The sequence below is a fragment of the Pyxicephalus adspersus genome, chromosome 1 (assembly GCF_032062135.1).
Source record: "Pyxicephalus adspersus chromosome 1, UCB_Pads_2.0, whole genome shotgun sequence".
Lineage (NCBI taxonomy): Eukaryota > Metazoa > Chordata > Amphibia > Anura > Pyxicephalidae > Pyxicephalus > Pyxicephalus adspersus.
Window position 1 is genome coordinate 38,872,998 of NC_092858.1, and position 60,702 is coordinate 38,933,699.

The 60,702-nt window shown below is 38.7% G+C and overlaps 2 protein-coding genes across 2 annotated transcripts; one reads left to right on the forward strand and one right to left on the reverse strand.

Annotated features, from left to right (window-relative positions):
* Nucleotides 1-11,875: 11,875 nt before the first annotated feature.
* CDK4 (cyclin dependent kinase 4) lies at nt 11,876-45,655 on the forward strand. The gene is made up of 8 exons (XM_072407168.1): nt 11,876-12,033; nt 17,706-17,956; nt 29,742-29,877; nt 33,244-33,411; nt 39,513-39,622; nt 41,241-41,291; nt 42,546-42,681; nt 44,411-45,655. The coding sequence occupies exons 2-8, from the start codon at nt 17,739-17,741 to the stop codon at nt 44,543-44,545; spliced, it is 954 nt and encodes a 317-aa protein (XP_072263269.1). The 5' UTR covers nt 11,876-12,033; nt 17,706-17,738; the 3' UTR covers nt 44,546-45,655.
* A 1,517-nt stretch (nt 45,656-47,172) lies between these two features.
* Nucleotides 47,173-54,646, reverse strand: TSPAN31 (tetraspanin 31; the record flags this gene model as incomplete). Its single annotated transcript, XM_072407170.1, is given in 5 exon segments — nt 47,173-48,375; nt 49,737-49,847; nt 50,996-51,136; nt 53,126-53,206; nt 54,479-54,646. Coding segments are annotated over 5 exon segments (576 nt in total), but the record flags the coding sequence as incomplete, so codon positions are not given.
* Between the last annotated feature and the right edge of the window lie 6,056 nt (nt 54,647-60,702).

Here is a 60,702-nt window from a genome sequence, read left to right on the forward strand (position 1 = left end):
TTTGAAAGCCTTGACTTACTAGACAAAGCTTCAGTCCAAGGACAGTATGATGAAAAATTCAAAGCTTTTTTATTTTCTAATGTACATTGTGTACCAATAAAACAGTGACAGTACAAATATAACAACTGTGCAGCAGCGGCTCCCTCTTGTGGCTGTCTGTGCATATAGACACTAAGGGGTTCTGTATTAAAAGTTGATTGGTATGTGTATAATATCAGTCCATATCACTTTTTATGCAAATAGGAGAGTAAGAGACTTTTGTATCCAAAGCCTGTTTAAATTCCAGAATCATAAACTCAATAAAGACAAGCGTGGAAAACCCAAAAGTAAACTTGGGATACATTAATGTAAAGTTAATATTAATCTTGGTCAAAGATGATATATAATACTTGGAAGGGGGGGGGGTTCTATTAAAATCAAATTATTATTACTTAATAAGTATTATTATTATTATCATTAATATTAATAATAATAATAATAATAATAATTAATATTAGTAGTAGTAGTAGTAGTAGTAATAATAATGTGCTCTAATGATAGGTAAAGCCCCAATGTTATTGGTGTTGCTAGTCTGAAAATGAAAATCTTATTCCTATATGTTTGCCAAATGATATAACATTTGTGGAGACTGTGTGAACCCTAGGGGTCCAGATTGTGCTAAATGAGGATCAAATGGGTGATGGGACCCCTCCTATTGTCACATTTACTTAGACACTACTTCTATATGTAGCTGTCAATTGATAAACAGTAAAGAAGTCTTTTCATATGGCCAGTAGTTGAAGGAGGAAATCTGGGAGCAGTATTTAGGAAGGATACCATTGAACAGCCATGTTCTTTACCTTGCTGATCTTCCTTCTATGGATTGGCTCCTTGCTTTCTGGTTGTATAGATATGCTTGTCCTGACGATCATAGACAGGAAAGAATTACCTAAGTTTTCCTATCCCTGTAGGCCACCTATAGTCCCTAGGGCACATGTACAAGACTGATAGAGGTGTTGCGGAGCCCAGTGTTGTTTTTAGTATATTTTCTAAATAAATTGTTTCAAGGCGTACTTTACAATTAAGTGTGGGTCCCACTCTTATTGTCTTCACAGTGAAGAGTAGCAAATAATTACCTGTGTAGCACCACGTTATTATGGCAAACCAACACCTAAAAGCCAGAAGAAGGTGGGGGTGCAGATGAAGCAGGTCCTTAAGTCTGCTGGTTGTATGGACTTGACAGACAATAAACATGGTATGCAAAGATGTGGTCAATATATAGTTTTTCTAGTATGACACAGTGAAAATTATCAGTACAAAGGTCACATACTAGAAACGGGGCAGCATGGTGGCTCTAAGGTTAGCACTCTGACCTTTGCAGCGCTGGGTCCCAGGTTCAAATCGTAGCCAGGACACTATCTGCATGTAGTTTGAGGTTCTTCCTGTGTTTGCGTGGGTTTCCTCTGGGTACTCCGGTTTACTCCCACATTCCAGAAGATTTGCTGCCTGCTTTATACAATTGTTTTTCTTTTTTTGGGGGAGAGAAATTTGCCAGCTTGTCTTGTGATATATATACTTGACATTTAGCGTGTATAATCAAAGTAGGTTTATGCAGATGAAGGCAGCAAAATACTTCAAACATTTTGCTGCAGCAAATTAGAGATTTGCCCTTACTCATTTGGGATAAACTAACAGATGCACTGACGTACCCGTGTCAGTACTTGTCAATGCATCTACATTTTACGCACATTAAGACACATGCTATGTGAATTAGCTCCTAGGGAAACCCCAGCTCTTTTTTATAGTCTGGAGGGAAAAAAACAACATTAAATACAAATGTATCCCTGTATTTTTGGTAAATACTGACATTGTATCCCACAGTTATAGTATTTAGCACAGGCACACTGAGGGTGCAGTGACATCTGCAGAAACAAAGTGTATATTTTGTTAAAGGGCTTCCAGTGATCACTTAATCAAGAACCACTCAATACATGGAAAAAAAATGGAACAGTTTTCATGAATTCCTATATGTACAATAATACTAACAACAGGGGTCTGGTCACAGAAAACCTTTTTTATAAAAATAATGAAAACATTTGAAATTGACTTTTCACCTGTAGGAAAGAGCTGTTTTACAGAGAAAATACAGACAGATGGGTGAAACATGTAAACATACATGCGGCTAACCTGGTGTCCTAGCACTTCAAGGCAGGTGTGCTAATCACTAATAACCACATTCTATAAATAAGCCTTTGGAAATATTATTGATAATTTGATCAAACTCAATTTGTAAGTAATGTAGAGGTACTATGATTTGAGAATTACTCTAAAATAACCATATTCACTGACTTCAAGCTATGAATTTTACTGATACATTTAGATAATGCGTTGGTCTCCTTATGTACAAAGACTGTAAGCTTTTATTTATCAGCTATTGTTTGAGCTTTCCTTCCTTTGTGGAACACCCAGAGGAAAGTAAATGTAACTTGATTGTTTCGGGTTAGTTGGTCAATGATATTGCTATTATAGTGTGACCAAAGTATTGTCAGTATATTCCACTATATATCAGATTACAGAACTGAACTTACAACTTGGCCAAGATCAAAATCAGCTGGACATTTTTTGCACAATATTTAAGGCTGTTCCTCAAACAACCCGTTCTTTCTTTTTAAACATTCTTTGTTTATGAATTGGGGAAAAGGGTACGGGGTAGGGTGGTACAGGCAAACAAGTAAGCAAGCAAAAATAAAATACATAGCATGATTTACAGTTAATTGCATAGATAGGGGAGAGGGAAAGTCAGCAGGGTAGAACCAATCAGGTGTACAGATCACAATAGTCCATGTTTAATGATTGCAAGGTATTATGTAAAGTAACAAGCAGAACAATTAGGGTGTGTGACGGCAGTATGCATATTATCTGACAATGGTAGAGATACGATTGCAAGGCATTTTTTGTCTGGCAGTTATGGTAAACTGTGGGCATGGTGTGGCTTGCATGTCATCTATCAGAATATCGGCATTGGCTCCACAGGCATTTTCTGGATCTGCACAGATGACTCGAATACCACCATCAGGGAGAATATAGGACCGAATAACTAGTGTTAGATGGGATTGGCCACTTCCTTTAGGTCACATAAACAACTCCTATTTTTATACACACTGAAATAATAATGCTGCTTACATTCCCCTCTTGACATGTACTATATGGATGAATATCAAACAAAAAACTTTAAAAAGTCAGTCCACTCACTAAAGATAACACAGCAATACAGGTCATCAAAATACATTTCCAGACTCCTAGCTAAAGTTTCTGTTATGACAGCCTCTTATTGTCTCTTACACAGGTCTGGTCACACTCTCCAAATGTGTTTTAGTGAAATATTTAGTTACAGATCCCCATTTTATTATAGCACTATGGCTGTACCATTTGTTCTTTATCTAATTGGACACCGCCAATAATAATACGTCAATAGATATGTATTGGCAATATGCTCTAAACAAGAAGAGTTGTGCCAGCCCGTGATGTAATAATAAAACGTGGTAGGTGTGTGTCATTACTACCAGTGCTTAGTGATAATGACAATTTCATTTCATGAAAATAGAATATATTTGCAGTTTATACTGATTCTGATGGGGCTGAATTATAAATGTAATTGCAAAGTATTGTTAGAGGAGTTGATTTCAATGCTTAAAAGCATAAAAAAGGTATAGGGAACTTTACTATGGTCGGTATTTGCAGAGAAGTACATTGAATAGCGAGGTACTTGTCATTGTCATTTAAATTTTAAATAAAATGTAACTAGCAAAACTTGTGACTAATGTTTGAAATTGTTTAAAGCACAAGAATGAAGAATCTCAGGTCCATGGCGACTGAGACTGTAGTGTATGTCAGTATATATTTTTCACTGTAACCTCTGAAAAACACAGAACCATATCAGGACAACTGCAGATGTGTATACCTCTACATAGTGTTGTCATTGCAAACTATGGAAAATACAGAACAATCTCAGGATCATGATGGCTAAATTTGTGTTGTATACTTGTATTAAAGAATTACTGTAAAGTGTGAAAATACAGAACAATATAAGGGTTAATAGTGTGGACGTGATGTGTGTGACTATCTAGTGTTCTCATTGTAAATTGAGGTAAATATACAGAAATTCCAGAGAACTATGTAAAAAAATAATAACAATGAAAAGTCTGTGCTGTACAATGATGGTGGTTTCTGCCTCACTGTGCCATGACATGGAGGAAGCAACACTGAGAACATTCTAACAGGGATGACAAAACCAGAGTTTGCTCTCAGCTTAAAAGCAATCTCAAGTCTGCCCCTCAATGCAAAACCAACCCTGCCTTAAAGAGACCTGAACTGTGCTGTAAATTATCTTCTACTATATGTAAAAGTTCTTGCATAGAACCCTTGCTATCCTCATCAAGAGCAAGAACCAGAAACTCTTGGTCTGTGATATATATGTAGGGTACATGTTTTGGCTGCTGGGGATGGCTGCACATGCTAATAATGCTTTGCAAAATGGAGTCTCCAGATGCATTTTCACTGCATGCTGAAAGTAAGTGCCATTTTCCTTGGACTTTCACTAAAATTCAATATTCTAGGCAAAATCATTTTTGCAAAAAAACATTGAAATTTGCCTGCTTTCCTATTTATTACATCATAAGCATGCACAGCTACTGCACTACTAATGATGCCTGGTAGAGGAGACAGTCTTACCTGCCACCACAAGTTATTTAAAGTACATTGTTGGATAAGACCAGTGACCACACATTTTATATTTGTGTCTTCACATCCATTGAGTGGTTTCAAAGCTGACAAAACCAGTTAGCTACAAAAAGAGGAAATATACTTTGCAATGCTATGATTGTGACACATGTGAAGATACATTTTGCCTGCGGCTCCATACTGTAGCCACATTGATAACTGAGCCTGTTGACAGCTGTGGATGGGGATTGTCTGCTATACTGTATAGGTTATCTGTACTGCAAGCACATCAGCATTATCCAGATTATCAGGTACATGGAAATGTGTTGAACATACAGCATACTCTGGATAACAAAGACAATTTGGTCTTTTTGAGGAACAAAACAGACATTGCAGTTGCTGTTACCAACCAAAGAAATAAATGCTTGGATATCATTTCAAATTGTTACAATTGTGCTAATGTCTATCAACATATGAAAAGAAAAGTCCTCCCTGTACTAATCTTAGGTCCATGGATATAAAGCTGGGTGCACAGCAATGGAAGTACAACAGATCCAAAGTGAAGGGTACAAAAAACCAGCACTCCAGGTAGAAATAAAGTGAAATCTTAAGTTTTCATTTTTTATTTCTGTGAACATGGCACAGGAAGATATCTAGGTATATATAGGCCTTTCACTAAGATGCAGAGGTAATATTTACTCGTGTAACACATTGCTCATCCTGTTTATGTGATAATAATAATAATACACCAGTGACTGCCGTTATTAAAGTATTATGTATGTGGTTACAATTGCTACTATTACCCTACAGTGTGGAGGCACATGGTGCTGTTAGGAGTAAAAAAATGCATTTAATAATGGAAAGATTTAATTCAGGATTTGCTCTTTCCTTATATACCAGTCCACCCCACAGACTAGGAAATTACATATATTATAGTTACACAAGGTGTTATGTTTTTTTCTCCTTCAAACATTACTGTACTAGATTCTCAGTAACCATAGTACTTATGCATATATCTTGGTCCTTGAGTCATAGTTTGGTTTCTGTTTTTAATACTCCTTCCTGGAGACTCTGACCTCAGAAACCTCAAAAAACAAAGCTCAAGTCAGACCAAGGCATGATAAATCACCAATACAAAAAGGTAAGCTATAGAATGAACACTGGCAATCCCTTCTTACATATTGTACTTATACTGTGCTAAACAATGCAATGTTTTTTTTTATGCATATGCAGTATGCTGTAATATTAAAGTACTTCTGCACTTCTAGTTTACTTGTAGTCCCTGTACAAAGTCCCATAGATACTTGTTAATCCTGACAGTGAAATTCACCTAATGTGGCTCCTTGTTATGGGTGGTAATGATACTGCACTGCTCCTGAATTCAGAGCAGTGTTGCCACTCACATGTAGGCTGTGCCTACTTTCTCTACTGAGGGATAAAAAACAAATGTTGCAGGGGGATTGGCTATCAGCATTGTCACTGCTGAATCACAAGCCTGTAGCTTGCAAATTATCATCTGGCCACACCTAACCTTGATCACTGCTTTTAGGTTTGGCATCACTGCCTCTGTGGATGAATCCTTTCCACTATGGGCTCCAATGTCTGGGAGGGAAAGTATGTAAACCACAAATGAAGAAGAGGAAAGAAATGAGAGGAAATAAGTGTTTCTGTTTACTTAATAAGGCTTGTGCATCACATAGTAATTGTATTTGGTACCTGTTTAGATTGTCATCTAGGTGCCTTTAGTTGTAATTTATTATATTGTGTATATATCTAGTATTTATTTAAAGCAGCTTACAATTCCATTGTGTATAGTTTTCTTTTTACATTGTTGCTGCTGTTTCAGAAGCTGAAGTTAAACATTGAATTTTATCATAGTAGAAGCATAGCATGTTCAGTCTGCTTTGTTTCATCTATCAGTTCCTTGCATTCCACATTGTTATAACGTCTTTTATTTACAGATACCACCAAACACACCACCTCTATTTACAGTATGGAAAGTCACAGCTTCTGAAGATTTTGCTTTGCTTATAAAAGTACAAATAATTGAAATCAATAGGCCTGGTACTGTGCCCAGTTCAAAAGTCTACAGCACAGGCCGAAAAGTGTGATAAAGCTGGATATTTTGCTTTGCTGTAGAATGGCAGCAAACGTAAGTGCCAGGTCCCCAGCATAAAATCTGAAGTTCCTACTAATGCCTTACACTCCTGGTTCCATTTATCCCTGTGTCAGTTACAGTTTATTATCTGGAATGTCAGCTACTCAGTATAGAATGAATATAAAACACATTTACATATACAAATATTCCTGTTTCTGTACAGCATCGAGACCACTAAAGGAAATAACTGGGAGCAGCAGATGTGTTGTGTCCCCATAATCTGAAGAGTTTTTACAATCTTTTTACCTTCTGCAGTTACACTCAATCCAAGGATTTGTTTAGAGATCTTGCTGGCCTGAAGAAAAATATTTGTATGTGAGTGTGCATTTTCACTCAAGCATCAATTAACATTCATCCTTTTAACATTGGTTTATAAAATCATAACCACCTTTTCCCTATATAGGACGTTTTTCTGAACACAATAATACTTTATCTGGTTTTAAGCAGTTTCAATTGCTGTAAATCCCTCACGTACACCACCAACTAGTGGCATAATCTCAAAGCACAATGTAGGTGTTTGTTTACAGTAATGAGATACATCAAAAACTTGTGAATTTTACCATTTTCTTAAATATGCATGCCATTTGTATACTTTTCTCTTTATACACATGTATAATTCTCTTTATACACCTATGAATGTTTTTAGCAGCATATTTTGGGGTTTGTTTAACTGATATACTTACATATACGTTCTGTATATATCTTTACAGTGGTTTAAAATTATTTTCCATATCCCATGAGGAAGCCTATAGGGGCAAAACACGTCGGGACAGGAGATATTGCACTATATTGGACAATTGTCTGTTTGCATTCAAGGTGTATTTGTGTGTGTATATATATTTATACATGCTTAGTCTTGACTGAATATTTTACTTTATATTGTTTACTTTAGTTGGTTTTAGAAAACAATAATAAAGTCTGTATTTTATTAAGCATATCTCTTTAGTGCCATCTCAAAAGCCATCTATTCTTTCCCTTCCTCTTCCCTTGCTTCGTCTTCCCCTTTAATTTGAGAATATTTCATTTAGGCTGGCACGCATTACATTTTTTGAGTCACTGAGCCTGATTTATTAAAGCTCTCCAAGACTGGAGAGAATATACTTTCATGAGTGAAGCTGAGTGATCCAGCAAACCTGGAATGGATTACTTCGAAGTCATTTGGTAGCAAATGTTTTGAATCCTGGACCAGATCAATTCCAGGTTTGCTGGATCACCCTGCTTCACTGATGAAAGTGTTTTCTCCCCAGTATTGGAGAGCTTTAATAAATCAGGCCCTATATCAGAGCTCCCTTTTACTGTTCCCCGTTTTCCCTTCAACTTTAGTAAAGGCTTTGAATGATAACCAAGCATTCATTTCAACCTCTGACATTGTCCTAATGAAATATTCATCTTTGATGAGCTGCCAAATCTGTTGACCATCAAACACACTGGCCTTTATTTTTTCAAATGACAGGCTAGGAAATGCTAAAATAAGGTACTTGAAACTGTCTCCTTTAGTTGGCAAAGCTTCAACGAACTGCTTCATCAGACCCAGGTGGGAATATAATATTCTTTCTATCAAAAAGTGGCTCATGTAGAATGTTTGGATCACCTGGTTTTGGGGCAGATCTTGAGGGCCAATTCCTTTCAACCCAATGCCTTTTACGAGCTCTGCTGTCCCACATGCACAGAAACAGGAATACTTGGTGTATCCGTTTTGCTGATCAAGAAGGAAGCATACCATTTTAAGGTCAACACAGATGATATTGCAAAAACTCAATGACTCTCTTTATGTCTGCATATTCTTCACAAAGAGAAAATGAATGGCGAATTAGGACTGACCGAAATATATTGCCATTGTGAAGGCGGACACACTTTAAGCTCCGCTTTGAGCTATCGATGAATAGTCGCCATTCAGTTGAGTTATAGATTGGAATTCCCGATTCCTCCATTAAACCAGGTATGTTATGGCAATCCAAAAAGCCACTGTCAGTTCTAAAGTACTGCAGAAATGCAATTTCTCGGGTTTGAAAGTACGATACCTTCATTCCTTTTTCAAGTAAATTTTTTTTCACGCAGTCTTGATGCTAGGAGTTCTGAAGCCTTCTTCGATCCAAATCACGTGCCAAATCACTCAACTCATGCTGATCTAATCCCTTACGAACAGAGTCCTCTTCAATTTCAAACTCTTCATCATTGTTGTCACCTAGTTCATCACCATTATCATGTTCTTTAAGAGAGGATACAGATACAGGACACATGTCAGAGCTGTGACATGTGTTCTGTATCTGTAATACATGTCACAGCTCCTCTAGGGCTGTGGGAGTAATCAGGGGAGCAGAGCTGTCAGCATAGTAAAGCTCCGCTGACTGCTCTGCTCCCTGATTGGCTGAGGAAAGGGAAATCCTGATGATGCTTGAGCTGTCATCAGGGTTTCCTATTTCTCAGCCAATCACAGAGCAGTAGAGGTGATGAATGGAGATACGTATCTCCATTCAACCTCGATTGCCCTGGTATTGCCTGCGGTTACAGCTAATTGAAGGCACGTGCTTCCGATTAGCTGTAACCGCAAAGTTCCCACGGGAATCCCACAATGACATTATGATTCATAATGTCATTGTCGGATAACCTGTAAAAAATAAAAAAAAAATAAGTTAAAATAAAAACACACACAAATAAATTAATTTAAGATAAATTTTTATTTTTTTTAAACTTTTTTTCCCCGAATTTTCGCAGTCAAATCCTGTGTTTTTCAGGTCGGGTCTATGCGAATTCGAACAACCATATTCGGGTCGAAAATAAGGACAACCCGAATTCGAACACCGACACTACTAGCAACTACTGGAGAAACCCTGGTTGAGAAACACTGATCTAGAGTTTGTACATAGAAAGTAAACTGGCTCTGGCCACTTTAAAATACAATTTTTCTCCTCATCCACTAAACAAACAATAGCAAAGATAAAAACTAAAAACTCTAGTTACAGCTCAATGAAGACATAGATAAACTAGAAACAAGAAAGTGGCAACATGTAGCTGCTGGCCACCTTGTGTCAGAGTGATCACACAGTTCTGCATACATTAGGAAACAGCTGAGAACTACTAAGAGACATCCATACAGACACATGAAACTGATCTGATTATCACTTGCAGCCTTTGCTACAACACAGATTCCCTTTTTTATTTTATGTTGTGTATTCATTTTTTTTGTGTTGTGCATTTTGTTAGATAAACTACCAGGCAGATATGCATAGAATCAAATATTGTTAGAATTACATGATTTGCCACAGATTGGACAGCTCTGCAAACATAAATTCTGGTAAAATAATTTTTTGTAATTTTCTAATTGCCTGATATGAAAATTTAAAATGTTTGTATTGGCAAACATTTTTGAGCAAAGTATAGAAAGGTTAGACCAGTGTTTGCCCACTAGGGTTCCTCCAGAGGTATCTAGGGGTTCCTTGAACAATTACCAATTTGTGACTCTAAGGTCAGTTATCACTGACACCAATGATCTTTTTGACTTTCTGTAAGGGTGAAAATGTTTCTTTTCCTTCCTGTGTTGATATGGATGAAGTACTTTGATGGAATATGGGTAGAATATACTATCAGTTTCATTCTAGTGCAGTGTTTCTCAGGCTTAACATGACGATCCCTTGAGATAACTTTCAGGTCTTCAGGGAACCCCGGCTATACTTACTTTATCCACATCTCACAGTATATTGGTGTTGTGGTCAGTGGGAAAAACGTCACTCTTACAGATAGCCAAAAAGATCATTGGTGTCAGATGAGTGACCTGAAAGGAACCTCTGGAGGAACCCTGGTTGATAAACTTTGATCTAGTGTGTTGGCGGCCCATTCAAATAAATAGGTGGCCCTTAATGCGGGCAGATTTTTTATTTTATATAAAAGGGTAGATAAAATATTTGTGTTTTCTCTAAATACTTTATTTTTAAGAAAAGAAGGGAATCCCCTTTGGTGGTAAAGATTGGATGTGAGTGCAGAACCTCCTTGGATACATACGGCACGGGTTGAAACCCACACAAACACAGGGAGAACCTGCAAACTCAATGCAGATGGTGTCCTGGCTGAGATTTGAACCTGGGACCTAGCGCTGCAGAGTGCTAACCACTGAGCTGCCATGCTGCATGCCCAATGCTACATGACAAAAAAAGTGAAATTTTCTTCGTTTGACCTGCAAGTTTCATAAACTTTTCCCCAAGCACAAAGTCCAACCTAACTCTGCCAAGTTAGGCTTTTACTGCTATCTTACTGTTACAACATTTTAGAGAGTTTTCTCCTCACTTCCTGTTTTGGTGACAACCTTTTATGTGACAGGAAATGGGATAAAATCTGCAAATAGAAAATACTGCTGGAGGTTTTACCATGCCTCTATTTATTCTATGTAAGCCTGTTTTCTCCCCTTCCTATAGTGGGACCACAATCTAATAAATGTACAGATAGTGAGGTTATAACCAGGCGTGTAGTGGGCTGGGCAGGCCGTGCCCTCACTTTTCGGTAATGAGGCATTTACGTAACAATTATGCGCATGCATAGTCGCCGTGGATAGTACCCTGCCCCCTTTTCTTTACGTACAACTACACCCCCGGTCATACCCCATCCCTGCCTTATACAAAATAAAAAAGTTTTGCCTACAGATACACATCCACCTCAGCTTTGTGTCACGTGACAAGTTTAAACCTAGGAGGGGCGTATGTAAATGTAGCCCCGCCCCCGAGACATCACACAGCTGGAAGTGTATTGATGTGCCTATAATACTGGGCATTGTGAATAATACTGTGTGTTGGTGGAAGTATACGAGTAATATACTAGTCATTCCTCATCCTATAAAACAGCTTCATGTGAGCCTTATGACACGTCCGGTCCAATCAGAGCTCAGTGAGGAGCTTGCGTAAACATAGCCGTTGTTAAGGGAAAAGCCATAAAGTTGTTTGAGGGACCAGGCCACGTGGTTAGTAGGCGGGGCAATGATGACTAAACCCCGCCCAGTTGAGCTCGCAACTCCCCGCCCGTCAGGGGGAGCGAGCCCCAGCCCAGCAGGGGGAGTGAGTCATGGCAGGAAGTGATTGTCCTATGTGTCTGGATGTGTTGAATAGTGAGCATGTGAGCTGTGCACAGATAAAGGACCGCTCGCCTGGGCTCCGCACCGACATGACTGTGTGCTGCTAACCACCACATAGGTAAGCCATTATATCAATAGCAGCGGATACACCGTGTCATGGACACGTGTGACGCAACGGCTCGGGCTTTCTATAATTAAATGATGTGTATGACTGAGAGGGGGGTCATGTGCCCCCCCCCCGCCCCGTGTACCTTATATGAAGAGATCAGGTGGGCGAGCACGTGACGCAGCCAGGTTGCCAAGGGTTACTAGTTTGTCTGTGCAGAGTACCAGATGGGAAGTTGTGTGAGCTGCCAGTCCTGGAAATCTCACCATGCCAGGGAGGATTTCCTGGAAATTGCAAACTTTCACCTCATGAGAAAGAAAACTTGTCAGGAAGAGGAGTGAGCTGTGGGGGATCCCATGAAAATTAATGGTGGCTGGTGTGGCCATTCATGATAAGGGCCCTTGTGCTGTGCACAAAAGAAACTTTCCCCAGGCAGCCACGTGTGGGAAATTGTGTGTTCATTAGGGGACCCTTCACAATAGTGTGACCTGCAATGGGGGTTTAAAGACAGCTGACAGAAGGCACAAAACATTGCACACTTTGTTATTGCTGGCTCTCCTCAACCTTTACTATACTGCAGGGGTCTTATCAATACAAACAAGTGTGTCACACCGGATTTATACTGCTGCACGAGTTGTAAATGTGGCTGCTGGTTGTTCAAATCTTGTTGCAGGTGCAGGGTTCGTGTGTCCTCTCCCCAGAGATCACCCCTCTAATAAAAGCTGCAAACTTTTCTTTACTTTTAAACAAACTTTATTGGGCTGTTGGTGGACACAGAGCTCACCACCAGATGCAGACCAATCTTTCTGACACATTTCACCCCATCTTGGGCTTAGTCATAGAGGCTTCAATACCTTTGCCCCCAATGGGGTGAAATGCATTAGCAAGAGTAGCATAAGACTGGTATGGGGAATGCTAAAGGAATGATTAAATGTGTCAAAAAATTCTTCCATCGGGTCCTGCGTTGTCCCGTTACCTGACTTTGGACCGTAGATCGCGGGTGCGAGATTGGGTGACGTAGTTTGGGGAAAAAACTTGATCTCACTGCGCATGCGTGAGATTGGTAGTTTTTTTTTCCACTTTTGACGAAAGGGCTCCTTATGCCTGAGCTGAAAGAGCATCCAAGAGCCTCCCGGGATGGGTGACGTAGGTATCCAGGGAGACTCTGCGCTACCATTCATTCTCAATCGCCTAGCCAATCAAGAATTAATTTATTTTTTAAAGGGTGTTGCAGTAAAAAAAAATAATAATTTTTACCCTACATAAAAGGATTGTCTATCCTAAATGAAAATTCTAAGTTTAAGTACACTTTAAGTAGTACATGTGCCTTTTTTTGGTGTACTGGTGTGTTTGGAAGCCCATTCAGATAAAGATGTAAATGGGGCACCTGCAATGGGCACTGATAGGGCTTGTATAGACAAGCAGGCTGCACTTTAGTTTAATGCTGACTTTAGCAGGGCAAGCACAGCCTTTTGTTGTGTGCTGCATGAGACACAATGGTGTCCTCAACATGAATCCTTGCAATGGTTTTTTTTCTTTTGTTGGGATGGAATTTGTTTCTTCTTTGAAGTACCTGTTCCATAGTACATTGGCAGCACTGAAAATGAGGCATAGACAGCAAACCATTGCACGTGTGTGAGATTCATACAGGAGGGAAGACTGGAACCCAGCAGGCTATAAGTCCCAGCATGGTGTACATGGAATAGGCCAGGAATGGTGTTCAGGAATACATATAGAAACTGCACAAGAGTGGGCCGTATGGTGATATAAAAATATTCTGAAACAGGATGTGATAAGTACTGTGTAAAAGTTAAGGCGGGTGTGAAAAAATGCTGTAAATTAAGAATGATTTCACACATACAAGTGTTATTAGTTTCTTTTTTATCAATTACCAATGCAAAGTGAATGAACAAATCAATATTTGGTGTCAGTTCCCTTTGCTTTCAAAACGTCATCAATTCTTCTAGGTACACTTGCACACAGTTTTTAAAGGAACTCAGCGGGTAGGTTGTTCCAAATATCTTGACTAACCAACCACAGACCTGGTGTTGATGGCTGCCCGATGCCTCAACACCTTCTGTCTTTTCATGTAATCCTAGACACTCCGTGATAATGAGATCAGTGCTCTCATCACTTCTAGAACTCCTTGTTGGTATTATTATTTTTACACCATATATATATATATATATATATATATATATATATATATATAGTGCCAATGTATTACGCAACGCTGTACAAAGCCCATAGTCACGTCATTAGGTGTCCCTCAAAGGGGCTTACATTTTAATGTCCCTACCATAGTCATATGTCTGTAATGCAGTCTAAGGTCAATTTATGGGGGAAGCTATTTAACCACATGGCTCAATCGAAATGTGAATGAAGATTCATTCTTCCCATCACATACGCATGGGAGATCATCTGTGTGATCTGAGGATCAGAATGAAGGCATCTATCTGGTCATTCTTCTATCTAGGACCTCTGATAGCAGCTGGATCAATTCTTTGAACAGAGTTAAGGACAGATTCACCAAGTAGTTACATTTTAGTAGCAATGTCTTAGCCTGGGGTCAGATCTGTTAAAATCCATTTAATGATCATTTGTTGGCAGCACCTGTTGAGAGCCTGTGTTAACTCGCTCTAAAAAAATAATTATAGGTTACTGAAGTATACTTTTTGTTTTTTAATAAGGTCTATCATGCTAATTAGGCTAGGTACCTAAAAGGAAACCTTGAAGGCCTTTTTTTCTATTTCAAATTCAAAACCAGTTCAAGAATATTGTAGATTTCAAGAAGCTATAGCAAAGTTTTGTTATCTTAGATGGTGTAAAGCTGATGAATGGATGGACGTTTAAGGCTATGTACACACATCAGATTATTCATTGCTGATAGGGTCGCAGGGCTCATCTTGGACAAGAATCTGAAGTGTACAGAGGCTGTCTGACGACGTTCATGGATCCGTCCTGGAGGATCCATGAATGACGGAAGATGAATGACCTCAATACAAGTGAAGTGAGGAGAACGCAGTGGAATGCTCATCACTCGTTCTCTCCCCTCCCCTCTCCATTGAGCAGAACAGCGCTGTATGTACAGTGCTTGTTCATTCATCTTTTTCAGTCTTTTGTCATTGGAAATGATCTTAAAAGATAATTTCCAACGACAAAAATCTAGAGTGTGTACGTAGCCTTAATCTAGATCAGCGATCTCCAACCTTTCGGTCCTCATGGACCTCTAAATCCATAATTTTAATCCCGCAGACCATTAACCCCCCTAGCGGTAATCCCGAATCACACTCTGGGTCGCTTAAAACATTAAAAGAAAACCCACTTACCTTATACCGCTGTCTTCCTCCGGACAAGTCTTTTCCCTCTGATCTTCAGCCGGCGACTGCAGAGACGATCTCCGAGGTTTCCCGGTGACTTTGGTGCGGTGGGAAATTCAAAATATTTTGTATTGGAAATAATACAAAATAGCTGTATTGAGTCTAATACAAAGAAATATTTATATAATATGTATATAAATATATTATACAAGCTACTGTACAGTTATATTACATGTTTAACTATTTTTTTTTAACAATTTTTTTTTTTTGTTCTTAAATTTATCAAATATTAGACATATTTTAGTGAGTTATACCTAAGAATTATAGGCCTACAATGTAAAATAAATTTCCATTCAAAAAAAATGTAACGCTTTTTGCATGGAAATACAGACAGAATTAGAACGCTAGGGGGGTTAATATGAACATTTTTTTTATAAAGATAAATACATTTGTAAAATAATGATCTTCCTAATGGTGCTTGACAAGGACTGTGGAAGCTCTGATTCATTGATCAGTTCATGGATAAGTATTACTATTGGTACTATTATCATTAGTTGCTTTATCTTTGGTATTACTAAAGAAATGCAAAATATTTGTTTGCTTTTTCTCACTCATTATGGGTTTCATTCGAATCTAGGACCAAACAAGAAATGATAGTTATCAAAGTCAAACTATTTGATGCCATTAAATATAATAGGGAAAGAAAATACACAGGTAATGTCATACTTACCTAAAAGAGCATCTGATAAATAAACAAATAAAATAAAAAAATCAGATGAGAATCGGTATTCACGGAGCGGGGTGACTGTTGTATCGGTGGAAACAATACTGAAGCGTACAGCTCGGCGTTGCCTCATACAACTTAATACTACACTGACGTCACGCTGCGCCTCCCTTGTATTTTTGTCTCTGCAGCTGGTCAATTTAGTGCAATATAAAGGCAACAATTGTCATTCAGAATTTATTAGAATATTATTTGTTTTATTATTAATAAAACATAAAAACTGCATATGATGTCCAAATTATTTTGTGGACTGCCAAAATTTTCTCGTGGTCCACGGACCACTGGTTGTTGACCGCTGATCCAGATGAAACAAAATGTATTTTGTTGATAGTGTTTGAAAGTTCTATCACTTTGTTACTCATAAGATTTGGCTGAACTGTGTGCAAATATATTTTAGCCTTTACTGATCTGTGCCCCCAAGCCCCAAAGTTCTACTCCCTACCTTTCACCTGGGACCTAAGTTGCCTAGATAGTTTTGTCATATATGTAAACCTACTGTATTTAATGAACACTTTACATGTTGCTAGAAGCTAGCACAGCTTAAATTACATAAGTTTATTTTATTGGTGAAGTTTGGTATGTCAAAATATAACCAATTTCTTGCTTAGTAGTCGATATTTCTTGAACTTGTGCAATGGGAGTAGGATGGTTGCCTGGGTAGGATTCAGAGCAGCTGCCTTAGTATTAGATCAGTAGAGATGCTAAAGCAGGATTCCTAACAACACTGAATATAATATTTTAAAACTGGAGATATGACATATCAAGGTGTTGATACAGGAGCCAGCAAAGATCAAGTTAATTCTGCAAAGACTGAACTGGGTATCTGGTTGCAAAGCACATCCACTTCATTTTTCTTTGTTGCTTTCTTTACGAATCAGTAAAGTAAATTTTCTATCTGTGAGAACTTAAAGCGTACCTAAACTCAAAATTGTCACTTTACATAAAAGAGTAGACAACCCTGGAATGTAAAGTAAAAATTCTTACTAAATTAAAAAAAATAAATTGTGCTCCCGGGAGGCTCTTGGGTGCTTTTCGGATCCTTTTCGTGAAAAGGGGAAAAAAATTGCAGATCTCACGCATTCGCAGTAAGATCGGCAAGTTTTTTGTCAACCTACATCACCCGAACTCGGGCCTGTGTCGGTTGACGTAGGAAGAAGAACCCGGAAGAAGAGGCAAAGATGGCGCTGCCCAGAGCGCCGGCCCAAAGATGGATGCCGAGGCGCCGCAGGACCCGGATGGATCAGGATTTGAAGGTAAGTGTATATTTTGTGTTTTGGGGGATTTTGAGTTTAGTTTCTTTTTAACAGTAAAAGTAAAGGGGAATGAGGGTGATTTGAAATAATGTGTGGTAGAACTCATATTCACCTGTCTCGGGTGAGTACTGTAGACTTGCTGCAGCCAATATTTCATGCACCGCTCCTCAGTGTCCCATAGTGGTCCAGAAAGCAGAACTGCATTTTTGACAGTACACTGCATATTATAATATATTAAAGATATAATTCTAATATGAAGATGCTTTGGCATAGTGATGTTTTTTAGTCTTATTTTAGTGATAACTGCAATTTTTCTTTTATTCACAGGGAGAAAAACGAAGTCGGTCGGTGGCCAAGAATATGGCTAAGGAGATACGTGGACAGTATGAACCTGTAGCTGAAATTGGTGTTGGCGCTTATGGCACGGTGTACAAGGCAAGAGATTTACAGAGTGGAAAGTTTGTGGCCCTTAAAAATGTGCGAGTGCAAACTAATGAGAATGGACTTCCCCTCTCTACTGTCAGAGAGGTAGCATTGCTAAAACGCCTTGAGCACTTTGACCATCCAAACATTGTAAAGTAAGTAAATGCAGTGAATTCTTTCCTATGGAGGGTAGCTTGGTTCTCTGCATCCTCTAGTGAGTAACACTGTTTGCATAAGGGTGTGCGCATCTAGTGGCATTCCATGTGAGCTGTAATGATTAATCTTCCTTAGTTTTATGTTAGGTAAAAACGGCATAAAATCTAAACCCTATTTAAAGATCAGCTTTTAACAAGACTGATGGCATGCTAGCATGTTTAATTGGAATCTTATCTTCTTATATTTCTTAACTTCAAGCGGAACTAAAGTTCCATTTTAAAAAAAATCAGGCGGGCCTTTTTTGCAGAAAGGCATTTTTACCTGCTTGATCGCTCTCCTTACAACATATTGTGTGCTAGTACCCTAATGTTTTTCTATAAAATGTATAAACTTATTTACTGGAGATTCCAGCCACAGACAGCCAAATCTACATACATCTGAAATACTTTTGAGTGGAGCTCCTCTTAACCTAAATTTTTTCTGGCAGAAGGAATGTTGAAATAAGTGCAGTGTAATGTTTTAACTTTTTTTTGTATTCTTCATTCTGTTCCCTTTTGTTCTTGTAAAACTTGTCAACCTGGCTAAGTGACTGTGTTGTTTTTACCATGCAGGTGAAAGTAGCAGAAGCAATAGGCCAAGATCATATTACAAGACTGTAAATTGTGTTCTGCTTACTAAGATGTTTTAGAATACTCTGCAAACACAATTTCTCTTGAGTGAATAGGTCATTGCACAAGCAGTGTGTGTATGTTTTACATCACATCAGCAATTTAATATATGTTTAAACATTATGTTGTTAAAGATATCAATACACTGGGGAATTAGCAGAGGGTCAGGGCCCATTTCTTCATTGAGCTGCAGCTCAAAATACTTTCAGCCCTAAAGTCACAAAGTGTTGTATGCAGTCTCCCAGCAGCTTTTTTCATTCTCAATGATTGAATTGACCTAATCTGCACTGTTTATCATTGTGGAGGTTGCCATTTTAGGAGCTTTGCTTCCTCATGTCAGAACTACCCCACTTATGACTGGTTATTAGATGGCTGCTGGGAGAACATTAGAGATGAAACAGCTGAGGTGGAAAAGACCTAGATTACACCAAATTGGGCAGGAGTAGGAAGATGCAGGCACCGCAGATCCTTGGGTGCAAGTTCCTTTTCAGCATAGTAATGACCTCACCGGATCTTAGGGGACAAGCAGGATGCATTTTGCTGTTGATCTAAGGCTAGGTACACACGTGCAATGGTTCTTGTCCGATAATCGGCTCAGGGTTGTTTATCGGACGAGAATCTTGCATGCGTACATAGTTCGTCGCCCATCGTATGAGCAACTGTCCTGGTGGATCCACGAACAATGGATGACGAATGATTATAATGCAAGTAAAGGGGAGAGCGCAGCGGGGTGCCGCTCCGCTGTTCTCCCCCCTCCACTTTCTATAGAGCAGAATGGTGCGATATGTACAACACTCGTTCATGAACTGTTTGTCGCTGGAAAGGATTTCCTTTCCAACAATAATTATTGCATGTGTGTACATAGCCTAACCCTGCGGATATAAAGTTCAATGCACAGAATGCACAAACTTTTTAAATCTATTTTTTAGAAAGAATTTAAATTTAAAAGAGATTTTTTTTTTTTTTTTTTTTTGCCTTGGCACAATTAGCATTCTTAGTTCTTCCCTGCTTGATATTAAAGCATTCACATTTGAGTACAGAACAACTTTATGAGCCCCGTCATACCCAATCCTGATTTACCCTATAATATGTAGGTTGTGATGCGCAGCTTTGGAAATGATGCACATCTGTGTCTGTTTTGTGGTGCAATGGCAGCTCTTATAAATAAATATGGTACATAGGAAGCATTTTTATATTATGGATTCATTAATGCACAAAGGTATGCCTGGTCACCAAAGTCTTAATATTGCTTTTACAACTAAACATTTAATATAAAGTGCATGGTTCTGTTGCAGAGTGTATCACCGTCTCCATACATGCTGGCTGCCTGTAATCCAAATCAGACGCTCAGTGGTAGACCAGAGAAAAACGTGTGGCAATCACCTTTTTGTATGATATCTGCTGATATGTTGCAGATAATTGGTTTATTGAAAGGCCGGTGCTGTTGTCTTGAGCTTGCCAACTGTTGGCACATAAATCAATCTGTTTGCAATTTTTAATACTTGCAAAACTAAGACATGTTGGAATATTTACACCTTAAATTATACTTCAACCCGTTAAAAATATAACATCTCCTAGTTTACCAGGCCTTTAATGTGGTGGCAGCATTAGCATTCTTTTTATCATAGAACATTTTCGGGTCAAGTTACATTTTAATAGATTTTAATAGCACCCATAGTGTGTGTTAAGCAATAATATTTCTATTTCAGGTATAAAGCAAGTACTCATTACTCAAATATGTTGCTAGACTTGGACATAAGCTGCATTTCAAGCCTAGTTATTTCCATTTATTTATAAAAACATGCAGAATTCTGGTGAGTTCCCCTTGCACAAATGTGTGCTGTTAATGCAGAGCAGATGATATTCACACACTTGTATAGTCTTGTGGTCTATTCTGGTTGAAGGTTACTGACTCTGCAAAATGGCCTCAGATAAGCCGCAGAGTTTTACATACTGACTCATGCAGCTGTGTAAAGGGCAGTTTTTCACATTAGCTAAAAAGTTTCCATGAAGACTTCTTATGGTTTTTAAAAAAATAAGGGTCACAGTGGAGCTCCAAAGCTATAACTGGCTGACAAAAAGTATGTTTCTGTTTTTTCAAAGATTCACAGTTGTGGTTCTGAATGCCAGAGATTCACTTTACAGTGCGATGATTAACTGTCACTTGACTGGCAGTTAAGACAGTACACAAAGCTGGGAACTGGCTTTAAAATGTTCTTGTATTTCTTGTGTGTCTAAAAATATTTTCTGCACAAAGTGGCTTTTTGTTATAAGGGTTAGGAAGGTTTCATACAAGCTAATTTTTTACAGCATGGGCTTGTTATAACCATTTGTTTGATCGCTGTCTTGTGCAATTTTATAACAGCGATTTTATTAACATTGTGTAAGCCTAAGCTAGATGGCCAACCTGAATTTGGATATCCCTGTTATCAGTCTTTGTAATCCTCTGTACAACAAAAAGAGAGGCAGGTTGTTTTTCAATGTTAAAGCCCATTTTAACTTTACAGTTTCCACCAAATGACAGTCTTTTCACATTGCTAATCTATGATTAGAAGCTTTCTATATGCTCCCTACGCAGTGTGCTGACTTTATTTCATTGGTTTTCCCAAGAAGCCTCCCCTTGTTTTAGGTTGTATGAGGCCCTTCCTTAAACAGTCATGAACTCCCCTCCTCTAATCTTCTTGTCATGATGTATCCAGCCTTATAAAGAATTGCAAGTTACAGATTGATGTCCCGTAGTGGTCACACACTACAATGGTGTGATGTATGGATCGGGATTCTTCTCCATCCCAGACCAATGCTAGATTGCAGGTCTGTTGGAATAACAAATAGTTAGAAATTAGATGCCTTTTTGTGAAATGTTACCCCTTTATTATGAAATTTAGGACAGTAAGTGTTGTGACTCATTGCTTACTTTTGGTGAGTTCCTGATGTAATTACAAATACAGTGGTACGTCGGTATAAGTCTGCTTTGGAATAAGTCCAACTTGGTAGAAGTCCTGTTTGCACACGAAAAATTTTGCTTGGTATATAACCTTTGTGCTAGAACTTGTATGGGTCAAAATGAGTCCTAAAACTGTGCACTACCCTTATTTACCTCTCTCGAGACAAAGCCACGACTGGCCACGAGCATCAGTACGCCAGTTGCTACCATTCAGTGAACAACCCGCGCTATAACTCTCTGTGAATTACATAACATCTCCTCGTCCTCCCTTCTCAGCACCATCCCAGTAGGCCCTCAACTCTTCTCAGCAAGGTAAAGTGAGGTTAAATTTTCATTTTTTAATTTCGTGTGTCACCTGTCGAGATCATCGGACAACAGATCTGCTAGGGTGGTCATTTCTTTTGACGAAAATCCATGTTTGTCGTTATTTGTCACCAATTCCACTAATGAATACAGAATGAGTTGGCAAGCCCAGCAGTGGTGATAAACATACCAGGATGTTGTTGCATTACAGAATTCTAAATCTGAGTTAGAACAAGGTCAGAAGCTCCAAGGCAAGGCAATCCCAGGACTGCCACAGTCTTAAATTTCTTGATTCTGTCGAGCAATATTGTTGTCTATCTTTCATCAATGTGTCTTGTAACCTGGATTTCACCTCGCTAAACTGCAGGGTTGTAGCTTTTTAAGTCATAGCTTTTGTTAGTTTATTTATTTATGCAAGTGTCTAGCATCAAATCTCTGGACTGTTTTAAGTGTGAAAATGTCAGAATAAAACATAATTTTTCCTTGTACACAGCGTATATTTTAAAAAATAACTCTATGCCAGTTGAAATATTTCTCCTTAGTCACATGTATATGACCTATGTCTAGATCTTGGAAAGAAAATTGTGTAGGTCCCTGCTTCCAAAACATTGTTTTTTTTTAAGTTGTAACATAAATTCTGCAAGACCCCTGAAGGTGTCTTGTGATCTCTGGCACAAGATGGTGGCAGCAGATCCTTTAGGTCTTGTAAGATTCAAGTTGGCGCCAACATGGATTTTTCCTGTGCATCTCACAAATGTTTAATCTGTTTGCCTTTTTGGGAATTAAAGACCTTGAACTCCTCATTCGTGAACAGTTTTTGCAGTGTAGCAAGGTGCATTATCTTGTTGAAAGAGGGAATAGAGTTGCCATGAACTTGGACAGCAACAATCCAGGAAGGTGGCGCATTTAAAGTGACATACAAGCCAGATCCAAAGTTTTCAAATAGCAAATTGTCTAGAACAATGTTTCTCAACCTCTTTACCATGAGGGAAAGCTTAAATTAACTTTCAGGTCTGCAGGAAACTCTGGCTATAATTACTATATTCACATATCGCAGTACATTAGTGTGATGGTCAGGGAGAAGAATTCCTCTTACATTGCTGGCCAGTGGGTAAAATGTCACTCCTACAGATAACCAAATAGATCGTTGGTGTCAGTCAAACTGACCTGAGATGCACAAATTGCTCTTTGAACCCCTAACAACCTCTGGAAGAACCCTGGTTGAGAAAAACTGGTCTAAAACATCACACTGCCTTTGCTGTCCTACCTTTTTCCCACAGGGCATCTTACGGCCATCTCTTCCTCAGGTACTTATGTACTGGGTCGCCGGTTCAGCATTCTCCTTCCTCATACTATTATTGGTAGGTAAAAATCCATTTGTTCTGCGAGCACCCCAGAAATTCTGTCATTTTAGAGTTGGTACTTTTTGGCATTTGTCAGTCACTCAGATCCTTACACTTGTTTGTTTTTCCTGTACTTTCAAGAATGGTGTGTTTACATGCAATTATGAGTAATAAATCCAACCCCTAAAGTGTCGTCGTAATGCAAAAAAAAATCAATGTTATTTTTTTTCATCTCAATCATTTTAAATTTCAGCAGATCAAAGAAAACAAATTAATAAATAAATGTATCTCATGGTTATCTAACAAAGATTTTTGTTTAAAGCAGCAGGTCATGTAAGGTATGTTTTTTTTTTTTTTTTTTTTTTTTTGCCTCAATAGATGCTAAGAAATATCTTTAGAGGTTGTGACAGGCTGACTATATGAACGTAACCTGTACATATTTTATTCTGACAGTTTTGTTGGATCAATGTCAAGAATGAATCTGGAGCATCAACAGCCTTTAGAAGATTGATGGTTATGCATGTATGCATAACCAGACAACATAATCTCTACTTAAATTACATCTAAACCCCTACCAAATGGCAATTGGTTGCTAATGCTATACCATAAAACCTCGAATCCGAGTGTTGCTGAACTTTTTTTTTTCCTTCCCACCGGTTTCGGTTTGCATGTCTTTGCTCCAGCTGCTGATCATTGCAAGTCATTAATATTATTATTATTATTTTACACAGTATTGATATAGCGCCATCATATTACACAGCGCTGTACAGAGTTGATAGTTGTGCCACTAACTGTCCCTCAAAGGAGCTCACAATCTAATGACCCTACCATAGTCATGTCATTAATGTAGTCTAACGTCAATTTTAAGGGGAAGCCGATTAACCTTTCTGCATGTTTTTGGGATGTGGGAGGAAACCCACGCAGACACGGAGAGAACAAGATTCGAACCTGGGACCTAGCGCTGTAAAGGCTAGATTGCTACCTCTGAGCCACGTGCTGCCCATATAAGTCATGTGTACATAATGTGTGTCTGCACAGCCCCTCCAGCAGGTGAACTATGTGACTGGGTGAGAACACAGGAGACAAATTGGAAAGCATTGTTACCCCATTATAGGAAGTACCTGAACCAAGACATTTATAGAAGTAATTCCAGGTAATGTTTTAGTGTAAATTGCAGATTTACTGAAATTACATTCATGGTAAATCTTATGAGATTTTGGTAAATGCTTTCATATCTACTTTAATATAAAAGAAAACACCATGCTATTTGGTGCCATGTCAGTGAAATAGCACTGATATGGCTTTATGACCTACCTTGACCCCAGTGCTGTTAATGCGTTTTCCTGTTTATGAAGGCCTATGACAGAACTGTTGTGCTTTTGCTGCAGATTCAGGCCAATCCCTCTTACAGCTGCATGGCAGCCTGCCTGCAGCAATGTAAAACGTGATGTCCGCTTAGAATACTTGACATATTTGTACTCCTTTGTGCCATTACAGATTGCAAAATGCTTGTGCATCTACAGGACAGAAATCACATATTGTACATTATTGTATATAACATGCATATTGTACCTGGCTGGAATGTGGTCCCAGAATTTCATGTCATAGAATAGCAATACGTTTGGAATTTGCTGACCTCTATTTTTGTTCTCCACCCTGTTGCATACTTTAAGGCCTAATATTCAGAAAATAACTGGCCTCAGGTAGATTAGCTTCCAAAAAGTTTTTTTTTCCTCCATATGAATTATAGCACCTGTCAAATTGATCAAACCTGTTGTTATTCAGATCAATCTTTCAATTGAAATTAATGGTAAAAATAATTGCAATGCTGATCTAATAGTGAAGCCTGCTTTAAATACTTTAGGTGTTTGCAAGGATTACTATGAATTTGACTATAGAGAGAAATCTGCATAGTGTATACTATTAGCATATTGCTTTGCATTCCCATTGCCTGACATCCTCACACACTGTGCCTATCCCCATACAGGACTGCAGCCATGAAAACTGCCTTGGCATAATGGGACCTGATCTGTTCAGTCTGGATGTGTTGAGGTGGGGAGGACACACTGGAAAAGTGCACCTACACTACTGAAACACAAAACTATTTTGTGTTCAGTATAGTGGGTAGAAGTTACAATCTGTGTTGAGTATTTATCACTGGATAGGTTCCTGTTTAGGAGATTTAGCATTATCCCCTGTTCTTCTGTTGATGGTACCTAGGAGAACTGGTGCTGCCAGTTCTGTTCTCAATTGACTGGCCCGATAAATTCTCTAAACTGTGATCGATTAGGTTTTTCTGAAACCTGACCATTTGTGATTGATATTCTGCTCTTCTGTTTAATTTGATAGAAAGTGATAATTTTATTTGGGTGTAATCAATACATTACACATGCTTTGCAACTTGTGTGGCTTCAGTCAATATTTACCAATAAATCCACAAACAAAACAGACAAAAAGCACAGGAAGTAACTGAGGATCCCTCCAGCAGGAACTAGGGCAGCAACATCTGACAGAGCAAACAGAATAGAAAATCAGTGCAGGATCACTTTGACATATTGTTTACAGCATGTACCTCTATAAAAAGCCAATCTAAATCTTTGTCACTGATTTTTATTTATTTTTTTGTTAAAATACTTGCAAAATTCCTTTTCTTGTTGGCATCATGTTTTAAGCTAGAAATCCTTTGTTTAAAAGGGTAGCTAATACTCAGAAAAAAATTGGAATAAAAATTTCTTGCAGAGAAAATGTTTGACCCTTTTTCTCTCTGCACCGGCAAAGACGTATATCTTGTAAAGATAATACGCCTAACTCTAATGGATGTTTTGGACACCTGCCCCCCATAACACACACTATCCCTTGTGGTTTCACCTACCGGCCCTACCTTCTGTGTCCTCTGTAGAGGAACCACAGAGTGCAGCAGGGGATCCCAGGCACAACTAATGGATACTGAAGGTTCCTCAGTCACTGGAGCTTTTGAAGATGGTAAATTTCCAGTCTGTCTCCCAGAGAGAGCATTTTCCTTCCATATACTAGAATATATACCATTTTTTTTTCATTTCGGAGTTCTACTTACCCATACAGATTGATAAAGTAACCATTGCATATTTTCTTAATAGAAATAGTGAATGTGGCAGTTTTCACTGCTCCTCTGTCCATTTCTGTCACCCAGGCATGGGACGCTGTGCAATTCTTCTCTATAATTCACTTGAGATTCACATGGTAATGACTGGGTTCACTATAGTGTGTAAATGCAGTCTGTTACTAACCATAACTCAGTAAGGACACAATTGGCATCCAAGCATGAAGGCAGTCTGTTCCGAGTGCAGTGTCTCGACCTTTCTGTAAGAGGAGAATAGAATTGGGGAACTGCCAGTGTTTGCAGGCCATGGGAAATTATAGGCTTTGTTCTACTCCTCTTTGTTTTAGAATCCTCATTAAGGGACGCTGGCTGGTTGGAACAGTAATCTGCTGCAATATTTCAGGTGAAAGGTTAGGCTGGGTGCTGCACTATATGTACCAGCCAAGTACCCTTTTTAAAGACTATTTGATCCTAGGCTTTTCTGGGGAGATGGCTGATTGATTCCTCATTGTCCATATCTCAGGTGCTTGCCATGTATTTAAGTGGAACCTGGAATGCAAAAAGCAGTAAGAAATGCTCAGCTCCATATTACCCTGCAGTGTTATCCCCAGCTCCTTGTAGCACCACCCGATACTTTTCAGTAACCAGCAGGCTGTTTCTGGATTGTTATTAAAGAGTTGGGTCACAATACCATGGATTCCACCCGGATACAGCTTCTTCCCACCCCAAAAAAAAAAAAAAAAAAATCCTGCGACTAACCCTGCGCTATATATTTTCATTTCTAGGTTGTTTTAAACTGAGCCTTAGGACACTGCAATCAGTCTGGCATTCTTGTTTGCATGTGTTTCTGTACTGTAAAACAGCATCTTTAAGAAGTGGACAATGTTGCGTGTGCATCTTTTAAAATATATTTATCTTTTTAATCCTGGTTGATAGGTGGGACATAACCTGTTGATTTTGCCGGGAAACTTGAAAGCTGGTAACTTCATATGTGGGGAAAAAAATGTGAAAAAAAAAAAGTAGCTAGATTTTGCCATTTGCACCTGCTTCACCTCTTTGATCACGGTCTCATCTGTCAAAATTCAAAGAGTAGGTTGTCAGAATACCTTACACATCATGGCTTCCCCTGTAGGTACCCAGGACTAAATGAACTCTCGTGCAGTTATACCATCCCGGCCCTGCCCGCTATACTTGCCTGTTCCGTTCTACCATCTTCCCTTTTCCCCTCCTGGATGTGATCCTTGGCTATGTTGATTGGTTTTGACAGAATGACATGGCTCTGTGGGGGTTGATTAAAATTTTTAAAAGTTGAAGTTAAGTTTTGCTTTAGATCTGTCATTTTAAAGGGAACTTGTCTGCCAGTAAAGGTCCTTCCTAGGGGCTGCTGTTGTCTTTAATAGCTACTCTGAGCTTTTATTCTTATTTTAGGGATGTATCCTGTATCAGAGGAAGCATTAAAGTGTGGTATACAAAGGCAATCTTGTGATAGGATTATTTGTATTCTGTATTATTTTGTGTTGAAGATTTGTGACCAGTGACATTTACAAGTATTTTATAAGCCTGATTAATTCTGTCCTTGTCACCATCATAGTATGGTCTTTTATTCTGCTACCCATCAATGAATACTAGATTGTAAGCTCTTTGGGGCAGGGTCCTCTCCTCCTGTATCACTGTCTGTATTAGTCTGTCATTTGCAATCCCTATTTAATGTACAGCGCTGCGTAATATGTTGGTGCTATATAAATCCTGTTTAATAATAATAATAATAATGAATGAATACTGAGAACAGAAGCAACCACAGAATTTTATGCTAGGAGAGACCTTTCCATCCCCCTAAGATGCTTTCTTTTTCCTTTACTGCTAGGTTCAGTAGAAAACTTTTCTGCATTGAAATGATCAATTAGATGTTCTTGGCTTACATTATATTATTATTAATAAACGGGATTTATATTATGCAGCGCTGTACATTAAATAGGGGTTGCAAATGACAGAGGAATACTGACAGTGACACAGGAGGAGGGGACCCTGCCCCGAAGAGCTTACGGTTCAATTATATGTGAATGTTTGGATAGGAAGTAAAGCACAGTATAATGGGGGGAAAAATGCTGAATTCTGCAGTCTGCTAATATTGGACAGTCTATTATCTTCTGCCATTTGTAGATAGTGAGCTGGGTCTGGCAACCTGTATATCATATCTCTTGTATTTGCAAAGCCTGTTCCGTCATAAGTGCTTAGCAGATTCGTAAGAAGAAATTATGTTCTGCTCACAGAGGATTTATCTCTGAAAACAGCCTGCGGCTTCCCTTTATCTTAAGCAAGAACAAGCTACTGACAGTAATCGAACAATACAGCCTAGTGTCCGAATTCTACCAAAGCTGTCCTTGCAAAAACGCATTTGGTTTATATGTGACAAAAAAAAAAACTAAGTCTTAGAGGAGCCGTTGCCGTGATATGATCAGCCCGATCCAGCTGATAATTGTCATATTACGGTTCCATGTCTGTGCGTGGTTATATCATTAACTTTGTATGGAAACATAATGGCAGTGGGAGGAACTCCCACAACGAAGAGAACTAGTTCATGTCCTTGCCTGTTCTTAGAGAGATGATGGAAGAAGTGACCCCATTGTGTAATCAGTTGGAAAATCTGTAAGAACTAATGAGTTCTGATATGGAAGGTGCTTGTTACTGTATCGCCGCTTTATGTCGTTATTTCTAGACAGCCTGATCTCACACAAACATCTGATGGGCTGTGAAAGTTGGGGACGAGGGGCATTTATGGTCCTCCTTAGATTGATCACACACCACTTCATATGTGCAAGTGTCTGAAACTTTGTAAAATCTTTAAATTCCTGACCCTTTTAAAAGTAAAACTGCATTTTAATACGTGCACATTCTGCATTGTGGGGTAAGAAAAATTGGGGAGAGGAATTTGTGCATTAAGAACTGATCAGCCTTTTATATTTGTGTGTTAATAAACGCCTGTATATAAAATAAAATAAAAAATTAATCAAGCCCTGTGCTGAGGGTCAGTCTCCACTCATCCAGAAGCTAAGAAGGAATGTGAACAAAAACATTCACAAATATTATGTAGACATACTTTACGTGCATGTAAAACTGAACTTTTTGACATTGTATTCTACATCTACATTTAGCCTATTGTTAGTCATATCTATCCGCCATTATTGATTGCAAGATCCTGAAATAAATGGTGGTGTCCTCCAAAAATAGATAAATGGTTTTTTTTTTTAAACGGCTCAACCACAGCCAGGTGTTGCAAGTGCCATCCTCTATGGTGGTTTTCAGCTTTGTAATTGGATGTTTTTTTGACATTGACAGCCATCTCGTTCAGTTTTTTAAAATCCTCCCCAATTTTCAAATTTACAGGGTTTAAAAAAAAAAATATGTTGTGATCAGAATTTTAATTGTAATGTTTAACTCTGTCCACAGGCTAATGGATGTTTGTGCCTCCACCCGGACAGATCGTGAGACTAAAGTGACCCTAGTTTTTGAGCATGTTGATCAGGACCTGAAAACATACCTAGATAAAGTTCCTCCACCTGGATTACCCTTGGAGACAATTAAGGTAACTGTACATAAGATGTTGTAGATTTATAGATTATTCTGTCAGACGATTCTGTTATTATGTGAGCTGGCTTTGCTGACCTCCTATTAGTAATGCTTAATATCTGACTGGTCTAGCTAATAAAAAAGCCTTACAATCTTTGTTAGCTGTTATGTTTTTAGTTATACTTATAATATAGAAAAGAATTGACCTGTTTACAGAGATTCATCTGGTAAAGAGAGTAGGGTGAATTAATGGGCAGTCCATAGCATTTAGTTAAAGTGGAACTAACTCCTCCCCCCCCCCCCCATAAAAAAAAAATCACACACTTGGTGAAAAGGCACCTTAACCCATAGGGGGTTGCCCCCCCCCCCTTTTTTTAAATATAAATACATTTTTTATTTTAAATAAAATTGTTATAACTCAAAATAAAAATTGTGAGTTTAGGTCCGTTTTAAGAACCCCTGTTCATCCATACCCTATTTATAACCTGGAATCTATCCCATTCCCTGCACAACACAAATCTTATGTAACAGTATAGTATAAAATGGTCTAGTCGAACTTTAGTTTCTCTATTAAAAGAAAAGTCGTTATATTAGCTCATGTAGAAAGGAAATCTGGAATAAGGAATTTGGCAGCATTTTCAATGGCTCTTTGTATCTATGTATATGCAAGCCTTGTGTGTATGTAGAATGTGACTTTGTGTGTATTTATTGATGTATACATTCTTGCTTGTTTGGGAACTCTTTAGATCTGCTTTTCTTTCATTTAAATGGCAATGAAACATTCGATAGATTTGTTGACCCGGAAGTTGCACGGCGTGTTCATAGAATGTATATCTGTCTCTTTCCCCTTGATTGAATTTTCATTAGAACAATGAGGGTGACTCATTAGCAGATGAATCCAAGCAGCTGCACATCAGCTGAATGGTGTTTGCTTGGCTGCTGAATTAATATTCCCAAACATGTATTACATTTGGAATGAAGTAATTAGAATGTAATATAAATTCTAGTATAGCTATGCTAATTATGCTTATCACAGTTTTACAACATTTGTTTTACCTAGTCATAGTAAGATTTTCTTTGCAGAAAAAGCAAGGACCTATAAAAGCTTGAGAGCAATAGATATTTTTTACTGGCTGGGTCTCATTTGTAAGGGTGACTATGAGTGTCCCAATAAATAAAGTTGTTGCTCCTGCTTTCAGGCATAGTTGGTGATTTATTGGGCCATTTATCAACTTCTAGGGGTTGAAAATAAGCGTCTTTGGCTGCCGGAAGTGCTTGGAGAATCTCGGTGAGCTGACTACAAAAACTTTTGTCTGCAAGCCACCACAATACTTTCCTCATCTAAGACAATATTAGTATCGAATGTCATGACAAAACAATGAGCATTCTCACTTTATATTCATTCTATTAAAGTGAACCTGTCCCATTTGCCTATTCAAAGGTAATTGGGTTGTTTTTTTGGGAAGCCCACCTCCTCTGCTATTGAAACTTGCTTAACCTTGTACTCTCCCAATCTGCCTTTTTGTCTGCTTGGAGCCCTTAAATGAAGTCCTTTGTCACAGTTAAGCTACGTACACACTTCCAATTATTATCGTTGGAAAACGAACGACGAACGATCCTGCACGATATCTACGAACGATCGTATAGCACCGATCCTGCACATAGAGATAACGACACGATCGTTCGTAGATATTGTACACACAATAGATACGATCGTTTGAGCGATAGAGGAACTATGTGCACGACAGGAAAGTGAACGAACGTTCATTCATTACGCATGCTTAGATCATGGACGATCAACGAACGACCGTACACACGAACGATGTTCAACGATCGTCGTCCAATCCGATCCGCCGGTCCGGTCGTTCGTTTCCAACGACTTTCCTCGTTCGTTGGCGTCGTTGGTTACTTTTTTACGAACGATTTTTTGCCCAATCGATCGTTCGTCATTCGTTTTGAACGATAAAAATTGGAAGTGTGTACGCACCTTAAAGGTTAGCGTGATTAGCATGTCAGCCCCCTAGCACAGATTGTTTGGCCAAGCTTTTCCCCCCTAGATAACTTTGTAGCTGCTATGGGAATAGTGAAGGGGAATGCTATAGGGTATCATTTGAGTGAAAGCTTTGGGGCTGCTGACATAAATCCAAGAAGGTGGCATCCAGTCTTTTGAATGCCTACTCCTAGGATTCTTTACAGGTAAAAAAGCAAAGAAAGTGTGTTTTTTTTTTTTTTTTTTTTTATAAACAAGGTCAAATTTCCTAGGTCTTAATATTTGGTGTCGGTGGAGATCCTAAGCCAGAAATGAGTATATTGATTCTAATGTCTAATGAGGACACAGCCATAAAACATTGGTGAAGTGTAGAAGGATTTGATTCTCTGATTTAAACTAATCTTCTGTGTTTGTACATGTAGTAAACTGGGTGGGAGAACAGAAGATTTCTCCCTTACAGGGAACCTAGACAGCAGAAATACCTTACATACATTTTAAACCTTTCCACTAAAGCAAGGAACAAAACTAGAGAAACAGTGACGATATGGTCTTTGCTATACATCCGGTATAATTTTTCAGTCTTAATCTTGGATATCAGAACTCACAATATTAACATAAAGGCTTATATGGACAAGCGTCCTGTTCACAGTCCTGGATATTGTCCTCTGACTTTATGCAATGTGGAAGCTTCTCCATAGAGTTGAAAACTCCAGGCAGCACAAGGAAGTTTTGATACAAAATCTGAAAGTGGACCACTGAGGTATATATAAGTAATGCAGGCTCTACATGATTGGGGGAAAATGGGCAACAATATAAAGTAAAAAAAAACTTTGTTGGCTCCTTTTGCCAAAGGGTAAAGAGTAAGATTGTAAGCTCTTCTGGGCAGGGTCCTCTCCTCCTGTGTCACTATCTGGATCTGTCTGTCATTTGCAACCCCTATTTAATGTACAGAGCTGCGTATTATGTTGGCGCTATGTAAATACTGTTTAATAATAAAGAGTTTGGCTGCAGCAGAAGTGACGTTGAACTTACTAGAAAATTATAGCAAACCCTGAAAAGTTGAAACCAATAACTGGTGAAATGAATAGCTGTGATTATTTTATTTACAATGGTACCTGATATCAGGTGTGATATATTGGGCAGCAAATTAGGTCCATTGCTGAAGGACCAGTCCTAATTTTCAGCGATTCCTAGGCTGGTTAGAAGTAAAGACATTATTAGTTATGTTATTAGAAAATACTAATATATATATATATATATATATATATATATATATATATATATATATATATATATATATATATATATATATATATATAAAATGTGTGTATGTGCTCTAGTATATCATACATGAGACACATATTATACTAACTTTATTCTTTGTTCCATTAGGATCTAATGAGACAATTTCTCTCTGGCCTTGAATTCCTTCATTTGAACTGTATTGTGCATCGTGATCTTAAACCAGAAAACATTCTGGTGACCAGCTGTGGACAGGTCAAACTCGCAGATTTTGGCCTTGCACGAATCTACAGCTGTCAGATGGCCCTCACCCCTGTGGTAAGTGTTTACTTCAAATGTTCTGTGACATAGTATTGTGTTTAGAAGGTAAGGATATCATTGAACATGCAGCTTCACAGTAAAATTATATAAGCCAGTATTAGTCATAATTATAAAATCATAAATAGAGATAGACAAAAGTTAACAATTATATAAATTTGGAGGATCACTTATAAATATATACCAATTTATGACTTTTTTTGGGGTGTATTCTTAAGCCCGAATAGCTTTAGTAGGAGTAGCTACACCCACATAACCAGGGCTTCGGAAATGTTGCATACAGTTTACAGATATGTGAGTTTTCATAAGTGTAGGCACTTTGGCTTTTATCTTTCTTGTTTCATTGTCTAGCAATGTATTGACCTGGTGCAAAAATGCAACTAGTGAAGTATAAAATAAAAATAAATATTCTGAACTTATTCAGGCCCTTGTATTTTTAGAAATAAGTCCAGCAGGTGTGTCTGGTTCCATATTGGTATACGTAATGGTTTACTTAAAAAAACACAACATTATGATGCACCAGCTTTGTTCTGATCACCAAAACAGCAAATTACAGGGAATAAAAAAATGTTAGTGTTTACATTGTAGAGATTTCCCTCATTACTTTTAAAAGTAACTAAAAGTAAAGACATCCCCAAATGAACAACTAGAAACAAAGCTATTCTCTACTGTACCCGTAACTTAAAATAAACTTTTTAGCCATGCGTACACATTAAAACAAAGGTTTATATATACAGGGCTTCTTGCAAAATAAGAATATAGGAAATAAAAAAAAGTTTTGTGTTTTCCCCTTGGTTCCAGTCCGTTATGGAGAATACATGTTCAGAATAATAGTATGATGTAAAAAGCTTTTTTAACTGTTCAGTAATTTTAGAACAGGGGGTGTCAAGCTCTGGCCCCAAACGGGTTTTTTTGGCCCCCAAAGGAATCCTAAATATGAACTGCAGCTGGCCCGCCGCTGCATTAAAATAGTGCCACTACTACAATTCCCGGCATCACTCGTGTCAGTAGACCAGTGGGCTCTCTACCTATGCGTGCCCCACATTGAACTGTTTTATAGACACAAAGAATGCCAGGAATTTTAGTAGCGGCGCTATTTCAATGAAGAGGGAGTTTCAGCGGCAGGCCACTTTTAAGATTTAGCTCGGCATTGGCCGTGTCTGGCATTTCTAGCACTCCCCCTCAGCTGCACTTTTCCTTGCTAAGCATGGTGGCTCAGAGGTAGCTCTCTTGCCTTTGCAGCGCTAGGTCCCAGGTTTCAATCTCGGCCAGGACACTATATGCATGGAGTTTGCAGGTTCTCCCTGTGTCTGCGGGGGTTTCCTCCGGGTACTCTGGTTTTCCCCCACATCCCAAAAACATGCAGTTAGGTTAATTGGCTACCCCTCAAAAATTGACCTTAGACTACAATAATGACTTATGACTATGGTAGGGACATTAGATTGTGAGCTCCTTTGAGGGACAATTAGTGACATGACTATGGACTTTGTACAGCGGTGTGTAATATGATGGCGCTATATAAATACTGTGTAAGAATAATAATATTGTTAAGCCTGTGCAAAAAGGTTACCATTGAAATTTAACTCGGAAGGCTACAAATGGATAAGGACCACCCATATATAATAATTGGGATTTTATTTGCTGTGCATCTTCAAGCAGCAAAATTTGCATGGGCCCAAAGGTCTACAAGGGAGAATGATCTCATTTCCCAGTTCATGTGGATGTCGTTTATAACCTAAACCTATTTTGCATAACATGATCCTGTGAAAGCATTAATTGCTCTGTTGCAAAATAGTTTGGGGATTTTTACACTTATAAACAGTTTGTTAGATTTCATCATAAGCTTTCAAAGTCAATTTGGCTGGATTTTATCCACCCACATACTTTTCTTTAGCATAGTTTTTGTTCAAGAGAGCTTGGGGGAGGGGAGTTATTTCATATACTTTTTTTTTTTTTTTTTTCTCAGATGTGCTGGATTTTTTTATTTGTTGTTGTTGTTACAAATAATACTGCATTAAAAATTGTAAAGTCTGATGTTCTTCCACATTCTTTGTAGAAGGATGTATATATTTTTAATTATTAAAAGTACTATTTTTCTATTTAGCAGTTTAAAATCTCTGCACTTCTCCAAGAAAAGGTGTCAGCACATTGCCTTTACATGCAAATCAGTCCAAGGACCTGTGCTGACAGGTTTTTGGACAATGCTGATAGTAAAATGTACCTTGTGCATACAGGTGTACTCTGTTTGCATTTGGGGATTAGCTTGATATGCTTCTGAAATTATTTAAGGTTCATTGACAGGTGTTTCTGACTTTAAGCTGCTTTTGCACTTGTATAGTGATAATGCAGTTTCACACTAACAAAGTCCATTGAGACGTTCCCATTGGTCCCAACTGTGCTGGAATGCACTCTTGCAATATTCAGGATAAAACTGTTTTAATTGCTCATCAAAATGTTTTTGTGTTTTGGGAGAAAACTCGAGCAAACATGGGGTGAAAGCACAAACTTCATATAGACTGTATAGCAGGCGCTATAAAACCAGAAACCAAAGTTTTTAGTGTTCTGTATTTACTTTTTTCCTGTCCAGAGTGGAGCTTTATTTTAGGCTTTACTGAAAAGGTGTTTTGTTATCCGAGCACTATAGCTTATATTCCCTACATCAAGAAACTTGGGGAAAAAAATCATTTTAGGTCCCTTAGCTGGTCAGATGTCTTCATACTTATTGTTGGGTGACACAAATACTAGTAGTGCCAAACATCCCACTTGAGTCCTAAAGCTCAAAAGTAGCATATAAAATCTTTACAGCATAATGATGTGACTCACCTCATGGAAACCCTAACTTTGGGTCCCGGATAAACTCCAACAAACGGATTTAGAAAGGAGCATCAAATTGCTTTATGAAAAAGTCTACAATTTATTGTCCCAACAGCCACAAGTACAACCAATGTCTTTTGCAGTCCAAAAGCACTCCCCCCCCCCCCCCCCCCCTTCATCATGGCTCATTAGTAATGTATAGACTCTAAATGAGTACAGGGAGGGTTACTTTTGAAAGTTCCCTGTACAATATGTCTAGTTAAAGAGGTACATCAATGTAGCAGCAAACCTGTAGCAGAATAGTTAAAATTCCTGGCCTATTGACTCGCTAGACGTCTTCTCGCCCATAATTGTCAGGGAGACATCTGACCACCTATGGCTAGTATAAGAGTTATTGGCAGTGGAATATGTTAACTGATCAGTTTCCCTTGTATCCTGGCCACCTCAAGCCTTTTCTGTTATATTAGATATCGTCTCACTTTGAACTGATGGTGACTTATGCCGTGCACATTGCACCGCACTCTCTTCTGCACTTCTGCATGGAACAAAGAATCAAGCCATAATATTATAACTATTGTGGTGTAGATAGCTGATTCAAGCTGAACCCCTGGATATACATCTTGTCTAAAAACAAGGTGGATGTGTATTCTCATCTGTGTCTTTGTGCTTTGTACGTTTTCTCCAGAATTGTCTAGTAATAGTAATTTGTATGTATCCAGAAATTTCTGTAATGAAGACTGGTCACTACTTCTCCCCCCCAACCAGTCACCACGACTGGTTGTGTATCTGCCCGTCTTTGAGTTGTCCACAGGAATCCTGAGATGGGGATTGCACAGTCCCTCCCACAGCTCTGCTTTCCTTTTATCACTTTGTAACCCCACTGTGTGTAAATTTGCCTTGGTATCCCATCCTCAATATTGCAGAATGTTTGGACTGGTTGTCACCAGAAATGGATTCGGGAATAAATCAGAGCACATGTTTAAGGAACCATTCTCTAAGATTTGAAACTCCCCTTACTTTCTAGAGATTTCTATTTACTTTCTGTTCAAACCGGGAAAAGCCAGGAAAAAACCTGACAGATTTTATCTGCCACTTCAATGCCACATCACACATAAAGAAGAATAATTCATTATTAGGTTACAGTATTCTATTGAATAATCTAGATGCCGCTATATGTTCCCTTTCTTTTAATTGAGGTAATACTTACTAAGTTTAATACTGCGTCATAGCAGTGTGCTCAGATCTCATCTTTGCAGGAGCACACGCATAATTGCTCAGCATTATGAGTCACATTAGACACTTAAGCACTGTTTGTGTTTTAGGTACTTTTTTTACTTGTAGAAATCCTAATAATAAGCAAGCTGTATTCCTGGTTATAGTGTTTCTTTTGGAATAGCTGCTGTATCTGAATTCTGAGTTTTGCTCTAATACGTCTCTCCCATCTGGTGCCTCTCTCTGCTCTGTTACCTCTCCCAGTATGTGCCTCTGTGTATAAATACCAGACACTCAATTTCTCTTTTCAAGGTGTTTTTATGACGAATTAAAGGAAACTGACATTCATTCTGAACAGGTCTTTTTAAAAAAAAAAATGTATATGCAAATGTGATCAGCAGCAAATGTAATCATAGGGTTCTGATGGTTTAATATCTTATTTATTTATAATGTTACATGTGCACAGGACAGCCATATTTGCCCATGGCAGACTTTTCTGCTTCTAGAGTGCCAGTAATATACACTACGAGAACATACCAGGCTAGTCATTTTCCTGTGTCCCCCAATGGGGCACATGCATGCTAATGAACATTTTACCTCTTTAAACACTGTAATTTTATTCAAATTAAAATATAAAAGCTAAATAAATAAAAAAAAATCAGCTATATTTGACTTGCTTCAGTGACCGTTTAAACACCTCTCAATAAAATCTGTTGCATCTAACAATTTAACGTGTGTATATAAACCCTAATGTTTAAATAAATAGAAAACTTTGCAGCAGACTCGCATTAAAACAACTTGCTTAAGAAAACTGTATATACAATGAGCCATGAGGCTAAACGTGTACAAACTGTTTTTGGGTTGCAACGCATTAAATTTCCACACAAATTGTTTTTTGGCTTTGGACAGTGGTCAAAGCGTGCCTTCTATGAAAATACAAGATCAAATCCAGTTTTAGCTCAAAACCTCTTAAATAAAAAGTTTAACCGTTTAAAAAAATGTAAAAACCCCAGACCTTGCACCCTGGTTCCTGTGGACATTATTGACAATACCTGGCCTTCTACAAGTATCCTCTAAAATCGGGTAAAAATGTGCATTTTCTCTTGAGAGTTTGGATCCTGACATTTCCCAGGTTCCCGAAGTAAAGCCCAGTGCTTTCACTGTTATTTCAATGAAACAGAAACCAGAGTGTAAGGGTACTGTATTTCTAATATTTGATGTGTGTTTGTTATTTAGCTCAGGGGATAGAGAAGTGTGCAACAAAAGTGGGCAGTGTATTTTCATGTGGGGTCCACCTAAGGAAATGATAAGTGAGGTAAAAGTTTGTCATGTCTGAAAATGTGTATTCACTACAATTGTGCAGTCTCTAATTGTGCTTGACAGTAAAGGAAACTGAAACAAATTCTTAAACTGCGTCCTTTTAAATGTGCACTGTGACACTGAAATCACAAACCTAAAGTATTGCTTCCGCAATCTACCCAGCTGTATGACTTCTTAGAAGGATCACCATCTGATCACAAAATAGTCCCCTATTCCTAAGCCAGAAAATTAAAACGAGTCATCTTCGAGCTAAATACACAAGCATCAGTTCATTAAGCCATTATTTATCGTTTTGTTCCACTGAACGCCCGAAGGATCTAAAATGGATATGGATACATTTTAGTAAAGCCAGACCCGTGGACCATGGCTCCCGTACGGATCGCAGACTCAGACCTCCAATGGGAGAGTGGGCAGGTTCTGGCATTATGACGTCACTCAGGGCAAAGTTTCTTCCCCTTTGAGTGACACGCGGCTCTGGAATGCGCATGTGCCGTTCGGAGTCCGTAGATTCAGTGATCCACGAGCTGCAAAAGTTTGGGGACCACTCCTGTGGAGCCTTTAGATAGTCATGTTGGCAGCAATTGCACTTTTGGGGTTGGAAATTGAGGGTCATCTACTTTCAGATGTTGCAGCTTTCGGACTCCTCACATGGCCATAAAAAAAGGCAAATAGGCAGATTTTTTTTTCCAGCTTATTGCATTATAGGTTTTCTGTGCATTTTCCTGGTAATCAGATCATCAATTTATCATTTACAGGTGGTGACTTTGTGGTATCGTGCCCCAGAAGTATTACTCCAGTCTACATATGCTACACCAGTGGACATTTGGAGTGTAGGTTGTATATTTGCAGAGATGTTCAGGAGGAAGTGAGTATACTTTTATCTTCCAGGATTAATTCATTTGTTTTCCAGTGAAATAAAATACAAATGGCTCTGTACATCTGCAGGAGTACCTCATCCTTACAAGCTGCATTTTTCTTACACAACAAACGTTACCAACAGATGTCTGTGAGATGCCTGGAATTTTTTGCTTTGCATATTATAATATTTTCAGTTCAATGAATGTGAGATCGCACATGACCACATCAGTTAGAAAAAATAACACACACACTTTCTGTTTACTGCTTGTTCTGCTTCCCAACCTTTAGAATCAAAGATTGCAACCTTGAGAATCAAAGAAATCTTACCCCCAGCCTGTGCAAACATTGTTTATTCTGTTAAGCTGACCATGCACCTTTACACTACATCTTCCATTCTAAATAGTCCATTCGGTGTATATCCAGTCAAGCTGGCCCTTGTGCTGGAACACCAACCAAAATGCTTGATTTGTTTTTGATAGTGTAAAATCCTTTATTGGATAATTTTTTAGGCCTCCTCCCCTATTGGGTAGATTTACCACTAACTCTGGGATCATGAAGTGAGAAAGGGGGCGAAGGTAAAGCTGAAATATGTTGGGGACATCCTTTCCAGTAGAGATATGATAGACAATAAAAATCTGATATTACTTCTATTCTTTCTTCATATTCAGCAAAACATGGAGCTGAACTACAATAAAATTGATTAGGTAAACATTATTGCTGATTACTTGTAAGTAGAAGTTCAGCTCTAGGTGAACTTCTGTTTTAGTTGTGGTTTAAAATACATCAGTGTATGGGCTGAGACTTCCTTCACGCACACAGCTGGATTCTTCATTTAAAGGACAGCTATAGTAAGGAAGTATGGTGGCTGCCATTGAGGGCATCTTTGAAAATACTAGTTTAGGCTTTTAAATCAGGGGTTACTGTAATTTACAGGTCACTGGCATTGAGCAACAATGCAGATCAGGAGTTCTAACTTTCCTGATCTGACACATTTCTTTTTAGTCATTTTCTCAAAATAGTGAAGCCAGAAACAGGCTGACAACCAGCACTTGCTAAACACGGGCCACAATGTTTGTTCATCTTGGTACAAATTTCCCTATAATTTTAAGGGTTCCAGCATTGTCAAAGGTTTGGACTGAGAGAATAGAAATGACGTTTGTGACATTTCCCCGTGCACACCTTCGATTCTGTCTCTAGCCTAATCACTGCTATTTCAGAGTAGATTTCAGCAGTTCTTGTATCCATTAGCTGCTGTATAAAGTTGTATTGGCCCTTTCTATTCAACTGGCTACGCTGAAATAAATACACCGGGTTAGCAATGGCACGTTATATTAAAGTGCTAATATTTTTATTTGTAAAAAACATAAATAGGTCACCTCTTTACATATGCTAAATATTTTAGTGAGAAGATCCTCTTCTATGCGTTTCCATTCTCACTTTGGCATTATCCCTAATATGAGATAAATGTCTAGCATGGAAATAGTTTACCCCGTGTTACCACAGCACCAAAGATGTCCAAATGTATGAGCCAGCCACAAAGATCTCCTAACTGGGGACACATTTAAGGTTTGTTTTGTTCTCATTTTAAATAGGCCTGTTTTCACAGTTCTTTTTGTTTGTTATAGACCTCTGTTCTGTGGAAATTCGGAAGCTGACCAGCTTTGCAAGATTTTTGAGTAAGTTGACTTATGTAACCTCTGGAAAACAGGAACAGTGTTTTGTGCTCTACCTCATTACATTTAAAAAGGGCTTGTGAAACATTCGGCTAATGAATAATTTCAATATTTAAATGCCTATTAGAAAAGTATCCTCTTAACAGCCATGTAGCAAGGCAATTTCCCAATATTTCTTTAGTCTTCAAGGAAAGTCTCAATCTGTCCAGTTGAACATGTTGATACAAAAGAGATAAAGGTGTTTATGTATGTACTACATAGTACTGTGTAGTAAATGCAGTATGCAGGTATAGCAACCCATCAGGATTTATATTTTACTGACCTGTCTTTAAAAACTTGGAGAAGCTTACATGCATCATTTGGCTGTTTACCGTCAGATCAGGGAATGTTCAAGACAAATTGAACCTTCAGTTTAAATAAACCATTCCAAGAGCATCAAGACAAAAATGTTCATTGTCTTACAGTTTACTGTCTAAAACATCTTCTGGAATTTGTTTGTTATTTGCAACCCCTAGTTAATATTCAGCGCTGTGTAATATGTAGGCGCTATATAAATCCTGTTTAATAATATTAGCAATGACCTTTGGACAGACGAGATTAAACCAGGTATATTGGGCCATAATGTATATTGCCACAGTGGGCAAAACCGAACACAGCACATTTGGACTTGTCTAACAGTCACAGGACCTGGGTACCCTAGTCGTTGGTTTGACTATAAACTCCCCTGTATACCAGAGTATTCTGGAGTGTAATTTCAGGCCATCTGTACAAAAGCTAAAGCCTGGCTGAAACTGGTTCATGTGATCCCAAGCACACCAAATCTACAACAGAATGTCTAAATGAAAATGATCTGGCTGTTGCAATGATTCAGTCTATGGTATAATCCAGATCTCAGCCCAAATAAAATGCTGTGGTTGCACCATAAGACCTATAGAGACAGGGCTGTCCTTATTGTGGACACTTGCTCTAAGAATTTTGTCTTTGCCTAGTAAATAGGATAGAAAATATTTTTGTTGCTGTGGATTTATTACCTTACACAGGTATTTTCACCTGCAGCTATGAGTACTGTATCCACTGACACTGCCTGCAGCTGCTGGCAGTCCGGTGTTGAAGCACCACTATTGCTGGGAGCCAGAGCAAGTATAAAAAAAAGCAGAGGCAACTTTGCGCAAGAGTCTTGTTTTTTTTTTTTTTTTTCCCCCCTCTTAATAAAGAATTTTGTTATAAAGTCACTTACCATAAGTCTTGTTTATACAGTATGATTGGTCTACCATCGGAAGAGGAGTGGCCCGAAGATGTCACATTGCCACGTTCAGCTTTTTCACCCCGGAGTCAGCAGCCAGTAGAGAAGTTTGTCCCTGAAATTGATGCAACTGGTGCCCAGCTTTTGCTGGTATGTATCATTTATTAGTACATAGTGAGGGTCATTAAAACGGTTTTAAAAAGGGCCTGTTAAAAAGTAGCTGCTGTGTGTTGATGTTATGGACATTTTTGGGCTCACTACACACTTCAGTACTTCTATAATGCTAATATTATGATTAATAATAAGTACTAAATACTTCTAATACGAAGTGATATTTCCTTTGTTATAAGTGGGTTCTTGTATGCTCTTCCTTGCTGACTTCTCGTCTGAGATTGTAGTCCGTGATTTCTAGCATGGATAACCCCCCATTTCTTGAAAAGATATGACAGAGGCAGTGAGGGAAAGATCTCCACAGTGGAGTCACAGAAATAAATACCCGACTATGTATTTCTGCCTTACTTTAAAACCAAACTTCAGAAACTTTGTTAAAGTTTTGGATAAAGTGGCGCTTTCTTCCAAGGTCACGATCCCAGCAATGTATTCTTGCCCATCCACGCTCCCAGACTGTCTCAGGTCTGCGTGGGAACCCTTGCTCTTTTGCTGTAGTATGGCAAAGCGTTTTAGATATGGGAAAACTTACAAGTGGCCAGTTGATAGGCCTGAACACAGTCACATGGGGAAAATAACATCCTCCCAGGTAAATCCAACACCATCAGGCACCAGAACATGCTCATGGTGGATACCTGCATTGGTGCAAATTACTGAGTATACCTTGCCTGGGAGAATTGCTCTGATTGGGCAGGTAGCAATATTAAAACTTTAAAGCGCACTAAGGGATTAGTGACTTTTGTATGCTCCAGGTTTCCTGCAGAGAAATTGTAGTCCTTAAAGGGTTGTGTAAATATGTGCTTAATGGAGGTGTTGTGTGTTTTGAAGAGCTGGAACCTAAGAACAACTGAGCACTAAGGAATCTATGCTGAATGTTCCAGGAATTGCAATCAATATTCCAGATAGTAATTGTAAAACTTGAGAACTCCTTCTATATGATGAGAAGGGTATATAAGACTAAGAGGGCGTTACATCTTTTCTCTTACAATGCAACCAAAGCAAGTGCATTTTTCTTTTTTGAAAGATCAGTTTAAATGTAATGAAAAGGAGATTTCTAAACAGTTGGATAGTTAGGCTGATGTCCGGTGACAAATCCTTCTCATTGTCTCATAGTGAGCAGTCTGTGTTCAGAGCAATCCCAATTAGACTAAGAGGTTGCTTCACCTTGGTAGTTCTGCTAAATAAGTGGCAGAATAATCTGCCCTGTCATCATTCTTATTGTTTTAATTAAGAAAACGTTTACTTTTTCTTCTGTACCACCAGTAGGATGTCAGTCACTAAACCTTTGGCCATCTCAGTAGTGTGGTACTGGTATATCTCGCCTGTACTGGTCACACAATACTACTGCTGGTCTAAAGTCAGGTACATAATAGGCTAAGACACTGTAGTCCTGCCTTTCTCAAACTTTTTACCATGGGGGAAACCGTTGAATTAACTTTTAGGGATTCCTTAACAATAATACAATATCCACAGCTCAAATTGGCTTTATGGTCATTCTTCATGGAATTCCCACCTTCAGCAGAAAATTAAGGCGTACTTAAACTTTGAGTCTGTTATGCGTTTGGGCATCTAAATTATTCAAAAGTGCCTACATCAGTTAGCAGTTTACCTTGTTTATCTATACAGGATAAGCTTCATTGCAAAGCCATTTGATGGGTACCAAGTACACAATCAAATCTTTACATTCTCCTTTTTTGTGTTTTCTTTTTAGGAAATGCTGACGTTTAACCCTCAGAGACGCATCTCGGCATCACAAGCGCTGCTTCACCCCTTCTTTTCAGAGGAGAGTGAAACCTGCTCCAAAACAGATGCCCACCCCCATGTACATGCCACAACAGATAAATGAAACCAGCAGTCACGCTCTAGATATTGGATTATATCAAGTTTTTTTTTTTTTTTTTTTTTTTCCCCGGAACTTACTTTACATAGAAAAAAAAATCAGAGAGAGTTTGGGATACTGCCTTAATTGTGTATTTCATTGGAAACTATTGACATTCTCAGATTTTGAGAAATCTATACTTTTGACTTTAACAGAAGGAAGGAAACACACTGCCATTTACTTCTACCACTGCCAAAAACTGAATGTAAACATTTCTGCCCTTTGTCATTGCCATGCTGGGCCTGACACTACACAACGTAATGCTGAGTACATGGTCTTCTGACATAAGCTTAAGTCGTGTTTTTTTTTTGAGTGTTATAGTGCCAGCAAAATACAAATGCCTGAGGCATATTTTTGCAGAGTGAAAATCCATTCTGAGCCTAATGCATTTGTAATGACACCTTTCCAAAAGCACATTATGTTGGACATAGATTATGTTTCTTGATGCTGGACTGGAAGGACAAGAATAGCCTAATGTGAACTGAACTATTCTGCCATATTTATTTATGAGTCCTATAGCAGTCCTGTCCTTTTTGTTTCAGATCTTAACTCTGGCTGGGAGTTGAACATATCCCAGACTCTGCTGCAGGCTTAAGCCTCTCCTTGGAAGTAGTTTCTGGAAAGAAAGCCTTTCACCTTAGTCTGAATCTTCCATGAGGCCTCCTCCCAGTAATGGCTTTATTATTGGGTGCCAGTTGGAGCTCCACATAGTATATTCACATAAAATTCTTAACAGCCAGAACTGTTTTCTTTTTTTTTTTTACAGATGGCATATCCTTTACTAATCGCAGATTATGAGCATTTGTCATTTTTATCTATATTTAATTTACTGTTTTATACCATGTGTTGTCAGTCATCGGATTTGCCCTCTCACTATAATGAGTTTGTAATATTCACTTCATCATATGGAGTATGTTCTTTTTAACAGAGTTACTATTTTTCACAAATGAACTTTATTATTCTTACATCATCCTTTAGTAATCTTAGTATTTATTCCAGGATTCTGTTTAACTTTATAAATGTAAAGGTTTTATACAGTTGTCCTCTACGAATGTACCAATACAAGTCTTTTGTGGACGTTGAGTTTTGGTTCAGTTCATCAAATCAGACATGGAAAAAATGAAGTTATTGTCTGTACTATACAAAGGGTTTATTTCCTTCCATTACAGCAAATTTTGTCAACCTACTGTCTTAGTAGCCATACAGGATTTTATAACATTTCTGAAGGTTTGCATTTATCCAGCTTATGGTATAGGTAGTCACTTTTAAGTATATTTGTTTTGTAGAGTTAAATGTTTCACCACTTTTCCAAATTCAAGAAAAATGGCAAAGAAGTCTAAATCTTATTTTTACTTTATTGAAAAAGTCAGATGTCATTAATATAAGGTAATGGAGCAACCAGTGTTCCTCAACCTAGACATGGGGGGACCCTGAAATAACTTTCAGGTCTTTAGGGATACATTAATTAGCATGGTGATCGGTGGGAAGAATGACACTGCTCATTATTCAAGGAACCTCTGGCAAACTCTGTAGGAACCCAGGTCTATAGAGAAATGTTTTGGCTGGAATTGTCCTTCAATATACAGAAAGCAGTGCTGCTTCAAAAACAAGTGGACTGAAATAAAGTACAGATATCAATTACCCTCCACTCATCAAACATATACCTACCAAGGCTCATTGCATCTGTGGTTTCTCCAGTGGCAGACCAAGGTATGGCAAGTTAGTAATGGGAACCATCAGCTGCGGGGAGACCAATATTGCAGATTTTTTCCTTGTCCCCCTATTAGCCTCTTGCTGAAGACAGTATTTAGTTACTTTTAAGTCAAGTAAGTGTTTTCCCTGCTGGCAGTGATTTTATTTACAATTCAATATTTCATATTAGTCCAGAGACTTAAACATGCATTAAGTGAACTGCCTGTTACTGGGACAAATTTTATGTTATCTGGTAGAATTGGGCAGGAGTGATTTTTGATATCAGAAGGTAAACTCAGTTTTAAACATTTTCTAATGCCTGTTTAAGGAAGCATGCGTTTATCCTGTGATGCCTGATATACCAGCTTGTCCCCACGGTACATTGAAGTTATATACTCATCCAATGGACAATTTATCCATGAAAAGGGAATATTTGATCTGGTAAACATTAGAAATCAAAATAGGAGGTATCCTAGGGGTATCTAGCCTTTTCATTTTGTGAATAGAGATTCTGATTCAGCTCAAGTATACCAGCTTCTGCTGACAAATGTGGCAAAGTGTCTTTTGTAAAGAGTCCACTAACAAACCATTAATCCTTTCTCACCACTCCAGCCAGTACCCAATCCCTTGTAACCACAGCTAAGGAGTGTAATAGTCTTACTGCTTTGGGCTAACAAATTGGTGGGGGTTACAGAGGTTCCCTTATATCTGTAAGCATTGAGTAATAATACCAGCTGCAACACGGATGATAAGACTAGTATTGGGTTTGAATTGAACACACACAAAAAAAACACATAGTTATTGGTTTCAAAGCCAACTAAGTTCTGAAGAATATTTTTCAAAAGTCCTGAAACACCTCACCCAAAACCATTAATTTCCCTAGTAATACTAAACAAATTACATTTTGGTTTACATGATGAAGTTTTAATAACATACATGGAAATGTTTTAGGAAATTATCAGAACAAAAGATTTAAAATAAACACTTGTTTTCATGGTTGTAATATTTTCCTACTAGCCCACAACTATTTGGTAAAACCTCCGGTGGCAGCTAGCCTAAGATCAATAAGCTGCCGATTGCAAATATTCCCAACTGTCTGTTTTTGGATAGAGATATGTACGTTAACATATTTCACAGTGACAATGAGGAAGAGAAAATACAAAAACCCCAGGTATCTACAAGCCATTTATTATCATCATTATTATTCCATGTCTATTAGGCCAGTTTTCCAGGAAAGGTCTTTCCTCATCTATTAGAGCTGCACAATGATTAGCGGAAAGGTCATATATACATATATGTACTAACAAGGTAGTAGCATCATTATAAATAAATAGATCAGTTGTCAAGTCCAATACCAATACGTTGTACTGGAGACTTGTAAAATCCACAACACTGATGTCAGGCAGCTTTTCTTTCAGTGAGACTCCAGCAAAAACACTAATTTTCTGTGTGCCCAATAACAAGGGTTTATGGACTAGATAGAGCAGGGTTATCAAGAGTATATATACAGCATCTAAAATGTAACAGACTACCTATCAAAGTCCAGTGGTTCTATAAAAACACTACATGAATCGGTCCTCATTTTTACCTTTTGCCATGAGCCTAAGAAACATCATCTCAAGAATGACAGATATGTTTTGTTTTTTTCACATATCCATTGTCTCATCATTCAATCCGCTCTCTAAAAACCATGGCAAAGAATGTTCCTTTTCCCACCATGCACGGCTTGGGACAGCATATGGCACTACTAAAAATATGAAGTGGACATGCAAGTGTTCTCAGTCTTAGGATCCAATGACGGAACACTAAATACTCAGCGCCCACATGCCATCCCATGATAACCCCCACAAATTGTGGTCTGATTGTTTTTCATTACAAGTCCATAGAGCCAGGTTCAGCCTGTCCCTTCTCCAAGCCAATATGAACATAGAACCATAGTGTCAGAAAATAGCTGCTAAGAGATGGGACCAAAACTGTAAAATAAAAAAAAATTCTATGATTGAAATATTGTGGATTGATATTCGGGAACACTATAGAAAAGCACTTGGATTTGCACGAGGGTCTTTCTGGTTCCTGTACCGGAATGCAAGCCACACACCCAGAATCTGTAAAAAGATAAAGCACACAAAAATATAAATGCCTATTTTCTACATAGGGCTACTAAATATTTTATTTTCATCCAAAATCCTTTTTACATCATATACAGACACTGCTAGTTTACAATTGCCCATCTCTGTGGTTACTGGAGGCAGAAGGCCAAGAACAAGCAGAAAGGGTAAAAAGGGTCAATTTAAGAAGGATTTGCACAGTGAATGTTTTGTATTACAGCACTCCGCTATCATTGCTCTATAGCCACTCTCAGTGACTGATGAGTGAATGTTTGAATTTTTATTGTGACCAGCAAACCTTGTTTGCAACCAGAATCTCTTATGTTGGAAGCTGCCAGTACCAACCACTTATTGCTGGTTTTGTGCTGCTATTCTCCGTATAAATCCTTCCTGAAGAACTTGCAGGGTACCAATACTTCACCGGCATGTGCTCCTGTGCCAAAGGTACTGGGTTTTCATGGATGTATCCTTTCGTGCCAAGTCATCACACATGACTCTCCTGACTGTAAACAGGAGGCCAAACATTGACAGGGGTAGTATACTCACTTTCCAGTGTGACATGCATTTAAAGCATACCTCAACCCTTTTATGTAAGGTAAAAAAATCTGTTTTTTTTTTTGCCTTGGGGGGGGAAAAAAAAAAAAAAGGTGCAGCACTGCCTAATTCTGAATGAATGGGAGCACAAAGCCTCCCGGGATACCTATGTCAGGCATCCCCGGGAGGCTTTTGGGCGCTCCTTCTGCGCGTGCCCGACCATCTCGGGCAGAAGGAGCCTTTTTGCGCAAAGAAAAAAATTTGCCACTTACATGTGCAGTGACATCAGTAAATTATTTTTCCATCCTACGTCGCCCAATCTCGCTCCTGAGTCAGGTGACGTAGGAAGAATGGGAAGAAGAGAAGAAGGTGGCACCCAGACTGTCGGCTCCGGTACGGATGCCAGGAAAACACGGGACCCGATGCAGGACACCCCCGGAGGGATCAGATTGCCCTGCGGGACTGAAGGTAAGTGAATTTTTTGTTTTGTGCTCACAGTCCATAAATTACATTTACTCAATAAAAAGAGTGCTGATAGTCAGCTGTCTCTGGAGGGTACAGAGAAGCTTATGAAACAGTCATAAGCTTTCAGTTTGTTCTCATTACAGGAAAACTGCACAAGAGTTCTCAAAGGAAGCCTGAAAATAGCAATGTCACATCAGATATGGTTAGAAATTAGGAAGAAATACATGGCTGTGTATATAATGACAGAATACGGATATGTGGCACAAATTCTTGAATTTCATAGGGAATAAACTGGCATGTTTGTGTACAGGAACCATTTGTCCCTACTACTATCACTTAAGAATCAAATAATTTATTACCTCTGTAAAGCTGAAGAATAGTCCTACACCTCCAAGGATTTTCAGGGCTTCACCAGAATGATTCAACATTTTTTCTCCACATGTCTCACACATAGGGCCATTTTTACAGTCCTGGGAAAAAAGAAAGACGATTGATAAGCACAAAATGTTGCCATATGCCAACTAAAGTGTAACATGTATGTGGGTGATGAGTTAAAAAAAAAAAAAAACCCCAGATGACTCATTGCTCTCATGACAAAAGTCTCTTCATAAGTAGATCAGATCAGTTACAAATGTCAGGAAAGAAAAACAAAAAGGTTGCATTCACCAATGTATAATGAGGGGAACTCCAGCAAAATACACAAATCTGACCTGCCTTACCTGGAAACTGATTTACAACACAACACTGCTATATTCTCACCCAGCCCAATAGTTTCTTGACTGCTCAACTGATAAGAATTTTGCAAAATGACCATGGGAATTTACTGTCCAATAAACAAGCCCCATAGGAGAAGATTGCAATAAAAAAAAAAAATAGTTCAGCAATATTATTATATTTTATTTAATTGCAGCATTGTTCCAACCGACATGTTTTTTTTAGGCTGGGTGGGAAGAAAGTGTAAGCGGGTGGCAGCCCCTGTATTATGACCCAACTCTTCAGTAGCCACCCAAATATAGCCCGATGGTTATTAAAAAGTGCTGAGTGGTGCGCCCAGCTAAAAGGGGCTGGGGAGAACACTGCAGTATGTGTAAAGTTCAGCAAAAATAATGTTACATTGCATGATTGTAAATCATGGTCCTGGACAACTAGAAGGCCTTCCGGATTTTTTCACCGCTTGTTAGCGAGAGCAATGATTACTAGATGTCTATTCTGAAAAGGACTAAGGGCGCAGCACATGCAGCAGCATGAATGTAATTAACTCATCATTCTCCTTTCACTCTCCCGTCATAGTCTGGAGGAGAAGTAAGACCTATAAGTGTTCCTAGGCTTCAATCAGTCTCCTGTTTTGTTAGACAGGGCTGTGCAGTGTAATCCTCTGGACTAGATACGCATAAATACAAAACCTAACACAGGTAAAATGGTTCATGTGTATTAAATATTTGTATTTAGCCATCTGCCTGGGTTTCAGTTTTAATTTCGGAATCTAGGGTACTTCATATAATGTAGCATGTCAATTCAACCAATTCAGTAGTAGTGAAGTCACTTGCCAACATTTATATTTGCAAACAATATTCACTAAAACATCTGACAATAAAGTTTATCATATGACAGTACATACCGCTTCACAGAAAGCATATTCATTTTTGAATTCTTGTCTGGTATCTGTGGTGTTTAACAGACCACAGCAATTCAAGTTTTTTTCCATCTCTCTCCGGGTGACATTACCAAGGTGGGTCCATGTGTTGTTCAGGAAATGTCCCTGCAATAATCAGAATGTTGTGCTAAACATTCAAACAATGCAACCCAAAATACATCATACACAGTCACCGGCTGTAATTTCTGGTGCCCCTTTTACTGACTTTCTGAACCTTTTCATTCACGGTTGTAAGAGGAAACATAAGTAACCTGGCCTCCCAAAAAGATCTCCATGACCATACTGACTTATTTTTAAATATTATTTGTGCATTAAAAATAAACACTGTTAGCACATATTGCTACAGCAGGAACAACAAGCAAGAACAACAAGCAATTTAAAAAAAAGCTGGTGTAAGGAGTTTTCTATTGTGTCCATAGCAGCCAGGGGCTTAACCACATTGTACACAGAGCCAAGAACCCATACTTTATGTATAGAGAAGAGTGAAGTCACCGACTGATGATTGCAAACTGGCAAATTCCCAGCACTCCTTGTAGTTATCGGTCTGTTTGTGGTGGAGGGAGAGGAGGACAAATGCCTCAGGTGGTGTTACAGTCAGAATGTTTAGGGACACAGGAAGATTCTCTTAGTGATCCTTGGCCAGCCTCAAGTAGATTCATCCATCATGTTTTGTCCATTCAGATATATGTTCCATTGTGGATGAACACATTGATAGCGAAGGATGCACTTAGCTTCCACCATTATAGTGGTGACCCCAGAAGGAGATTGGCATTAATGTTGGCTCCGGCTCACCCCCACATCGCTAGATATGTGGAACTAAATCTCAGGTTTAATAAATGTGTTATGGTTATCAGATTATTAATGCAAGTTTTCAGCTTAGGTTTCTTTTATCTTTTAATGTGTATAAATATTTTGTTTATTTTCACTGTGAGCAAATATTGATTTGTTTAGAAGAATAAATCACCAGAAGGACCAGCATTTACCAGGGCATGGTCACACTTCTACAAGAATAAATGGCAGAGAGATGAATACCGGAAGCGCTTCTGGGCAGGGTCTTCTCCTCCTGTGTCACTGTTTCTGTCTGTCATTTGCAACCCATTTGATGTACAGCACTGCATAATGTGTTGGCACTATACAAATCCGGTTTATTATTAATAAAACAAGAATGCCTAATGTCCCAGTACCTGCCATGTAACCTATTCTGGGGGGGTTATCAGGGTTATCCGCACCAACACACAAAGCTGCCTAATATCCCCATAAGGATATACTAGACTTGGTGGCCTTACAGAAGATGCTTTTGATAGGTAAAGTCCACAGCGTACTGGGGAAAAAAAAAATATATATCCTAAGCTTAGGAAGAGGTCATCTGACCGGATCACTCAGTACAGTTCTGCAGCAAGCCATAAATCCTGTGTAAGTGACTTGAAACACATTTATACAACACACAGCTGAATGAATTTGGGTCCCCTCTGACAGAAATCTAACTTTGTTCTAATTAAACTGCCAAGACTTTTTCAAGCACGGTTAAACCAAATTGTTACCAACTTCTAACTCGGGTAGGCAAACTCTGGCCTTTAGGCCAGATACAGCCTAGCCAATAGTCCGTTACAGCCTAATGCTCCCCTGGCTGATCCGGCCTAATCCCGGCTGGCTGGGGTCGGCAACCCTCTGCTCTTGGGCCTCCTTGTTATGCCTCTCTTCCCTATTTACCGCGGACGGCGTTAACACCTCCGCTGCCGGGGTAAGGGGACATTCCGTCCCCTGCGTATGCATTGCAGAGGAGAGGGATTACCTTTCTGAAGCGTTCCCTCTCCTCGGTATGCATTGCGGAGGAGAGGAATTTCCCTTCGGGGGCATTCCTGGTGGAGGGCGGAGCCATCAGCGCAGGATTTGAGAGAGAGTCCGGCCTAGTGTTACTTCTTGACCTCCTAAAATGGCCTAGTAGCCAAAAAAGTTTGCTGACCCCTGTTCTAACTCCTTAAATGCAAAATGAAATTGTGTGCAGGAAGAATGACTGTTACATTTTTATCGAAGATCTACCTATTCTTGTTACAAAAAATACCAACATATGACATAATGTAACCAAGATTTTACCTGTTGCGTTCTGTTCATAGCCAAACAGGAACAAGAGACCACCAGTTGGAAAATAAAGATGAGGATCAACACCACCATGTACTGGATTCAAGTTAAAGATACACAATGTTTTACAATTAATAACCTGTAGTATACAGTAATTATATGCACAACAGGCCTATCAATGAAAATGTGTGTACTGGTTATTGAACAAAGTAAACACAATAGGGTTTGCCCTCAGCAGTAAACACAAGGGGGTAACAGAATTTCTTATTTCTGGCAAAAACAAACCTTCCCCAAATAAGCTTCAGAAAAAAAAAAAAAAAAAGTGAACCATGCTTGGTGTGTACCAAAAGTTTACTTACATCCCAATTCCTTCAACCTAAACTTCATTACGTCCCTCTTTGTTTAATAAAACAGCTTCCAATGTTATGTGCCCACTCACTGGACATTTGTCTAGCATTGTAATGGAACTCATTACTGTCCAACAAGTAGGCAGGTGATGCAGAAAAGTCAGCTACACAAAACCCATTTAGAATCCCAGGCCTGCTGATCATAATTACAAGTCATTAAGATTAAATGCAATGAATCATTTTATGTATGATTTTTATCAAAATATGACTAGATACCTAAAAACCCTGGGGGCCACTATCTTAAAGGTAAAAGCACCAGAAAAACCCAAAGCTGTTACTCAAAAGCAGCCTTTCTGAACCAGTGTTCCATGGAACTCTGAGGTTTCTCCAGAGGTACCCAGGGGTTGTAGGGGGAAAGAGTATTATTAGGGAATAGATTCCCTGCCAACAGTGAGTACCCAATGGGGAGACAGTTCCATGCTGAGCACTTTCACACTGACCACCCAATGTGAGCCGGTCACTTCCACCCTGGCCACCAATGTAAAGTGTTCTTTTTATATTGAAAACAAACGTAAGGATCACTGCTGCACTGCACTGACCACAATGTTCACCAACTAAGCTTATTTTTAGACCATTACTATAATTTTATTACTGAAGATTGTTTTGTAATTTGTCAATGTACCATGGGCTGTAGGTATGAAATATTTGGTGGAGGTTTCCTAAAATATTAAAAAGTTCCTCTAGTGTAAAAATTTTAAAGAAAAGCCATTTTATTCCACTTCACTCCTTTCCCAGCAACTACAGAAAGGGCTGGAAGAAAAGGCAAGCACAGACAGTAATTTTACACCCCTAGAACAGGAGAGAGGCTATGCCAGGAAACTGACTTTTCCAAAGTGGTCAAAACCTCTAGTAAATTCATAATGAAACAAAAAAAAAACAAACAAAAAAAAACAAAAACAAACATATGGACCGCTTACATTTGCACCCTAGAACAAACACCCTGTAGAACACCGAAGGATACAATGAAAAGCATCACTTGATGGTGACTAACTGCTCCAATTAAGCCAACAATGGCAATAAGGAGCAGAAAAACTCCAACTGCGATGACTCCCCCAATGATCTCGATGCTGGAGACGATTCCAAAACCTTTTCCCCATGCCGCGACACCAATCAGCAGCAGGCCAACCAGCTGAAATAAGAACAAAGAAACATTAAAACAATGTTCCAGAAAAGGAACATCAGGGTGTGTGTGTGTATATATATATATATATATATATATATATATATATATATATAAATCTTAGAGCAATGTCAAAACATACATAAACAGAAAATTTATTTTAATTATTATACCCTTTGCACTACTTTATTATTGAAAATAAGCTTTAAGATTCTTGCTTAGTGTTCCATTTGACATATTAGGAGCTAAACTCTCCCTGTCTATTTGTTGAATGTAAACATCCTGTTGTATAGGGTAGCATTGCTGTAAAATACAGAAGAGTTTCACTTAAGAGTTCACGTAAGAGTTTCACTTGGCCCTCCTCGTATGTCTGCAGTGCATGTGTCACCAAAGGAACAGCCCCTCACAATCCTCAGCTAATGGCAACCAACTTGCAGAGTGCAAAGGATTTCCTTAATACCCAAGTGTTGCCCTAATATAAGAAATGTGTACCTAGAGGAAAATATATGCAGCATAACTTAGTTCTAGATAATTAAAACCACAAAATGAAAAAAAAAAAAAAAAATCCTGCTTCTGGACTATTTACTGTATGGAATATTACGAATAAACCATAAAGCCACCCTCTACCTCCGTAGCAATAGGTATTGTGGAAAAACATGTCTGAAAAATTCACAAACTTTTCTTCTTTCTAGCGCTCTTAGAGTCTTCATTGTTATCTTAAAGAAAGAATAATTTTACAGTATGAGCAGCTAGAGAAATCAAGAACAGCTGTTTTTTTTTTTTTTACATAAGCTAAGCACAGGGACCTTTACATATGTTGTGAAACAACAAAACAGGATGGATCAAGCAACTCAAAACAAGCTTTATATAGTTCATCAAAATTTCACTTCTTCAAAGTGGCAACAAAGTAATCTTCAGCTATGACACATGGACATGTGCTATACCGGCACGCCTATTTCTCCTTTGTCACTAAATTACAAAATGTTGCTTAATATTCTGGTAGAATTTAGGAGCCACCATTGCAAAAACAAGTTTATATGAAAAATGAACCCCCCCCAGCAGTTGGCATAATGACTAAGATAATGAAGATAATCCTCCTGACATGCTGGTTCCATGCTCATCCTCACAGGGCACCTATTACATGGGGATAGACAGGGATGGCAGGAAGCACAGCTCTGGTATCTGAAGATGGTTGTAGATGATTATACAGCCAGGCATATAGGCCAGTATGATGATAAAGGACCCCATTTCATAGAAGAAAAAAAAAGTGCAGAAGGAGCAGCCAGTGACGTGGGTAATCCAGGAGGATCTGCGCTCCCATTCTGCCTTTATCACAGAGGAAAGAGGCTTCCCTGTTTTTTTTTTTTTTTTTTTTTTTTAACTTGTGTTAAAATCCTGGCAGGTCCGCTTTAAGCTTCAATCTGTACTGTATTGGTAAAACTCAAGACTACCTGTAAGCAGCTCTGGTCAAAACAGAGGCCACTACGTATAAACAGAGCAAAAACGGAATGGTGGCCTTCGGGATCAGTCTATCTTTCAGATTTTATACATCAGTCATCAGTTGTGGATGAGTTACAGTCTCTCCCACAAGATTTAAAGCAGATGTTTTTCTTCTTGTAACATGACAAAGGAAAAGCTGGAATTGTCCCATCAGCCAACAGTAAATGTAATGAGGAGGCCGGGCCCATTCACACCTGTACAATTTCCAGTACAGTGACGCATCTCTATACCATATGGAAACAAAGCACAACCATTCTTTCCAATAGTCCACATCACTCTACACTACAAGAGCTTGGTTTAAACACAAGCCAACATTTCCAGCTATAAAGCCGAATGCTAGGCCTATACAAAATACATAAATGATGGCAGTTCTTTATTATATCCTGTACACTATTATTAATATTGTGGACATGGAATCGACATGGAAAGCCCACCTTCAATGATTGTTTAGTGTACAGTTTTAGAATACAGGTATACTTCCATTATGCCTCGTTACCCTGACAGCAAGCACTCTGCTCCGCTCCTGGAAAGCTCTCCAAGACTGGAGAGGATACACATTCATCAGTGAAGCTGGGTGATCCAGCAATCCTGTAATGGATTTGGTCCAGGATTGAAAACATTTGCTAACAAATTGCAAATGACTTAAGAAATCTATACCAGGTTTGCTGGATCACCCAGCTTTACTGATGAAAGTGTATCTTACCCAGCCTTGAAGAGCTTTAATAAATCAGGCCATATGGGAGAGCAGTGGAAGCAAATCTCTGAGGTCGCCTTGCCAGGCATCTCAAATACATTTGTACTGGCCAACAGGACAGCCCATCAGAGCGATTGACCAATAGGAATAAGAGGGCGAAATGACACTATACAGTGAAATCTGTGGCTGTACAGGGGGTTAAATTCTCTAAGTGCAAGTTTAGCAGCCAGGTAACGTTAGGGTAAAAAACAATGCACTCTTCGTGCGGCTAAAACATAGTCTTGTCTGCTATTAACAGAGACCAAGTAACTGAAATAAAATATGTAGGAAAGATTCACCGGCCAAAATTTCCAATGCAATAATACAAATCTGTTACAGCAACCATGTCACAAGGGACATAGAAATTTTATACAGAGAATCTGTGCTCACTGAAGATATGCTTTACATGCGGGCTGTAGGGCTTTTATCTATTCTGCAAAACAAACTCCAAGGTCATAATATTCTAGTACTTGCCAGGGATGGAACCTGTGACACTGCTACATAACCAACACTCAGGACACAAGACAAACACAACCTATACTCAAATATAGGACAGAGCAGAAAAAAAGGAGGGAGCGAAATGGACAATGAAAAGGATGACATTCTGTTGTATGCCTCCATTTCTCCTGGTGACCTCTTAGGCCGTTTCTATACATCACTCAGAAATTAATAAAAAGGATTTCTTTACACAGAGGAACAATGGGGGTGGGGAATTTACCCTACTGTTAGAATATATTTCCTGTTAAAGATAGAGCCAATTATTAAGATTTTGACATCTGAACATTTCATTATATTCCTTGTAATCATGCCATAACTTTACTTGTTTCAGAATTCATATTATAAAGTGACAATGTTCTGTCCATCTCCCAGCTGTTCAATGGAGACCAGAAATAGCTGTGTTACCGCTCATTACATGTTGTCACCATTAAGAAACCTATCGTAAGATTGCAATATAAGTGACTTAAATAATATTTTTTAGGCCATTTCTAATTACACTTTGATTCATAAAGTGATATAGTAATTAGCCCGTGTAACACTTATTAGGATATTATTGTGCGTTGACATGATCCCGACAATTGCAAAGACTCCAGATTTCTGCTGTGCTTGTAACACTTTGCTTTCTCTTGTACTCAAATACCAGAATTATATTACAAGTCTACATTGAAAGAGATTGTCAAAAATAAATAATATACAAATGTTTAAAGTTACCATTAGGAATGGGACATAAGTTTAGGAAGATTTTAACAGTTTAACAAAATAATCAACGCATTCCTTCCTTTCCACCTATACAATACCAAAGCTGACCCCGACCTTTTTAAGTGGGGGAATCCTTTGAAATAACTTTCTGGTATTAGGCAACCCCCAATATATATATATATATATATATATATATATATATATAATTATAGTACAGTACATGCATATGAAAATTTTTGGCCATTTTTTGTTTAGATAGAAAACATTATTTTATGGCATTTGAGGACAATTGTTTAGGATATATAGGGGTCTATTTATAAAGCAGTAAATGTGACATTCACTGAAACATTCTTCCCTGGTGGAATCTTCCATGCCCATGTGTTTCAATGCTAGTAACTGATTCTCTAGCAGGGAATGTTTAGTGAATACCAGATTCACTGCCTTACAAACAGACCTCATAGTGTTTTAGAAAAAAATTGGTGTTGTTCAATTTAGGATGTACATCTAAACTAAACACTTAGAATTACCCTTGAATAACCCCTATGTGTCGGAGTTCTGTCTGAAATGTGACAGAAGACAGACAGAAGACATCCAGACAGAAGATGGGGGGGGGGGTACATTTCTTGGGACACAGCAGTAATTGCCAGTAATTTTGTATGTGTGTGGGATTCCCCTCATTTCCCATTCTGACTCACATTGGTAAATACACAGAAAATGATTGAGGGATATTCCTGCACTTCCTTTTCTGTGTATCATGTGTGAAATAGAAAGGTAAAAGTTTCCCATACAGAAGAACAGACCACAAGAAAGGTTGACATATCATATCCCATCCAACACCAAAAATGCGGTCGTTGAAATTTTAAAGTGAACCTTTATGTAAAAATCAACCAATACCCGAACCTAAATTGTGAAGACTTGCAACGTAATATGGATTCCTAAGAAATTGTAATTGTGTCAAAGCAGTGCCCGGCAAATATCTGCAATCTGAGATCACTGCCTCAAACTGCTTGTCTGAGATACGTCCATGACACTACAGCTCATTGCTGGAAGCTCTGATAAGGGGAAACAAAGCCCTGCCTCTACCAAGATGGCCACCTCTATACAGAGACAAAGCACAGAACTGGGTATGAAAAGTCTGTAATAGGGAGAACAGAGAAAAAAAATATCAGCTTCAAGGAAACCACAGGCAGTGCTAGCGAGGAGTCATTGCCCTCTGCTTGTCTTTTGAGCGCAGTTTTCACTGTAAAAAGTGAAAGACTTATTGTACAAGTGAAAGACTGAGCCCCACGAAGTCCTAAGTGTTTTGAAGGTGAAAAGAAGCTCAAGCACCCAAAAGTGCCCCCCCCCCACCTCTTCTTCCATGTGGAGCTCCTAGAACATAGCCCCAAAAACCCGTCCAAGTGGTGACCAATCCCCGACCTTTACAGGTGTTTGGGCTGCATTTGAAGGTTTCAGATAGACTTCATGCAGATGGGAAATAAAAGTAGTTACATGTACCATTTCATTTTACATCCTGACCTTACCACTGACCTCCTACTGACCTTCTGCAATCCCTTCGATTTATATAACCTGAGATTAAAAGTTAGAAGTCTTAGAATCAGATTACATTTAGGGGTTTGGTAAGAATTAGGTATTAGGAAGAGATTAGGAGTAAAGCCAATGTATTTATTTTTTATGTATAGAGAATCAGGATAAAACCTAGATCTGCTAGGTAAAGTCTATTCCTATTTTATTCATATTAAGCAGCCTCACCCTTAATAATGACTTATTTTAAGGTTTCCTTAGAATCAGCAGAAATAATACTTCCTGTCCAGAACTCCCTCCCACCCTTTTTAATGGCAATGGAGCCATTTTTGTTCTTGTCAGTGGACAAAGGACAGGACTGTACCTATAACCATACCCTCCATCGTGTTCGAAACTCCTCACCACCATGAATTTATAGCCAACTTATAAGTCCAATCATTTACCCGGCCATGGTGGCAAACAGAGTGGAGGGTGAGGCATTTGGCTCCCATGAACAAATCCATAGTATGCAATATGAATAAGACTATGTGACCCCCTACCCACTGCCTGCAGTTAAAGATAACTAACCAAATTTTTTGTATTGTAAACTCACTACAAAATATTCTCAGGGAGACGGCCACCACTTCACTCTTCGGACCGGGCTCTTTATGCTTCTCAATCTCCTTTCATTCTGATTGCAAAGTCTCTCAATGATGATAATGTGCAGGCCTTTCCATAGGAATGATGGGAGATTGTGGTGTATACATGGAAGAAGTATCAATCCATCAATCATCTCTCGCCCGCTGGCTCCCCCTCCGTCAGCCCCATCTCTCGCCCGCCGGTTCCCCCTCTCTCTGCCCCATCGTCCGCAGCCTTTCCATAGGAATGATGGGTGGTTTATTGGGTGTATACATGGAAGAAGTATCAATCAATCTATCAACCTTCTCTCGCTGCTGGGTCCCCTCCGTCCGCCCCAACTCTAGCCCGCCGGTTCCCCCTCTGTCCGGCCCATCTCTCGCCCGCCGGTTCCCCCTCTGTCTGGCCCATCTCTCGCCCGCCGGTTCCACCTCTCTCTGGCCCATCTCTCGCCCGCCGGTTCCACCTCTCTCTGGCCCATCTCTCGCCCGCCGGT

Coding starts and splice junctions, on each gene's coding strand:
- CDK4 (XM_072407168.1), top strand. CDS start 17,739: ATGGCTAAGGAGATACGTGGACAGTATGAACCTGTAGCTGAAATTGGT. Junction 33,412..39,512: donor AGATGGCCCTCACCCCTGTG/GTAAGTGTTTAC, acceptor TATCATTTACAG/GTGGTGACTTTGTGGTATCG. Junction 41,292..42,545: donor CAGCTTTGCAAGATTTTTGA/GTAAGTTGACTT, acceptor TTGTTTATACAG/TATGATTGGTCTACCATCGG.